The sequence below is a fragment of the Medicago sativa genome, chromosome 8, assembly GCF_051527215.1.
Source record: "Medicago sativa cultivar Bolivia chromosome 8, Bolivia_mono, whole genome shotgun sequence".
Lineage (NCBI taxonomy): Eukaryota > Viridiplantae > Streptophyta > Magnoliopsida > Fabales > Fabaceae > Medicago > Medicago sativa.
Window position 1 is genome coordinate 8,142,305 of NC_140756.1, and position 72,089 is coordinate 8,214,393.

At 35.9% G+C, this 72,089-nt stretch overlaps 1 protein-coding gene, 1 long non-coding RNA gene, 1 other non-coding gene and 6 pseudogenes across 7 annotated transcripts; 7 read left to right on the forward strand and 2 right to left on the reverse strand.

The window, feature by feature from the left end:
• The first annotated feature begins 1,476 nt into the window (after positions 1 to 1,476).
• Positions 1,477 to 1,584, forward strand: LOC146896646 (small nucleolar RNA R71). Its single transcript, XR_015024345.1, has one exon. It is a non-coding gene; the product is annotated as a small nucleolar RNA R71 (small nucleolar RNA).
• A 4,565-nt stretch (positions 1,585 to 6,149) lies between these two features.
• LOC146896647 (disease resistance protein RUN1-like) lies at positions 6,150 to 15,950 on the forward strand (annotated as a pseudogene). Its single transcript, XR_015023302.1, has 5 exons — positions 6,150 to 6,658; positions 10,656 to 11,759; positions 12,083 to 12,358; positions 12,475 to 13,254; positions 14,932 to 15,950. The product of XR_015023302.1 is annotated as a disease resistance protein RUN1-like (transcript).
• LOC146896648 (uncharacterized) lies at positions 7,540 to 8,526 on the forward strand. Its single transcript, XR_015023334.1, has 2 exons — positions 7,540 to 7,722; positions 8,322 to 8,526. It is a non-coding gene; the product is annotated as an uncharacterized LOC146896648 (long non-coding RNA).
• A 2,039-nt stretch (positions 15,951 to 17,989) lies between the features above and the next one.
• Positions 17,990 to 19,094, reverse strand: LOC146896649 (uncharacterized; annotated as a pseudogene).
• Positions 19,095 to 19,747: 653 nt separating this feature from the next.
• LOC146896650 (uncharacterized) lies at positions 19,748 to 20,535 on the reverse strand (annotated as a pseudogene).
• Positions 20,536 to 26,191: 5,656 nt separating this feature from the next.
• Positions 26,192 to 28,727, forward strand: LOC146896651 (disease resistance protein RUN1 pseudogene; annotated as a pseudogene). The gene is made up of 2 exons (XR_015023126.1): positions 26,192 to 26,657; positions 27,624 to 28,727. The product of XR_015023126.1 is annotated as a disease resistance protein RUN1 pseudogene (transcript).
• Positions 28,728 to 29,044: 317 nt separating this feature from the next.
• On the forward strand, positions 29,045 to 32,120 carry LOC146896652 (uncharacterized). The gene is made up of 3 exons (XM_085737396.1): positions 29,045 to 29,322; positions 29,441 to 30,220; positions 31,102 to 32,120. Exons 1-3 carry the CDS (start codon positions 29,137 to 29,139, stop codon positions 31,765 to 31,767), a joined length of 1,632 nt encoding a protein of 543 aa, XP_085593522.1. The 5' UTR covers positions 29,045 to 29,136; the 3' UTR covers positions 31,768 to 32,120.
• An 11,986-nt stretch (positions 32,121 to 44,106) lies between these two features.
• Positions 44,107 to 48,863, forward strand: LOC146896653 (disease resistance protein RUN1-like; annotated as a pseudogene). The gene is made up of 5 exons (XR_015023333.1): positions 44,107 to 44,586; positions 45,115 to 46,212; positions 46,538 to 46,813; positions 46,927 to 47,705; positions 48,130 to 48,863. The product of XR_015023333.1 is annotated as a disease resistance protein RUN1-like (transcript).
• Positions 48,864 to 58,303: 9,440 nt separating this feature from the next.
• On the forward strand, positions 58,304 to 63,283 carry LOC146896654 (disease resistance protein RPV1-like; annotated as a pseudogene). The gene is made up of 7 exons (XR_015023332.1): positions 58,304 to 58,882; positions 58,991 to 59,805; positions 59,921 to 60,181; positions 60,633 to 60,908; positions 61,027 to 61,794; positions 62,145 to 63,029; positions 63,061 to 63,283. The product of XR_015023332.1 is annotated as a disease resistance protein RPV1-like (transcript).
• The last annotated feature ends 8,806 nt before the right edge of the window (positions 63,284 to 72,089 follow it).

Here is a 72,089-nt window from a genome sequence, read left to right on the forward strand (position 1 = left end):
GTATCACTCACTTGAAAGACAATCCTACCAAGTTTAACATCTATAAGAGCTCCCACAAGTGGCGAGGAAAGGTCTACCTAGGATTATAGGGACGTCTTCGTTCTCTTTGATGTCAATGACTATAAAATCAGGTCGGGATGTATATCCCTTCTATCTTAACAGGTATGTCCTCAACAAATCCTATTGGTTTCATGGTAGAACGATCGGCTAACTTCAATTCTATCTCGGTAGGTTTCAACTCTCCTATTCCCATCCGTTTAAAGAGGGACAAAGGTAACAAACTAACGCTAGCTCCTAAATCACGAAGGCATTGTCAACGGTCTCACTCCCAATCATACAAGGTATGGCAAAACTACCTGGATCTCTAAGCTTAGGGGGTATCTTTTGGATGATTGCACTAGTGTCCTTAGCCAAAGTTATTGTCTCACTATGTTCTATATCCCTTTTATTTGAAAAAATTTCCTTTAAAAACTTGGCATATAGAGGCATCCTAGACAAAGCTTCCGCAAGGGGGATTTTAATGCAAATTCTTTTAAGAACGTTGACAAACTTATTGAATTGACCCTCTAATTTAAGCTTAGCAATATTTAACGGGGAAGGAGCTTGGGTCTTATCAAGCGGTTTCTCACTCTCTATCACAGTTCTCTCACCTAAAAGCTTGACATTTTCTTTCTCGAGGTTGTGAACCTTAGCAATAGTATCCCCTAACTTACTACCCTCAAAAGATATGACATTAACATGAGCTTTAGGGTTGGCTTCGGTTTGACCGGGAAAGACTCCGGTGCTTGAGAAAGAGTGGACACTTGTTGAGCTATTTGGGAGATTTGTGTTTCAAGCATTTTAGAATGAGTAGAGATAGAATCAACTTTGGTATGAAAGAGAATCATTCAGAAATCCAGTTTGGTTTTTGAGTCTTGAAGTTGTTTGTTTTGGTTGGCAATAGAATTTTCCAACAAAATTTCCAAATTAGATTTACGAGTGAATCTCTGGTTGTTTGCATAACCGGGTGGTGCTACTTGTCCATAGGGATTTTGGTTTTTATAAAAATTTTGATTTTGTCTCATCCCTTGGTTGTATTGAGCATAGTTCATTTGCTCAACACCGTTAATAGCACTACCTAGTTGGCAATCAACACCGGCATGACCGGTTATACCACAAATTTCACAAGAAGGAGTAGAAGCGAGAATTAATAGCACTAACATTGAGTTTTTCAAGTTTTTCGGTTAGTGTATCAATTTTAGAAGCAAGGTGATCATAGTTAGAGACTTCGTACATACTGCCTCCTTTTTGGAGGATGAAGAACTAGTGATGGCTCTCTCGTCGGTCCATTTGTAATGATTTTGAGCCATGTCTTCAATCAAGGCATATGCCTCCGTATAGTTCTTGTTCATAAGAGCTCCACCTGCTGCATCAACGGACATCTTAGTGGTATAAGAAAAGCCATTATAAAAAGTGTGGACTATAAGCCACTTCTCTAGGCCATGGTGGGGACAAAGTCTTAGCATTTCTTTGAAACGCTCCCACGCCTCATAGAGAGATTCCCCATCTTTTTTTATTGAACCGTGTAATTTGGTCCCTATGTTTAGCGAGTTTTGGATGGGGGGAAAAACCGGGCAAGGAATGCTTGCCTCATCGATCCCATGAAGTAATGGAACCGACTTCGAGGGAATGGAACCAAGCACTAGCTCTATCCCTTAAGGAAAAGGGAAAGAGATGAAGTCTTACGACCTCTTGGTTCTCCTTCATGGTTCCACTAATTCGTAGAAAGACGGATATGTGAAGATTGGGATCCTCGGTGGGGGATCCCGAAAATTGGTTTTGCTGCACCAAGTTAAGTAGGGCAGGCTTTATTTCAAAGTTGTCATCCTTAACCGTTGGGTACACAATAACGGCTTGTGGCTCGGCCGTAGATGGCGTTGCATACTCTTTGAGAGTGCGATTAGCCATGGCGGTGTTATTTCGTGCGTCTCTCTTTCGTTTATGCAAATACCTTTCGATCTTGGGGATTATTACCACTCGATTTACGGTTTTTCGCATAAAAAATTGAGAACCAAGAAGTTAACGATAACGAGAAAAATAAAAAGTTAAAAATAAAAATAAAAAGAAAGGAAAAAGAAGAAGAGAGAAATCTAATCACTAAAGAAAAGTTAATTAAATTAGTTAACTCCCCGGCAACGGCGCCAAAAACTTGATAGGGCCAAACCGCAAGTGCACGGCCTATCGAAGTAATAGTAGTAAGAAAGAGTATCGTTCCGCTAGAGAGTTGTTCAACTTAATTAACCTTTAAAGAATGATTAGAGGAGAAGAAAGTTTGATAAAAGGAGGTTTGATTGCCGAAGGTAAATAACAATAATAATAAAGAGCCTTGGGATTATTGGTTTGTCATAATAACAAATCTTTCACTAGACAAGACTTTAACTTCTAATTCCATGGCTTACACCGTAATTTCTTAAGACCGGTTTCCCTTTAGCCCCTCATCTTTCCGATGAAAGTCCGGTGAGAGTTTACCTCTAGTAACCAAGCCTATTTCGCCGACTTGATTACTAGAGGATGCTTATAAGGATTGAAACTACTTGTGTCTCAATAATTGCAAAGACTATTGTTGTCTTTGCAATTATTGTCTAGATTCACTTGTTCCAACATCAAAGCTCCGCTCTCGCTTTATGAATTGATGTTTGGGATGATGGATTAACAATTATCAAACCCTCCACTTCCGCTTCTACAGTTTGATAATGGTTAATCCACGTTAAAACGGTGAATCTAAGTTAGAAATTACGGTTACATAGAATTAGGGTTAAAGCTTGGTTCGTTAGGATTATATCATTAGACTTTCCCAACAATCCCAAGACAAAGAAGTCTACTCACTCATGTTCATCGTAGACATGGGGGAAGAAGAGAGAAAACAATAAATTGCGAGAAAGAAATAAAAGAAAAGAACTTTATTGAATTAATAATACTGAAATATTCTAAGCAAAGGTGAATGTTTATGGTGGAGAGCTACTCTATTTATAGCTTTACAATCGACTTAGAAATTAAGCAACTAAAAGGGTAAAACAAGAAAGCCGCAACGGGGTAACTTGGGCTTGAAGAAAAAGCAGCAAAAGTGGCTTACGGAGGTGGCACGGCCGTGCCACATGTTGGCACTAGCCGTGCCAAGCTTCGACTTGGTGGGAACATATTTTTGTTCCGTATCTTCGTATTTTCGTCTTGTATTTGCTCCAGTCCTCTTTCTTTTGCTCCAAGACACCTTCCACCATATATTCGTTCCTAAAATATAATAAAAAACAATTTGAAGTAAAATATTCAAAAAGGAAATAAATATGCAATAAAATAAAATCAAATCTTTATAAAACTAAACTAAATAAAGCAATAAAATAGACTAATTAATGACTCATCACATAACATCCGCGAGGCTTGAGTGTTGATCTTCTATCTAGTGGGTCGGTCGGGAAGTTCACAGGCGCCTCCTTCTTCACTAATATTCCCGCCCGTCCGAAAATATCAAAAAGTACATCCCTAACAAAGTCATGTACGTACTTAAAGTCGGGAAGCTCCTTACAATGAACGGCATGCTCCCCAAAAGTATCCGGGCACGCCTTACGACAAACGGGGCACACTTCATCAATAGGAAATAGTGGAATCATAAGGCGATATCTAAGGATAGTGCGATACTCCACCGGTGACATATGCCGACCTAACCCATCAATTGGGATAGCTAGAAGAAAATCTTGAGCATGTGCTTTGCTTGCAAACATCCAAAAATTGCCTTCGTCTCATGGTCATGTCAAACTTAACTTCCATATCCCGAACACTTTTACTAAAAAGAGCACTCGCCAAAACATGTTGTGCTTTAGGAGGGACGGTGTCTTTGCTAGTAAAGCTGCTAACATCAAAATCTGGAATCGCACCACGAAGACCATCCAAAGCATTATCAAAATGCTGAATCCATGCCACATAACCCATTGTCTCTCAAAATATGATATTGTAGCACCCAAGACTGTGCCCTAGAAGCCACAAAAGCGTACAAAGAAGCCTCTAATGCTGAGAACAAACCCAACACTCCAAACCTAATAGGTAACGAAGCCAACCTCCATTGAAGGTCCCCAAAGAAAGGACCTCCACCAACCACAATGTCCTTGGCGCTTCACGCGGCTCTTTATCAAACAACATAGCCGCCTCCTCCATGTGAATCGGTTTGCACATCCATAAGCCAAAGAAAAGTTTGGCAATACCCATGCACGATCGATGTAGAAGAAGCTCACTACGAGGGTCCCGTAACCGAGGAAGAAGATGCATTAACTCGGCAGCCATGGAAGCTCTCTTCATAGTTAACCCCTCAATAAAACCTTTATCTCGACTAACAGCCCCTCCGAGCAATTTCACCCCCAACGTCGGCCTCCCGATATCCGCCGGGAACAACTCCTCACGATGCTTATTACCATCACATGAAGGCCAAAAGATCTCGGTCTTACGAATATTCAATTCAAGGCCCAATCTGGCCCAAAAACCCGAATGATGTCTAGAGCTTTAGCCACCTCCTCTGAATCTCCTACAAGAGTCCCATCATCAAGGTACCAAGCATGAAGAAGAAGCTTGCAACTATCTCTAATCGATGAATAAGAGGGTGCAACACAAGAGCAAAAAGGAGCGGCTCTAATGGGTCTCCTTGTTGCACTCTAGTAGGACATAATATGACCATCACCAAGGTATAATCTAGCCGCCCGTCCATAAAGAAACTCAACCCATAAAGAAATAGATGGGCATCTCAATCTCACCTCATGTAGCAGTGCCGACTGTCTACCAAGTTGAAAGCATTCGAAAAATCTACCGTAAGCATAGTCAAGGAACCATCTTCATGTCGTAGGTTCAACACCCCGTTGACACTTTGCGCAAAATGGCCTCTGCCCCACACGAAACCCCCACACCAATCAAAGTCATTGAGATATTTAGCCATATCTTTGCCAACTCCTTTCATAGCAACTTTGGATACCAGTACGCCTCCAAATAGTACCAAGCGCAATAGGGCGTATCTCACCATCAAACTTTAACAATGGTGTCAAAGGTGCGAAGCTACAAACTACGCCAAGCTCAAGGGACATCTTCCTCCTAACCATAGGTTAACCATTAAAGTGATAGCACATAAGAGATCTCTAGCCACAGTTGAACCTTCTCCACACAATGCATCTAATAGGTGTTGGGCTCGCAAACCGTCTCTACTACAAGATGTCCCTTTAGGAAACGACTTAATGCATTTGAGAACGGTATCAACTTCAACCACAAGGGGAGCTTCGAGAAAACATGGTGGTTGGCATAGAGGGAGGTGACCTGTACGAGTGTTTAACCCCCAAAATTTCCATAGTATCTTCATTATATGGGGCTACTCCGGATGACCCCAACATTTTCACTTCTTCGTGAAGTGTCCATCAACAACCTTACGAAGGCATTGTTTGATGTTAGGACTCATCTTTTTGTCTTTTTTCCTCAAAATCCTCTCCTCCGGTACTGTACCAACTTGTCAAGACTCGCTCAATTGACTTTTAAAATGGGAAAAAATGACCAAATTTATTTAAAAATGTAATTTTAGAAAAGAAAATACTAAAATAACTTTATCTATATATTGGTGATTAAAAGAAATTTATAAAAAACTTAGACCTTATACCAAATCCTAAATCCTTCAAGAAGAGTTGTTGAAGAAGTGGCGGTAGTGGTGTTGGTGGAGGATTTAGGATTAGGTAGCAGTGAGTGTTGTTGAAGAAGAGAAAGACGAGAGTGGAGAGATAGGAGTTTTTTTTTATCTTTTTTATTTTTTTATTTATATTTTTAATTAGGGAAATGTTAACCGGTGTTTCGAACCTTTGGTTAAGGGAGCAAATATAGTAATTTTTGCATTGAAAGTTGTGTAATCAATGCATTAAAAACTTAAAAAGTATCTTTTTTGACTTGTAATTTCTTCTTTTGGATTCCTTAACCGGTGCCCCGGGCACGGTTAACAAGATCCTTTTAATTAAAGCATATTACACGCGTGACATTTTTATTTATTTTTAAATTAAAAATTACATACGTGATGTCTACGTGTGAGTTGAATTGGTGAAAATTTGTTCGGGTCTCACAAATAGCGCGTTCCATTCAACTCACTACAAGTGCTTGTTTATATCGATTGAGTCGGTCGGTGTTGGTCACCCATTTTCTTAGCAATGGATATGCGAAATCCTCGATCGAAACCCCAAACCCAATGGATATACGATGTGTTCATCAATTTCGGGGAGCAGACACTCGTGGCAACTTCGTTTCTCATCTCTATGCTGCTCTCACAAATGCCGGAATCAACACTTTTCTTGATGATGAGAATCTTCAAAAGGGAAAGGAGCTGGGACCGAGTTAATTCGAGCAATACAAGGTTCTCAGATAGCTATCGTTGTTTTCTCCAAAAACTACGTTAATTCTAGTTGGTGTCTTAATGAACTCCTACAAATCATGGAATGCCACGCAAATAAGGGTCAAGTTGTTATGCCCGTATTTAACGGTATTACCCCTTCGGATATACGTAAATATGCTTTGTTGAAAAACCGTTCATATTCGTAGATGAGTTAGATCAACTTACTAATGTGGCACTCTGCGATGCTTCGTATTTGTCCGGTTGGGATATGAGTAATTACGGGTAAATATGTCTATTCTGTTTTGGTTTTATTTTATTTTATTTTTGCTAATTAGTACTCATATTGCAATTTACGATTTTCTTCTGTCTAAGGCTTTATGCTATACATATAGAGTATTTGAACTTGATTAAGGGTGCATTTGATCTGATAAAAAATAAGCGACACGACACGACAACTTAAGTTGTCTTGTGTTTGATTGTAAAACGGTTCATAATACTATTTTTTTCTCTCAAGTACAAGTTGTCTAACTTGTCAAAATAACATTTTTGTCCACCAAACATCGTATAAGACAAAATTGTTCAATATCGTAAAAGTTGTCATGTCTTTGTCTTGCCTTGGGTTGTGTTGTTTTGTCCAATACATACCTTTTAGCGAGATCTAACACACCCTTATGCTTTGTTTGGGAGTTTGGAGGGATAGATATATAGGAGAAAATGGTAAAATTTTGCACATTTTTTGAAAGAGTAATTTTTAGTAGAATGATAAATTAATGTTTATGATTAATATATTCTTAAGGGAGCTTCTATGGTGTAGTCAAGAAAATGACTTTTTTGAAAAAGTCATTTTATTTAGCCAATAGCATAGTTCTTGATGCCATGTCGAGCTGATGTCTTTGTGATGGACCACTATAAGACTAAATTTTACTTTATTACAAATAAGTCCTTGAACAAAATATTAATTACTTTTGATTTATTAACTTATTTTATTTAAAATCCCTCAACAAAAAAATATATTTTATTTAAAATTAAATCATTTTTTTCTTCATCTTTTCATTTTGTTCTACCTTTCTTCGGTTACTGCATATTATTCATTTTTCTTCATCTTCATCCCAAAAACGAAAACATGATCATCAATGACAAAAATCGTTCCTAAACCCAATTCCAAATCGAAATCCATTCAAAATCTTGAGTTCCTCATCTCAAAATCGAAATCCAATTCTTCCATTCAAAATCGAATACATGTTCTTCCATGAGGTTTGAAATCGAAATCCAATTCCGCTTTGAACCAGTTTGTATCATTCACTCCTCCCTTGTTCCCAAATCGTTCTCAAATCACAAAGATTGAGGTGAGGTTCAGTTTGTTCATTCCAGTTTGTTTGTTCCTTCATTTAGTTAGCGTTTTGTGTATATTTTTTGGGGTTTTCTGGTTTTGTTTGGAGTTTTTGGGGTTTCGTTGTGCAATTCAGATTCCATATCTTTTTGGGGTTTGACAGTTTTGTGATGTCAAACCTTTTATTTTTATCTTTATGGTTATGTTTTTGAATATTTGTCCTTGATTGTTTGTGGTGCTGAGCATGCTAGTTGATAGTGCCTGCAATTTTGCTCGGAAAGATTGTCTTTATGCATTTGTTTTGAGATTTGTGAAAGCTGAAGCTAATTAATCCAGATGATTAGTGTAACACGCCAAAAATATTTGTTAATATTTCTAGTTTATATTTGAGTGATTAATTTTCCTTTTAAGTATGTTTCCTTTGATGTGACAATTCTACGGGTGTTTATAATTAGGGTGTTTATTATAATTAATTTAAAATTGTAGATGCTAAACCTATTTTCTAAAAATAATATTATTATTTTGAAGGGAAAAATATATTATTTTGATGCAGTTGTATTTATCCAGAAAATAATATTATTATTTTGAAGGGAAAAATATATTATTTTGATGCAGGTGTATTTATTCAGAATTATGTTGATGCAAATATTAAGGGATGCAAATATTAAGGGATTTGGAAGATATTCCCATACTATTTTTGATGCAATTCTGCAAATATTAAGGAGTTTGGAAGATATCATTATGTTTTTACCGTACACCGTATTAAATTCTTGATACAATTCTGCAAATATTAAGGGATTTGGAAGATATCATTATGTTACTGCCATGTTTTTTGTCAACGTTTTCATATCATATTTTCTCAGTAACCAACGAAAAAAAATTCTTGATGCAATTCTGCAAATATTAAGGGATTTGGAAGATATCATCATGTTATTGCCATATTTTTTTGTCAACGGTTTCATATCATATTTTATCAGTAACCAAATAAAAATCATATTTTTCTCTCTTGTTTTAATTATTCTTAATTAACGGTTTGTAAAGAAAAAACTAGGAGGGGAATAATACAGTGATCATGACATTCATAGCTGAAAAGAAACTGAATTTAATTAAAAAAAATGGCATTGCTTAGATTCGAACTCGCAACGTAAGAATAGCAATAAAAGAAACTGAATTTAATTAAAAAAATGGCATTGCTTAGATTCGAACTCGCAACGTAAGAATAGCAACACAATTCTTTTACTTTTACCATCACCATCAAGATCAATGTAGAAATTCTATTAATATTTTCAGGAAAATGTATATTTCTTTTAGTTATTGGAAAATACATGTATTCAATTGATTGGACCAACTTCTAAATAAATATAATGTTACAATTTTATCATTTAATTGGTATCCTTAAATAATACAATACGGTGAAGGATGAACATTATCGAGACGAAACTTCAATGCTCTCGGGTTAACCACAAACCGTAAAGTAGTGTGTTTCTTTTTTGGACCAACTTCTAAATAAATGCAATGTTACATTTTTATTTTTTATTTGGTATCCTTAAATAATGTCATACGGTGAAGGATGAACATTGTAAGATGAAACTTCAATGCTCTCAGGTTAACAGAACTTATCACAATGATTGGGAAAATACATTTGAATACAGAACTTTTTTTTTTTTGAGAGATTGAATACATAACTTATCACACCATACGATAGAAACCACATTTCAAAGTGCTAGTAATATTATTAGCCACAAGTACATGCTGCAGAAATGAGTTGGAAATGTAATTTAAATTTGAAAACTAATATAACAGAACTTGCTAGTGTTTTGATATCTCAAAATCATTGTAAAAGCAACAAAATAGGCTTTGCCTAATTAATTCATAAACAGAAAGCTACTGTTCGGATTCAAACATGACAAAAAAGTAATGTCTTTTGCCACACATAATCAGTACCAATTTCGGACCAAAAAAATAATCTCCAATTGCATAATCACAAAATCCCAAATTTTGGACACATCAAAACCCTAACAATGGTTTCACAACACTAATATATTACTCATAATCCCAATTTCATAATCAATCAACCAATTAAACACTATTAGATTAATATAAAAGAATCGAAAATCAAAAAACCCTAATTAAAAAAAAGGAGATTCATTCATTCGGATTGTTACGTGGAGTGTTGGAAAACGAACCCGAGGCTTGGAGAGCCAGGTAGTGGACGGAGGATGGTGGTGGTCGCACAAACTAGATAGTGATTAAAAAAACAAACAATCGTGCGCCACAGAGAAAGGGAGGAAGATATTGATCCAAAATTTTGGAGAGAAAGGGAGGAAGAAATCTGGAATTTTGATGAAGCTGAATTTTTGCGATGGCGAAGATGCATGATTTGTCGTATCCAATTTAGATGCACAAGTTTTAAGAATAAAAAATAAAAAATAAACAAAAAATTGTTTAATTTTGATTTAATCAAGGACACAATTGCAATAAGTAGAAATATAGTGGTACACCATATGAACAAATGTACAATGCATAGTAAAATTTGATGTGGCATGCATTAAATACACAAATGCATTATGATTGGTCATTCTAATAACTTCACCAAAAAAGTCATTTTAACAACTTCACCATAGAATTTTCCTATTCTTAATTTAAAAAATATTATAACTAAATAGGTTAAATTTGAAGAATTGATGTAAACCCTGCAAAACTCTCCTCCAATATAATTTGAGTTCTCTAAATGAGGAGGATTTTGTATTATAAAGAAAAATGAACCCCTAAAGTCTTTCTCTCTCAATGTCATCTATATGTTCCCCTCCCTTTCCCTCCAAACTCGCAAGCAAAGCCTTAGGAAATTAAGTTGACTTTTTTGGAAATTGAGTCAAATGTATATGTTTTACGCTTCTAATCCTTCATTTTTACGACCATTTTTGTTTTTTGTAATATTTATTGTTGCAGTAATCAAAGCAAAGTTGTGAAGGAAATTGTTTCCCAAGTTTTGAAAAATCTAGACAAAAAATACTTACCTCTGCCAGATTTTCCAGTTGGATTAAAACCCCGTGCGGAAAAGTCTATTCGATTTTTAAGACAAAATACAAGAGGAGTTTGTTTGGTAGGGATTTGGGGGATGGGGGGAATTGGCAAAAGCACTATTGCCAAAGTCATCTACAATGATCTTTGTTATGAATTTGAAGATCAAAGCTTCAATTCGTTGCTAATATTAGAGAAGTTTGGGAGAAAGATAGGGGCAGAATCGATTTACAAGAACAACTTCTTTCAGATATCCTCAAAACAAGAAAGATAAAGGTGCTTAGTGTTGAGCAAGGAAAAGCTATGATCAAGCAACGACTTCGCACAAAACGCATACTTGCTGTACTTGATGATGTTAGTGAGCTTGAGCAATTTAATGCACTATGCGAACGAAATAGTGTTGGTCTGGGAAGTATAATAATCATCACAACTAGAGATCTGCGTGTACTTAATATCCTTGAAGTTGACTTTATCTATGAAGCAGAGGGATTGAATGCTAGTGAGTCCCTTGAGCTTTTATGTGGACATGCTTTTAGGAAGGCGAGTCCAACAAAAGACTTCCTTATTCTCTCAAGAGATGTAGTTGCCTATTGTGGTGGAATACCACTAGCTCTTGAAGTCCTTGGATCTTACTTGTTCAAGAGGAAAAAACAAGAGTGGCGGAGTGTATTATCAAAGCTAGAAAAGATACCCAATGATCAAATACACGAGATACTAAAAATAAGCTTTGATGGTTTAAAGGATCGTATGGAAAAGAATATATTTCTTGATGTCTGTTGTTTCTTTATCGGTAAGGATAGAGCTTATGTTACAAAGATACTAAATGGTTGTGGACTTCATGCTGATATTGGAATAACAGTGTTGATAGAGAGAAGCCTCATAAAAGTTGAAAAGAATAAAAAGCTTGGAATGCATGCTTTACTACGAGAAATGGGAAGGGAAATTGTTCGTGAAAGTTCACCGGAGGAGCCTGAGAAGCGTACCCGATTGTGGTGTCATGAGGACATAGTTAATGTACTGGCAGATCATACCGTAAGAATTTCTCTACATTGCATTTTGAACTTTTGTCATTTTTCACTATCTGTAAAGATAACAAAAATTATGTTTCAGAAATGTTTTTAGTTTTCCAATCTATTGGCTAATAAATGAGGGATTCATTATCTCACAAGTGTCTGTCCATACACAGGTCTTCATGTAACAACTCAAGTTTTTGGAGAGTTAGTTCATGAGAATCATGTCATTTTATATATAATTGGGCTTAGGCTGCAGTTTTTTGTGTTGCTTTTTAGTCACCAAACAACAAATTATGATTTCCTTTTTATTTTATTTTTCTACGGTCTTTCTTTGTGTCACAGGGAACAAAAGTCATCGAGGGATTGGTTATGAAGTTGCCAAAGACCAATAGAGTTTGCTTTGATACAATTGCTTTTGAGAAAATGAATAGATTGAGATTGTTGCAACTTGATAATGTACAAGTCATCGGAGATTACAAGTGTTTTTCAAAGCACCTAAGATGGCTTTCTTGGCAAGGATTTCCATTAAAATACACACCAGAAAACTTTTATCAGAAAAATCTAGTAGCTATGGAGTTAAAACACAGTAATCTTGCACAAGTTTGGAAGAAGCCTCAGGTACATATGGGAATAGATTTCCCTTTTAAAATCAATGGTTAATGGAAACAGATTTTGCCACGGTTTCATTTTTCATTTTATTCTAACTTTTATTTAAAACATTTATTTTCTTGTAGTTGATAGAGGGACTGAAGATCCTAAATCTCAGTCATTCTAAGTACTTGAAAAGAACCCCTGACTTTTCAAAATTACCAAACCTAGAAAAGCTAATTATGAAGGATTGTCAAAGTCTGTTGGAGGTACATCCGTCCATCGGAGATCTCAAGAATCTTCTTCTGTTAAATTTGAAGGACTGTACGAGTCTTAGCAATCTCCCAAGAGAGATCTATCAATTGAGAACAGTGGAAACTCTCATCCTTTCTGGTTGTTCAAAGATTGACAAATTGGAAGAAGATATAGTGCAAATGGAATCCTTGACAACTCTAATGGCAGCAAATACTGGAGTCAAACAAGTGCCCTTTTCGATAGTGAGATCAAAAAGCATTGGTTATATATCTCTATGTGGATATGAAGGATTATCACATGATGTTTTTCCTTCTCTCATTAGGTCTTGGATGTCACCAACAATGAATTCCTTACCACGCATTCCCCCTTTTGGTGGCATGTCAAAGTCTCTTGCTTCCTTGGATATAGAGAGCAATAATCTGGCTTTGGTCTCTCAATCACAAATACTTAACAGTTGTTCAAGACTTAGAAGTGTTTTGGTACAATGTGATTCAGAGATTCAACTGAAACAAGAATTCAAAAGATTTCTTGATGATTTATATGTTGCAGGTCTTACTGAACTGGGAACATCAAATGCATCCCAAATTTTGGATCTTTCCTTGAGATCTCTTTTGATTGGAATGGGAAGTTGCCACATAGTCATTAATACTCTTGGAAAGAGCTTATCACAGGTTCCTTCTCTATCCTCTCACATAATATTTTATCATTACTTAAGAGAATATGGAATTATTTTCCATTTGCATGTTTTTCTTTAAATGGTAAAGATTCATAAATGTACATTTTTATTCAAGTATCAGAAACTAATATGGATACTACGTCAGACGTTTAAATTAGAAATGAAGTAAATAATTATTATATCCTTTTTTTCCTTGTCATTGTTTTTAACTTTATCTTCATTACATTTATTTGTTAATGTCTATATTTGTTCCATTTTTTTTAGCTTGTTCATATTCATAACAAATGTGTAACTTTAAAAGGATAGTTGAATAACTATTGAAGTTATACACAAGTTTAGTCCTTTTTTTTTTGTGGTGGCCGGGGTTTGAACCCCGAACCTTGCATATATTATGCATTGTCCATACCAACTGAGTTAATCTCACGAGGACATAGGTTTAGTACTTTAGATATAGAAGGAGAAAGAGTAACAGAATAATAAAATTATATTTTTGTTGATGTGAAGGATATATTGGATCTTCTTGCTACACAATACTAATAACTAGTTCAACAATTGTTTTTTATGTAGTTTTACTGTTTTAGTATATAACTACAATCTAACAAGTATTAGGTAACTAGATAATTTATTTTTTAAAACCGAATTTTAGCATATGTTGTTTTTAGCCCTTTACATTAGTAGCAATCCATAACAATAAGCTAAATGTTGCTAGAATGATACCCTTAAGTAGAAAACAAAGCTTCTAGATGTTTCATACGTTGGCTCACAAGCCTTTTGTATCCACAAAGTGATTTACTGTTTGGAACCTTTCTCCTGGCATAAAAAGAATTCCCCAAACTGGGCAGATTTGAATCAACAGAGGAATAATTCTAACTAAAATAATGATTGCAAATCAATGAAGGAATTTTTATTTTATTTTTATTTATAAGCTTGAAGGATCTTTTATTGATGTAGTGAGATTGAAAGAGAAGATTCAAAAGGTATACAATAAAGATGACAACCTTCCTTTCACACTATAGCATTCTCGAGTCACTAAACTTAATTATTCATAGCTGTCTTTCCCTTTTACCCTTTCGGGCTATTTAAAGACTTTCTAAGAATAACCGAAGTAACAACTCTTAACAACCTCCTAAAAAACTTATTAACTTTCTAAACTAACTTCTACAAACTAACTCTTTACTACTCTTCCAATATTCTATACCTAGCATTTAGTTTCTAGAACCGACTGTGCGTGAAAAGGAACATATTATTCTACATAATTGAAAACAATGCCATTCCTAATGTTTCGAAAAGAAAGTAGCTGGAATTAAATGATTTAATTTTCTAAGATGTTGATACTAGGCCTTGTATATTATCAGATACTCTTCAAAGGGAATACAAGTAATTGTAATGTGAAAGTAGAGCTATTAAATGAAATTTTTTTGTATAGATTGATAAGATTGTAGAACCCAGCGAGAATTTGTAGATAAACATATTTATGTTATTACAATTGTTACCGTGAAAGATGAGTTGTAGGAAAGTGGAAAGGAACTATCTTGCCTGTTTTGATTCAACCAGTTTCCTTATATATATTGTTGTGTAGTACACTATTTTGACACAGTAAATGGCAGAAAATGTCCATTTGCATAGCATAATTTGAATAACATAAATAACTAAGCATATATTCATGATCCAGGGATTGACAACCAATTCTAGTGATAATTTCCTTCCGGGTGATAATTATCCTTCTTGGTTAGCCTATAGAGGTGAAGGACCTTCTGTACTACTTCAAGTTCCTGAGGATACCAATTACTGCATGAAGGGAATGGCTTTATGTGTTCTTTATTCATCAACATCTGAAATCCTAGCAACTGAATGTCTGACTAGTGTCTTGATTATTAATTACACAAAATTCACTATCCAGATTTACAAGCGAGACACAGTAATGTCTTTTAATGATGAAGATTGGCAAGACGTGGTATCAAAATTAGGAGTTGGTGACAATGTGGAGATTTTTGTATCTATTGGGCATGGATGGACTGTTGAGAAGACGACTGTCTATCTAATTTACGATCAGTCAAATGCTATGGAAATTGAGTCATCAAATGCTATGGAAGTTGCCCCATCCAGTGACGCAAAAATGGAGCCATTACATGAAGTGGAATTGCAACCGTCACCCAATGTAAAAACGGAGCCATCAGCTGAAGAGGAAGTACAACCATCACCTGATGTGAAAATGGAACCATCAGCGGAAGAGGAAGTACAATTATCACCTAATGTAAACATGGAGCCATCACTTGTTATCAAGAATGAACGACTTGATGTCAAAAATGAACCATTACCGAAGACAAGTAGAAAAATCTTTACAAGACTGGCAAAGAGAGTGGGAAAATGTTTATGCTTGAACCAAAATTGAGATCTCAGCAATTTTTGTTTTAACACGCCTGTTGTCATAACATGGAACTCCCTTCTGTGTTTTGTAATAATTTTCAGGGAGGGAGGATTGACAATGCTTGGGAATTAATGTGATTGATTGCAGGATCCTGATTTTCTTCTCTCCCATGGCCTTGGGTGTCATCCAAAATGAATCCCATGTCATGGATTAGCTCATTTTGGAGCATGTCATCATATCTACCAAAGTTTTTGGGTGCAATATGTTGTAAACCGAGTATACTTTAAAAGTTTTAAATATATTGTGTCGTATAATTTTAATAATTTTACGTTTTGTTGTTCTGTTACCTCAATTTTGGGATGAAACTGTTGTATTATGGAGAATTTGCGCATATGAGGCAAATAAATCCTTAAGGGCAGTCTAAACGATGTCTCAAAATTTGTGTAACTATTTATTGTTTTGCAAGTTTAATCTGAGTTGTTGTCAGAAGATGTTGACAGAGTTGTCATTGGTCATAACAGTACAATGTGACACAATTCTGGATAGCGCAGATTATGTTACAAAATTTTCTAATTTGGAAGCAACAACATCACTTTTTTTAGGGAACATCATACGCTTTTAGTGTCACAAATGTTAGTGCAGTCATTAAAGTGTCGTTTGATTAGAATGGGAAATTACTACGAAGTCCTTTACGCTCTCCGCATTAGCATATTAGAGGTTCCATTCCAGAATTCCATGAACACATTCATTTGTTGTGTTTCCTTCTTTCTATTGGTTCTTATTTTTCATTTCTTTTACTCCTGGTAGCGTGTGTTGGATTAAATTTAGATTCTCAGTCTATAGTTAATATTTCAATTGAGAGTAATTTTCAGTTTTCTCTGTTAGGCACTGATTTCTATAAAGATCCTACTGACATGATCAATAATACTTAGTCCTAAACTGAGATTCCAATATTGAGCTTATAGTAAAGCCTCGAGAAGAAACGAGCGAGTTCAAACAAAAATAGTAACATTGCACTAAAATCCAAATAAAATGCACCTAAAAAGCACACAGTATTTTTTTCAGTGATGTATATAAACTAAAATTATTGAAGGAAAAGAATTTTTTTTTTTTTTTTTGAACAGCAAGGAAAAGAAATTTTTTGAGAGAAACACTTCGTTAAGAGTCCCACATCGGAGGTTTTGGGTTGTGTTAGGCCCAACCACGATTTCTAAGAACGCCAGTGCTTTATCATATCTTGGTTTTCTTCCAAACTTGTTTAATACTACTATGTTTTAGGTCTTCCAAACTTGTTTAATACTACTATGTTTTAGGTCAATAACAACTAGATTTCCCTGTTAAAAATCATCAGATATATTGTTGAAGGTAAATCCTTTCCAATGGGCTCGTCTCAGGTCATTAGAAAGACACTTATAATCTCTAGTGAGGTCCACATGATCAAGTTGTAAAAGTCTCATTTTCTTCATCGCCTTTAAAAAATCAGTACTGAAGAAAAGTTTACTTCTCTGCAACTTCAAAACCAAGTCATTTACAGTTTCTGTTCCCTATAAAAACAAAGAAAAGTAAAGCGAAACCATTTCTGCTTCCGCAAGAGAAAAGTATAACAAGTTGCAGAGATGCAACTCAGACACACTAGTAATGAGATGGCAATTCAAACCAAGCAGAAGCTACTCATGTTGGGGGTCCTGTGCTAAAGGAACAACCCTAGTACAGCTATATTGAGGGTGAGAGAATGTATTTATTTTTGCTTATAACGTGGACAGCATAACAATCGTTGATTTAATTTAATAATGTAATAATATAATAATACACAACTTAAAAAGAATCTCGTAGAAAAGTTAAACACAGTTTTTTATAGAAAAAGAAGTCTAAGAACGAAGCGAGTATTGAAAGAGAAAGAATTGAAGCAAACGCGTCCTATTTCGTTTGTGTATTTTAAAATAGTTGAGGGATGAATAAACAAAGAAGGTAGATGAGTTGTATAATTATTGTACCCCATCTACTCAATGTTTTGTATTTTGTACTTTGTGTTTTGTCTTGTAATAATACTTGACTTGAGTAAAGATATCTTCCTCCGATCATCCATGGATCTACGACCTGTTCATCAACTTCAGGGGGAGGAATTCTTTTTTAACTTAGATAGACTTTTAAAATTTTGTTGACTTGGCAGCTACGGAATAGTTGGTTTTATTACAAAAGAATAGCTACAAATATCAATCATATTGTACAAACTTTCATAGAGATGGTAGTCTTGTAGCAGTTGTTATAGCCAAAAATGGTCATAAACTTGTCTAGCTTTTCTGTACTTTTATTTTCATAGGTTCTCCATCATGTGACCCTTTATGTATATAAAATCCCTCCTCCCTCCATAAAAACATTGCAAAATATTAAAGAAGGGAATCCCATTGTATGACAAAGGCATGTCCAGTCAAAAATTGTTCAAACCTTTATCTCTATGCTGGTTCAAGCATAAACATGTACCCATTCTTTTTGCAAATCCTGTAAAGATACTTCTATTGGACTTTGGTTGTGGCTCCATTACCATGATAGGTGATGACCACACCTTCACTTCCTGTGACGGCCGATTGGTTTTAACATCAGTTGATGACTCCACTTTCACATTAGATGATGGTTGCATGTCTACTTCAGGTGACAGCTGCACATTCACTTCGGCCAATGGCTCCATTTCCATGTTAGTTGATGAATCAACTTCCACAGTAATTGATGCCTCCACTTCCACATTAGGCGACATCTGCAAGTTCACTTCAGGTGACGGCTGCACGTTCACTTCCGCCCATGGCTCCAATTCCATGTTAGTTGATGGCTCAACTTCCATAATAAATGATTGTTCAAATTCCTTAGTAATTGACTGGCCTTAAATTAGATACACAGCTGTCTCCCTAACAATCAATCCATGCCCAAAAACTACAAAAATCTCCACATTGTCTCCAGGTTCTAGATTTGATGTTAAACCCTTCCAATCTTCATCATTAAAAGACATTATTGTGTCTCCCTTGTATATTTGGATTGTGACTTTTTTTGTAATTAATGATCAAGACATTAGTTAGACTTTCAACTGCCACGTTTTCAGATGTTGATGAATAAACAACACATAAGACTATTCCCTTCATGTGACAATCAATATCTTTAGGAACTTGGAATAGTAATGAAGGTCCTTCACCAGTATAGGCTAACCAAGAAGGATAATTGCCACCCGGAAGACAAAAACCACTATAATTATTGGTTGTCAATCCCTATATGAGCATATGCTTAGTTAATTTTATAACTATTATTAGTGCATTAAATTAAACAAAAATTAAATTGATGTTATAAAAATTTATGAAAAGTAAAATCAACAAAATTATAAATTGCATATGTATAGTATAGACAGAGAGAGAGAGGCGAGGTCAAATCCCGCGTACAGACAGGAGGACAACAACAGGAACACCCAGAGGGTTTATGCTCATTGCTCATTATGATTCCTACATGTAAAGGTTTATGCAATTCGTATTCCATACCATACAAATTCACATAAGGGTTTTGTCATCTAAGACTTAAAAATGGTTCATCCTCCATTATAGGTGTAGAGCATTCATGCCCTTCATTTTCCTACTGATTCTACCACGGAGCCATATGCTTCATTTGCTAAATATGCATCTCTAGACATTTGGCCTGTTTGCCATAGTCATCCATTGGATGAGATATGGAATGAAAATGTACTTATATAAGTGGAATATTTCACCTTATAAGTTGGTCACGTATGGTTGAGTAAGCTCAAATTTGAAGATAGTATCAGGCTATCAGCCCTGTCCAACATCAATGACCCCTGATATAGGCCAATCAAGTCACACTCTAGATGTTTAATGAGTCCTATAAGGGGTGTGCTGCAAATCTCACATTGGATGAGATATGAACTAAAACAGTGCTTATAAGTCGGAGACAGCTATCACCTTATTTATTGTAGGGTTGAGTTAGACCAACCAAAATTTTAAGAACTGCAAGCTATCTTTGAATATTTATTGTATATATTATTCTCTGAAAGCCCTGCAGCTTCGTTTCTTCTAGTTGTTGTTCCCAAGCTAAACTTTGGAATTATCAAAAATTGTTCAAACCTTTACCTCTATGCTGATTCAAGCATAAACAAGCACCCATAGGTTTTGCGAGTCTTGTCAAGATGCTTTTATTTGGCTTCGGTGATGGCTCCATTTTCATGATAGGCGATGACTGCACCTTCACTTCCGGTGACGGATCAGTTTTGACATCAGTTGATGACTCTGACTCCACTTTCACATTAGGTGTTGGTTGCATGTCCACTTCAGGTGACGGCTGCACGTTCACTTCGGCTGATGGCTCAACTTCCATAATAATTGATTGTTCAATTTTGGTAGTAATTGACTGGCCATAAATTAGATAGACATATGTCTTCTGAACAATCAATCCATGCCCAAAAACTACAAAAATCTCCACATCATCACCAGGTCCTAGATTTGAATTTACATTCTTCCAATCTTCATCATTAAAGGACATTACAGTGCCTTGCTTGTATATTTCGATGGTGCACTTTGTGTAATTAATGACCAAGACACTAGTAAGACATTCAGCTCCCATGTTTTCAGACATTAATGAATAAACAACACATAAGATTATTCCCTTCATGTGACAATCAATTTCATCTGGAACTTGAAATAGTGTTGAAGGTCCTTCACTTGTATAGACTAACCAAGAAGGATAATTACTACCCAGAAGGAAAAGATTGCTAGAATCATTGGTTGTTAATCCCTGTATCATAAGCATGTGCTTGGTAAAATATGTAATTGTGCTATTCAACTGGACTTTTAGTGAGCGTCAATTGAAATCCAAAGGGTGAATATGTTAAAGAAAATAATAGTGCACTGCATAAAGAAAATATAAAGTAGAAAGCTAGTTGAGAGAAAACAGTATCTAGTTTTGTAATGCAAGAAGTTAGAAAATAATTTTGCTTCAATAATAGCTGTGAAATACTAGACAAGTTGCAGAATGATAGGTAACAAGTTTGAGCCTTAGACCGAAAAATTTATGTGGTAAATCTATTAGAGATGAAACAAAATTATATTAAGGAGAGGGGGCAGTTCAGAATCATTTTCAGTTAGAACCTAAGGGGTTTGGGCAGACAGAGAATTATCGCTGTTCTAACAGAGGATGTTGTATGAAAACTTGAAGAGACAGATGGCTGTACAGAAAGAAGAATTCAGAGCTAGAGAAGAAGTCCAAGCCAAAAGATATGATGCTTTAGAAGCTATGATGAAGGATATGATGGAAATAATGAAGAAACAAAGCATCACATGTTAATTAAGGTGAGGTTTGTAAAAGGGGGAGATTGTTGGAACAAAATGTGTTTAACAATACCGCTTTGAGTTTTGATGATAACAAAGCATTAAAAACGTCAATTTGATATGCTAATATATGTTCAAGTGTGCAGGACCATAAACAAAAATGTAAATGTTTTTAAATCAAGTATAGGTTACGGAAGAACAAATGGAGCAATGGAATTTACAAAAACGAAGCTTGTGTTGCAAGATAGCGTACGAAGAAAAAAGCGTACGAAGAAGAGAGAATGCGAAGTTCATCGAAATTGTCACTAGAAGTTGTTCATCGAAGCTGTCACCGAAGCCGACGTCATTAGAAACTAAAGTTCATCGAGTACGAAGGCTTGGAAGCTTCGGTTTGTTAGAAGTTGTTATTATGAATGCTTATGATTGCGAAGAAATGAAAGTACGGAGCAACGACTAATTCAGAGGAATTTGAAGGCATTGAATGCTTATCCACGAAGAGCGAAGGAAAAGGACAATAGTACAATTGTACAACCACTACTCCACTACCCACTCTTCATGTACGCAATAGTACAAGAATACAACTGCACCTACGCTTGTTACTCTCTATAATTGGAATGGATTTGAAATTGTTCCCTCATAGGACAATAACCAAATCAAGCAACAGATCATTGGTGATTTTATCAAGCTTCAACAACGACTCTTTTGATGTCTTGGCAATCTACAACGTCTCTTTCACACCTCTATATAAAGGAGTGAAGACACGAAGATTAACAAGACTCTTACACAATTTTACAAGTGCCAAAACTCTGCTGAAATTGTTTCACATCAAAGTTCACTAGAATTTCTTATTAACTTTCATATCTTAGAAATTCTAGAGTCTTAAGAGTCTTATACGATTTGTATTGTAAACACCACGATTGTATATCAAGTATTTAACCTCAAACATTTTCTTTGTAATTGTTTGATTAGAAGTCTCTTGCTTTTGTGCTTGAGCATAGGAAGTCTCTTGCGTTTGTGCTTGAGCATAGGAAACCTCTTGCGGTTGTGCTTGAGTAGTTTGAAGTCTCTTGCTTTTATGCTTGAGGAATTGTAATCGAGATATTGATTTTAGTGAACTCTCCTTGGAAGTGCAAGGGGGACGGGACTACTTCAGATTATGGAAGGAACTGTATAATTGCTTTGTTCTTTCTCTCTCTCTCTCTCTCTCTCTCTTTACTTATACGCTGCATTTCGACTGCGAACATTGGATCGGCTTCGAACTCTATCGGATTATGTTCGGTGATTTCGGCTTTAGGAGAAGAAAAAGCTAACACAATTCAACCCCCCTTCTTGTGTTTTTCTCACCTTCAAAAACACATTATATTGTAATCAAAATGTTAAAATGTACGAGAATTAATGAAGTTTAATATGCTGAAAACATAAACAAAGAGGGTGTCCTAGGCTTTCTTGGTCGGAAGTTGTATCACAATCTGGATATACGAGCTGATCTTATCTGCCTAGTTTCCAATCGGACTTGATTCTCCAAGAACACATCTTGAGTTGACTTAAACGAGCCCGAGTCCGAGCTACCTCTTCAATCTTAGCTTCCAAGGCCTCTTGCTTTTCCTTTTGAGCAGCTAATTATTCCTTAATTGATGTCGGGGTTGACTCCTTTGATCTAATTTTTCTTTTAAGGAACAAGTACGAGACAATAGAAGAAGATCCGGATGAACCGAGAGAACAAGCTTCGCAACCTCTTGATTTTTCAAGGTCTTCTTCTTTGATGAGAGTCCGCTAGAGTTGATCGCTTTCTTGAAGTCAAAATATGGCCTTTGAACCTTGTTGTTTATGACAGGTGCTAATGTATGGGGGTGTGCGAAGGTGATTGAGGTTGATCGGGCTCTTGGGTGGTTATAAGTGGTTCAAAGTTGGGGTTGATAATCTGAATTGAATGGGTTGGATCAGATTCGGTAGGGGTGTGTTTGGATTGAGGGTTTAGGAGGGGAAGGGAGGGGAGGGTTTACTTTTCTTTTTTATAAATTACGGACAATAAAACATGTTTTTCTAAACTAAATTAAGTGTGATTGAAGTATTACATGATTGTTTATCATGTTAACATTTTAACTTTTTAAAAAACATTTCATAGTGTGTGTAATTTAAAAATTAAAAGTAAACCATCCCCTCCCTTCCCCTCCTAAACCATCCATCCAAACACACCCTAGATGTTTGATTTTCATCGGAATCTCTTGCATCCGATAGGGAGGTCGAAGTGTGTCAAATACGGTCTTGACGGGGATGGTGGAGGCAATAGATGCATGTAAGGCTAAGACAGGTTTTGGCGCATAGATGTTGAGTGGTTTAGCATCCAGAACAATGCCGAGGTTGGATAAGTTATTTTGTTTCGGTTCGGGAATGATTACAAGTGCAATTTCGGGTATGACTTCGATTGACTTGCAAATGTAGTTTTCGGACACATGTTTTGGTTGAAGTGCAGGTTTGGTTTGGGGGGCAAATGTTATTTGAGTTGTAGGTTTGGTTGAAGGTGCTGTTGGGTTGACTTAATACCAAGACTTGCTTTCGGGGTCTCAAACATAGCTAGCTTATCGTTCTTAAGATTTCTAAGATTGTTAACGACGGCTTTAACAACTTTGAGATTGGCCAAGGCTTGTGCACGTGTCTCTTCATCGAAGGACATTACGGGTGCATGACACCAACAGGTAGGTAAGGGTCAAAGGCAAGGTTTGGATTAATGTTAGGTTTTGGGAAGGTTGGATTATGGATATGAGTTACATCTTTTACAGATGATGATGTATTGCTTGAGTCTAAAGTAGTGGTGGATGGAGGGAAAGGTAATTTGACACGTGAATAATCTCTGTAGGTTGGTTTGAGTGGAGAAGGGGGCATAACACTATCATCTACAAAGGATTCGAGTTACCTTCTTGAGCTTCGATCTCCCGGCTCACGATGACTCAATCCTCTCTCGTAGTGATCTTTTGAACCTTTTCGGCTTGATTTGTCTAGGTTGCGGCTTCCATGTTCTTCGGACTAGCAACTAGAAGCTAAGTTTGCCTCCTTGACCAACACGAGTACGCACCATCAAATTTTGTAGGAGTCTCTTCTTCGGCATGAGTCTCTTCAACATGAGTACGGAAGGTTGTATGTATATTACTCTTGTCACGTACTCACATTTTAAGGGTGTGTTTGGAACCACTGAAAGTGAAAGGAAGGAAGCTATATAGAATGGAAAGTTTATTGGAAGTTGGGATTCCACCATTTGGAACTCCAAAAAGAGTGTGGAATGATTAATTTTGGTGGGCTCTACAATAAGAAAACTTTCTAGCCAAATTTGAGAAGAAAGCATGAAGAAATTATTCAATCTTTGAAATGGACATTTATGCCCTTGCTTTGGTAGATGTGCATGAGTTATGGACACTTTTGCAATAGTGTTTATACAATCAACCTAAAACAAATATTTAATAACAATGTTAAATCAATAATTTAATTAATAAATAACCAATACACTAATATTTTATTTTAAAATATTCTATAAATATATGCTTAAATTTATATTAGTATAAATATTTTAAATATTTTACATTCATATTTTATTCAAATGTAGGGATATCTATGTCATTTACTAAAATATATCATTTTCTTTCCTCACACTTTCTTTTCACTTTCACTTTCATTTATATCAAACAACTAAACAATCATATCACTTTCCTTTCCCTTTCTATTCACTTTCAATCCTTATACTTTCTTTCCTTCTACTTTATTTCCTTTTGTCATCCAAACGGACCCTAAATGATGATCCATAATGCTTCTTTATACTTAAACTAGGATTCCGACGCTAACCTTATAGTAATTTTTTTTATTTTTTAGGGAAAAATACACATAAATGTACACGATAATTTTTTTCAGTGATATATATACTAAATATTTTTGAAGGAAAAGAAAACAAAATTGTAAGAGAGATATTCTTTTGTTTGAAATGATTTCAAATGACATGAAGGGTGTGTTTGGTTGTGAGAAGAAAGTTAGAAGAGAGAAATATGTGAGAGAGAGTGTGGGAAGAGAGAAATATATGAGAAATAGAGTAGATTTGATGGGTTGTTTGGTATAAGAGAAAGAAGAGAGAACTAGAAGAGAAAGAGATCTTGCTATATTTTGAAAAGACAAAAAAATCCTTGAATAAAAACAACATATAATTTATGATTGATTAATTTACTTTTTGTACAAATTAAATTAATTTATTAGTTTGATATAATTAAATTTTTTAATTTAATTTTTTATAAACTTAGTTTTTTTTAAAAGAACATAGTTAATTTACTTTAAATTAAGTTAACGTGTATTATATATTTTCCAAAACCAATTTTCGAGTTTACAATCGTTGTTGGTTAGCAGTAGCGACTACTCGGTTCCATTATAACACGCGTGTATGATATGTGTTGCAAACTTTTATTTAAAAAAAAAAGTGTTGTAAATTGTACTATGCCTCTTGTCAACGTGAAATTGCAATGGCATAAACGTAAATTAACTCACTCCAATCACTTCTCTCATCTTTCTTCGCAAGATTGAGGAGAAATAAAAAGGTGGTAGGGCCCACCTGTTTTTATTCTCTCTTCACAATTTCTTTGCTATCCAAACAAGAGAAATGTGATACTTCTCCTCTATTTCTCTCTTCACTAACTCTCTCTTCTCTAATTCTCTTCTACCAAACATAGTGGAAACGTCAGGCTTTTATAAGAAAAGAGGATTCAAATTCTTTATAGTAGAGCCTTTTTATCTGTAAAGTATAAACATGGGATAATGTTCATTATTGAATAATCCTTTATTAATTATTAAAATAAAAAACGGCTGTGTTAAACTAATTATTACTCCCTCCGTTTTAAAATGAGTGTCGCTTTAGCCAAAAAAAATTGTTTCAAAATAAATGTCACTTTCGGTTTCCAATGCAATAATAACTTTTTCTTTTCAATTGTACCCTCCAATTAATACTCGCACACTACTTCCAAAGTATTACTTTTAAAACTAACCAATAGTTAATAAGGATAATTTGGTAAAATAACCATTCTCTTTCTTTTGATCATTGCAATTCTTAATATGTGTGTAAACATCTAAAACGACACTCATTTGAAAACGGAGAGTAAATCGGAACGTGAGTGGAGGTGAGCCGTGTTCAACCGTGTTAGCTTTGAGTTGACTGTAAATGCTTGAAATCCGGTGAGTCCGTTGTTCACATCCATCATCAGGTAGTATACCCATAACCCAACATGTCTTCTTCTTCTTCTTCTTCTTCTTCTTCAAGGTCCAGACCTCGATGGATATACGATGTGTTCATCAATTTCGGGGAGCAGACACTCGCGGCAATTTCGTTTCTCATCTCTATGCTGCTCTCACAAACGCTGGAATCAACACTTTCCTTGATGATGAAAATCTTGAAAAGGGAAAGGTGCTGGGACCAGAATTAATTCGAGCAATACAAGGTTCTCGAGATAGCCATCGTTGTTTTCTCCCACGACTACGCTAATTCTAGTTGGTGTCTTAATGAACTCGAACAAATCATGAAATGCCACACAAATAAGGGTCAAGTTGTTATGCCCGTATTTAACGGTATTACCCCTTCGATATACGTCAATATGCTAAAAAAAAACCGTTCCTAGATGAGTTAGATCTATCTATTTCTATGCCACTCCGCGATGCTTCGTATTTGTCTGGTTGGGATATGCGTAATTACAGGTAAATAATGTCTATTCTGTTTTGGTTTTATTTTATTTTTGCTAATTAGTACTCATATTGCAATTTATGATTTTCTTGTTGTGCTACTAAAAGATTTAGTGAAGTACACGGGAGTTTATACCAGTGCTAAGGCTTTATGCTACACATATAGAGTATTTTAACTTGATTGATTAAGGGTGTGTTTGATCTTATAAAAAAACAATGAGTTAAATTACACCAGGGGTTCCTTAGGTTTGAAGTTTGTAACATATTGATTTTTAAGTTATTTTGGTCACACATAAGTTCTTTTAAGTTTGAGGTTTGTAACAGTCTAACCGATTGGTCCTTTAAGTTATTTTGGTCACACATAAGTCCTTTAAGTTTGAGGTTTGTAACATTGATTTTGGTCACATATAAGTCTTTAAGTTTGTAAACGTTTTCGATTTAATACTTCGGCACGTCATCGTTTTTGTAATGTTTGGTTAATAAGACTAAATTGAAAACGTTTACAAACTTAAAGGACTTATATGTGACCAAAATAACTTAAAAGGACTAATATGTTACAAACCTCAAACTTAAAGGACTTATGTGTGACCAAAATAACTTAAAGGATTAATCTGTTATAAACCTCAAACTTAAAGGACCTCGTGTAATTTAGCCTAAAATAAGGGACATGACACGACAATTTAAGTTGTCTTGTGTTTGATTGTAAAGCTTGTTCACGGTACAACTTTTTCTCTCAAGTACAAGTTGTTTAAAATATCAAAATAACATTTTGTCCACCAAACATCGCATAAGACAAATTTGTTCAATATCGTAAAAATTGTCTGTGCTGTTCGCTTTGGGTTGTGATGTTTAGTGTTGTTTTGTCCAATACATACCTTTTAGCGAGATCTAACACACCCTTATGAAATTGAGTTGATTTTTTTGGAAAATAAGTTGACATTTTCTGATCGTTTTTGCTTTTTGTAATATTTATTGTTGCAGTGATGAAAGCAAAGTTGTGAAGGAAATTGTTTCCCAAGTTTTGAAAAATCTAGACAACAAATACTTACCTCTGCCAGATTTTCAAGTTGGATTAAAACCCCGTGCGGATAAGTCGATTCGATTTTTAAGACAAAATGCAAGAGGAGTTTGTTTAGTAGGGATTTGGGGGATGGGGGGATTGGCAAAAGCACTATTGCCAAAGTCATCTACAATGATCTTTGTTATGAATTTGAAGATCAAAGCTTCGTTGCTAATATTAGAGAAGTTTGGGAAAAAGATAGGGGCCGAATTGATTTGCAAGAACAACTTCTTTCAGATATCCTCAAAACAAGAAAGATAAAGGTGCTTAGTGTTGAGCAAGGAAAAGCTATGATCAAGCAACGATTTCGCACAAAACGCATACTTACTTAACTTGATGATGTTAGTGAGCTTGAGCAATTTAATGCACTATGCGAACGAAATAGTGTTGGTCCGGGAAGTATAATAATCATCACAACCAGAGATCTGTGTGTACTTAATATCCTAGAAGTTGATTTTATCTATGAAGCAGAGGGATTGAATGCTAGTGAGTCCCTTGAGCTTTTCTGTGGACATGCTTTTAGGAAGGCGATTCCAACAAAAGACTTCCTTATTCTCTCAAGATATGTAGTTGCCTATTGTGGTGGAATACCACTAGCTCTTGAAGTCCTTGGATCTTACTTATTGAAGAGGAGAAAAGAAGAGTGGCAGAGTGTATTATCAAAGCTTGAAAAAATACCCAATGATCAAATAAATGAGAAACTAAAAATTAGCTTTGATGGTTTAAGCGATCGTATGGAAAAGAATATATTTCTTGATGTCTGTTGTTTCTTTATCGGTAAGGATAGAGCTTATGTTACAAAGATACTAAATAGTTGTGGACTTCATGCTGATATTGGAATAACAGTGTTGATTGAGAGAAGCCTCATAAAAGTTGAAAAGAATAAAAAGCTTGGAATGCATGCTTTGCTACGAGACATGGGAAGGGAAATTGTTCGTGAAAATTGACCGGAGGAGCCTGAGAAGCGTACTCGATTATGGTGTCATGAGGACGTAGTTAATGTACTGGCAGACCATATACCGTAAGAATTTCTCTACATTGCATTTTGAATGTTTGTCATCTTTCACTATCTTTAAATATAACAAAAATTATGTTTCAGAAATGTTTTTATTTTTTCAATCTATTGGCTGAAAAATGTGGGATTCATTATCGCACAAGTGTCTGTCCATGCACAGGTCTTCATGTAACAACTCAAGTTTTTGGAGAAGTTAGTTCATGAGAATCATGTCATTTTATATATAATTGGGCTTAGGCTGCAGTTTTTTGTATTGCATTTTAGTCACCTAACAACAAATTAAGATTTCCTTTTTATTTTATTTTTCTATGGTCTTTCTTTGTGTCACAGGGAACAAAAGCCATCGAGGGATTGGTTATGAAGTTGCCAAAGACCAATAGAGTTTGCTTTGATACAATTGCTTTTGAGAAAATGAAGAGATGAGATTGTTGCAACTTGATAATGTACAAGTCATCGGAGATTACAAGTGTTTTTCAAGGCACCTGAGATGGCTTTCTTGGCAAGGATTTTCATTAAAATACACACCAGAAAACTTTTATCAGAAAAATCTAGTTGCTATGGACTTAAAACACAGTAATCTCACACAAGTTTGGAAGAAGCCTCAGGTACATATGAGAATAGATTTTCTTTTTAAAATCAATGGTTAATGGAAACAGATTTTGCCACGGTTTCATTTTTCATTTTATTCTCTAACTTTTATTTAAAACATTTATTTTCTTGTAGTTGATAGAGGAACTGAAGATCCTAAATCTCAGTCATTCTAAGTACTTGAAAAGAACCCCTGACTTTTCAAAATTACCAAACCTCGAAAAGCTAATTATGAAGGATTGTCAAAGTCTGTTGGAGGTACACCCGTCCATTGGAGATCTCAAGAATCTTCTTCTGTCAAATTTGAAGGACTGTACGAGTCTGAGCAATCTCCCAAAAGAGATCTATCAATTGAGAACAGTGGAAACTCTCATCCTTTCTGGTTGTTCAAAGATTGACAAATTGGAAGAAGATATAGTGCAAATGGAATCCTTGACAACTCTAATGGCAACAAATACTGGAGTCAAACAAGCGCCCTTTTCGATAGGGAGATCAAAAAGCATTGGATATATATTTCTATGTGGATATGAAGGATTATCACATGATGTTTTTCCTTCTCTCATTAGGTCTTGGATGTCACCAACATTGAATTCTGTAGCACATATTTCCCCTTTTGGTGGCATGTCAAAGTCTCTTGCTTCCTTGGATATAGAGAGCAATAATCTGGCTTTGGTCTCTCAATCACAAATACTTAGCAGCTGTTCAAAACTTAGAAGTGTTTTGGTACAATGTGACTCAGAGATTCAACTGAAACAAGAATTCAGAAGATTTCTTGATGAACTATATGGTGCAGGTCTTACTGAACTGGGAACATCACATGCATCCCAAATTTTGGATCTTTCCTTGAGATCTCTTTTGATTGGAATGGGAAGTTGCCACATAGTCATCAATACTCTTGGGAAGAGCTTATCACAGGTTCCTTCTCTATCCTCTCACATAATATTTTATCATTACTTAAGAGAATATGGAATTATTTTCCATTTGCATGTTTTTGTTTAAATGGTTAAAGATTCATAAATATACATATTTATTCAAGTATCTATCAGAAACTAATATGGATGCTAAGGTCAGACGTTTAACATATAAATGAAGTAAATATTTAGATAATTATAATATCCTTTTTTCCCTTTTCTACATATCATTTTTTTTAACTTATTCTTCATTACGTTTATTTGTTAATGTCTATTTTTGTTACATTGTTTTAGCTTATTCATATTCAAGGATCGTTGAATAACTATTGAAGTTATTAACAGGTTTAGTCCTTTAGACATAGAAGGAGAGAGAGTAACAGAAAAATAAAATTATATTTTTGTTGCTGTGAATGATATATAGGATCTTCTTACTACACAATACTAATAACTAGTTCGACAATTTTTTTTTGTAAGTAATTTTAGTATTCAGCTACAATCTAACAAGAATTAGTTAAGTAGATAATTTTTTTCAAATACAGAGTTTTAAAAGGTATATAAAAGGTATATAGTGAAGATGTTAACCTCTTTCACATTATAGAATTCTCTAGTCACTAAACTTAATTATTCAAACCTATCTTTCCCTTCTACCATTTAGGGCTATTTGAAGACTTTTTAAAATAACTTCTACTTACTAACTCTTTACTATTCTTATCCAATATTCTATATCCTAGCATTTACTTTCTAGAACCGACTGTGCGTGAAAAGGAACAAATTATTCTACATAATTGAAAAGAATACTATTCCTTATGTTTTGAAGAGAAAGTACCTGGAAGGCATAAAATGGTTGGATTTTCTAAGATAACTATGCATATGTTCATGATACAGGGATTGGCAACCAATTCTGGTGATTCTTTCCTTCCGGGTGACAATTATCCTTCTTGGTTAGCCTATAAAGGTGAAGGACCTTCTGTACTATTTCAAGTTCCCGAGGATACCAATTACTGCATGAAGGGAATGACTTTATGTGTTCTTTATTCTTCAACACCTGAAAATCTGGCAACTGAATGTCTCACTAGTGTTTTGATCATTAATTACACTAAATTCACTATCCATATTTACAAACGAGACACAATAATGTCGTTTAATGATGAAGATTGGCAAGGCGTGGTATCAAATTTAGGAGCTGGTGACAACGTGGAGATTTTCGTAGCTATTGGGCATGGATTGACCATTAAGGAAACTGCTGTCTATCTAATATATGATCAGTCTAATGCTACGGAAGTTGAGCCATTAACTAGCACAAAGATTGAGCCATTACGTGAAGTGGAAGTGCAACCATCACGTAGTGTGAAAACAGAGGCATCAGCTGAAGAGTATGTACAACCATCACCTAATGTGAAAACAGAGTCATCATCTGAAGAACCATCACCTGATGTGAAAATGGAACCATCACTTGTTGTCAGCAATGAACCATCACCAAAGAAAAATATAAAAGTCTTTACAAGACTTGCAAAGAGAGTGGGAGAATGTTTATGCTTGAATCAGAATTGAGTAACAATTTTTTACTGGGCATGCCTATTGTCCTAATATGGAATTCCCTTGTATGTGATTGATTGCAGGATCATGATTTTCTTTTCTCCCATGGTGTTGGATGTCATCCACAGTGAATCCCATGTCATTTATTCACTCATTTTGGCGAATGTCATCAACGTCTCTATAAATACTTGGTAGCTTTGAAAAGCTTCAAAGTTTTTGGGTGCAATCTGACACGAGAATCTCAACTATCTCAAGAATTGAAAAGAATTCTGGATGGAATACCAATTACATGTATGTCATTCTTTGGTGAATTGGTTCATTTGATTCATTTGTTGTGTTTCCTTCTTTCTATTGGTTCTTATTTTTCATTTCTTTTTCTACCGGTAGCGTGTGTAATCAAATTTAGATTCTCAGCATAGTTGAAAATCCCATGGAGGGTAACCTTAAAAATAGACTCCTATAATCACCTTTCTTACCCAATCCGATAGGATGCTCAACGCGAGGCAAAGGACCCATAATAAAGAGTTTGGTCCACGACTTCTATAATAACAGTTTTAACAAATTTTAGTTTGGTTTAATTTAAACACCACTCCTAGAAAAAAGACTTTTTAACATCATGGTTTGTTGAAGCAATGTAGTGGCTATAGCTTGATGTTTAGTAAATTTTGATGAAGCAATGTAGCGGCTATAGCTTGATGTTTAAGTAATTTTGTCTTCTCTTTGATCATTATACACATGAAGTGTGTGTACACATTTTTGCTTTAACATGAGCTTTATAAGATTGTTGATGTTAAAACATTATGCTCAAATTGGATTGACTAATATAACCATTTAAATATGAATATTTTTAATATAAATGAAATGAATTAATGATGTAGATTTGGTAGTGCAGTTAGCTTTCACACAGAAAATAAAATAAAAATCAGTATTTTTCACATCGCCGTAGGAACGTCAGCCGATGTAAAATATGAATTTGAATAAAAATTGGAACTAAAATTCACATCGGTAAAACTTATATCCGATGTGAAATATAATTACTTGACATCTGTTACAATCGTACAACCGATAAATAAACCTCTTATATAGTTTTTAATAATCACATATCAAATCTGTATTTTACGAACAATGTGGAAAAAGACTTGTCACAACGGTTTTGTACTAGATGTGAAATGTTACGGATATTCAACGTCTCCTTTAGTGACATTGGTTGGGACCTGATGTGAAAAGTTCATTTCTACCGATGTTAAATGCTATTTCTGTGGTAGAGAATTGGGGCTTTCCTTATACATAATAATTTTCTAGTTTTGGTCCATTACTCCTTTATAAAAAAATCATATTCTTTTTTTTTTTACAAATCATATTCTAATTAATGGCATCAAATTATAACGTCAAGCTAATATTCAACATTAACGAGTTTCAACAATTTTAGCATTTTCAACATTTTGTGGTTAATCGGTTTCTCTATAATAAATATCTTGGGTCGATATCCAATTCAATAGCAATTTCATTAGTATTATCCAACACGTTATAAATGATTAGTTTCTCTATACCCTTCAAAATTTGAAACTAACCACTTTATTTTTTTATTTATTAAATAAAAAATATGTATTTTGATGCTAATAATATTTTACAATTATATGAATAATAATACTAATAAAATAAATTGCATCATATACGACGATTATCATTTAAAAAGAAATTAAAAAAACTTTAACACCATTTATAGTGACGAGATAACTAAGTCATAGTTAAATAAAAAAAACATGGTTCAAACATGACTTTTATCTACATACATATACACACTTACTTATAAACAATGGATAATTGACAACAAAAATATTGTTTTCCGGCCTTTTACCCATGTACAAACTACATTACATTCAATTTAATGAAGGATTTTGTCTATAGATGAAAAAAACAAAATTTTCACAGAGGCACCACATGAGGGATTCTTGTTGGCCCAACGGTGGTGGGATAACAAACCATTGCACTTCTAGCTAATATGCCAAGTGAGCCTAGCTACTTGAACTACTACCACTGTTTTTGCTATTGAGTTGCTGTTCTCCTTGTTGAAAACCCTAGTGAGCAGTGGCAGAATCAGCAACAAAGGTGAGTTAATAATCAAGTAAACCACTAAATTAGTCCCCGACTTAGTACATCACTCTTAAATAGATCCCTAACTTTATGAATATTTTGAAAAGGTGTCCAACTTGTCAAATTTTATTCATATATTAGTCCTTCAAAGAATATGCTAGGGACTAAATTGATAGTAAGTAGATAAAGTTAGTGACCAAACTAATAGTAAATTGTTAAAATATATGGGATTAATTGATAGTAAGTTGTTAAATATAAGGACCAACTCGACAGTTGAATCTTGTCAAAGACCTTTTTAAAATACTCATAATCTCAAGGACGTATTTGAGAGTGCACTACATAGTTAGGGACTAATTTGATAGTTATCTCGTTAATTATAATCCTTCGTAAAGGCGCGTTGGATAGGTCAACTGGTTTTAGCTAATACGATAAAAATCAATTATCTTCATTGTCTCTTTTTTTTGCGCATTCTCGGGCGATTTAACAGAGAATTCATTCTTCCACGTTTGCGTTTTATTTGTTTCATATTTTCTTTCTATGTTATTCAAAAATCACTTTAGTCTATTTATTCTCTAGCACGCCTCAAGATACTTATCATTCTTATATCCTTAAAATTTCTTATAATTTTGAGTATACTTTTATTTTGAGCCTATCTTATAATTTCTAATTAAATTGCTCGTATGTGCGTTCAAAAATTTATTTTTTTTCATTAGTAAATTATACTTTGAACATGGTCCCCTAAGCGTAATTCTTGGCTCGGTCCGGGCAAGCACAGCTATATTGACGGCGACAGAATGTATTTGTTTTTGCTTATAACGTGGACAGCATAACAATCGTTGATTTAATTTAATAATGTAATAATTATTAATAATACACAACTTAAAACTTGTCAAAAAAAAAATACACAACTTAAAAGAATCTCGTAGAAAAGTTAAACACAGTTTTATAGAAAAAAAGTCTAAGAACTAAGCGAGTATTAAAAGAGAGAGAATGATTGAAGCTAACAAAGAAGGTAGATTATTAAAAAAAAAAAAAAAAAAAAAACAAAGAAGGTAGATGAGTTGTATAGATTATTGTACTCATTGTTTTGTATTTTGTCTTGTAATAATAGTTGACTTGAGTAACCATGTCTTCCTCCGATCATCCATGGATCTACGACCTGTTCATCAACTTCAGGGGGGAGGATTTTTTTTGAACGTGGATTGATTTTTAAAATTTTGTTGGAAACAGAGTAAATAAAAGAAAATTATTGAATGTATATTGGCTTTTAAAATGGGAAAAAATATGACCAAATTTATTTTGAAATGTAATTTTAGAAAAGAAAATACTAAAATAGATTTTAAAAATAGTTATTTTTTAAATTTAAAAATTAATTCCTTTATGTATATATTGGTGATTAAAAGAAATAATTAAAGAGAAATTGAAGAGTTAAATACATAAAATTAAATTTCTATTATTCAAAATTGTATTTTTTTACTTAACTGTGGTGTCAAGGCTAACATGTCCGTCTTTACGCTTTTATTGGTAAAGAAGGATAAATTGGTAAAAAAATAATAACTAAGTGATTGGTAATTTGAAAAGAAAAAAATGTAAGACCAAAAATAATTATTATTATTTTTTTTTATAATGTCAAATATTATCCTTATTATTATGGGTTGTTCTCTCTATTTTAATGAGATTTAACTAATTTTTTAATTGATAATTTAAATAATATTTTAAAAATGATAAAAAAAGTTTCAAAGAAGGGTAAAAGCGGAAGAAAACATCCAGCACAAATGAGTGTATTCTCTTAGGTTTTGTTTGAGATTTTGAAGGGGAGTGGAGGTGAGGGTTTTGAAAGAAATGAATGAGTAAGTGAAAGAAATAGAAGACATTAGGAGGAGAGGGCTTTGAGGGGTTAATTTTTTATTCATAATACAAAATCTTTCTCATTTGGGGAACTGAAAAATTGTTGAGTTTTTGAGTTTATATGAATTGATGAGTTTTTGAGTTTATATGAGTTGTTGAGGGGATTTGGGAGTTTATATGAATTTTTTAAATTTAACCTATGTTGTTAAAATATTCTTAAAATTAAAAATATAATAAACACAAACATTAATTTATCATTATCTAAAAAATTGCTCTTTCTCATTCAATATAAAATCACTTTTTCATAAAATGTGAAATTTCTTCATTTCTCAATATACTCCCTCCGGTCACATTTATAAACAACTTTTGTTTTTTAGGTTCATTAAATAAATAATGTATCTTGAATATAATATAGTTTAGATACATCGCTTATTTAATAAATATAAAAAAGTAAAAGTTGCTTATAAATGTGACCGGAAAAATATTTCTCAACGCCCAAACACCCAACACCCCACTCCCATCCCCCACCCACCCACCAAACAAAACCTTAATATATTGTTATAGAATACAAAATATTATGTGTTAAACACGTGATGAGTCACACTGACTCCGACAAAATATACTAGTATAGTAATCCTTAAAATGCAAAAGGTTTGGGCACACTCATATAAATGATTTTTTTTTAAATGATAACTTGGTTTAATGATGTTGAATAATGTGACTAATTTATTTATTAATCTGTCCCATGAAGATGGATGAGAGGCAACGGTGGCGAAAAGTGCTTCGGTATGGCGATGAGTCTTCGCGGTGGAACGAAAGGTGCCTACGGACACGTTAGCACTCCAACGCTCAAGTCGGTAACGGACCTTAGAAAGAGTGTGTAGAAAATGTGAAAAGTGAATCATACCTCGAGGGTGAAGATAAGTCACCTTTATATAAGTGCGCATTAAAATAACCATCTCCGGATTTTTCGACGTGTGATTAGGGAGCGGTTAGAGGACACGTGTAGGGTGATCCTTGCGCAGGCGTGCTGATATGCGGTGCGATGCACTAAAGTTGGCGTGTTCCTTCAGATCCGGGACCTTTATAAGGCGGTAAAACCTTAGGCCATGTGTCAACGTGGGATTGGTCCTTCGACCGGTCCAAAACATTTATCATTTAATTTTCTTTATTGTTCTATGTGTATCCAAATAATTTTATTTGTGTTTGTTTTTATGCAGTTCTTTGTCACATTAAGAGGTTTATGAGGTACATTTAGCGGGATAAAATGGATTTAGCCGGCAATAGTTGGTTAACATATTACCTTTTTTTTGGTAAGAAACAAATTACCTTTTTGATTACTAAAAAAATAACCATCCTTTTTTGTTAATTAATAAAAAGTAGATTTAATTGTAGTTTTGGTCCCTCTATTTTCATCTTTTTGCAAAATTGGTCCCTATATTTTAAAATTCAACAGTTATGGTCCATTTATCATATATTTTTTAATTAAAAAAAGGTGATGTAATAGATTTTAAATGTCATGGTATATGATGCGAAGACGAGTAAATATCAACATCGTGTTAATACGAAAAATAAAATATTATTTGTGGTTATTGATTTGAAGTGCTTAATGGATATTTAAAAGGAGAAAGCAAGATTTCGACAAGTCATATGGGTTATTTCGACATGTTGTGCAAAGGGATTTCGACAAAAAGCATACATAATTTGACATACCGCAATTTCTACCAAGTGATTTAATGTGTTGCATGCATATGCTTTTCGACCAAAGATAATGTGAAATAATCCAAAAATTTACAATTGGGGTGCATGGAAGTTGTTTTCCGGTGTCTTGTATTTATGCCAAGTGTAGGAGTCTAAGTACGGAAGTTATTTTTACTTTTGATTTAGACCGTATGATTTAATGGTAGCTTTTCCTACAAGGTATATATATGGTTTTGCTAGAACACACCCACTAGTTTTTATGTTGGAGTGTTTTAGCAAGCTACACCGTATGGTGTAATTAACCACTTTTTAGTTATCACTTGCTAAAATACTCTTTCTAAAAAATAAGTGGGTGTATTCTAGCAAATGCCTATAAGGGTTGCTAACATACACCCACTTATTTTTTTCGAAGGTGTGTTGTTACGGACCGGCCAAAAGGATCTTTGGCCCATTTACTTAGGCCCAATACAATCCAAATCCCGGACCCCACGTCCGGCAACATTACTTGCGACACACCCTTTCTGCGAGGGGGTACACGGAGCGAGTGAGACCGGTTCAAACGAACCACAACGTCTCTCTCGCACGTTCCCGCAACAAACTCTCTAGCGGTTACACTTCCCACGATTTCGTAACCGCCGAGCCGGGTGTGCCATTACAACGGCTCGCAGCCCTCCACCTCTATAAATAGGGGACTCATCGTAGTCCCCAAGGTAGAATCTATCTCTTCCTTCTAAACCCTCACTCTCTCGATCTCTACCGACTTGAGCGTTATAGTGTACGCGGTACACACCCCCCATCCGCTCCAAGAAGCATTCGACGCATTCCACCACCGTCTAAACCACCTCATTCAAAGCATCGGCGGTCACCTTCGACCGCATTCAAAGGAGGATTGAAGAGGACCCATTTCTCGTTACATAGAGAATGGGGAACTTCCTTCCGTTCCACACGAGAAGACAAGGCTGAAATGAAGGGCCTGCTCATTCACTTTAGTGGAGAGAACCTTATACAAAAGGGGTTTCATCACACCGCTTATCAAGTGTTTGGGACCTAACGAGACCCAAGAAGTCCTCGCCGATGTCCATGACGGCATCTGTGGACAACACCTTGGGGCTAAAGCTCTCGCAAAGGTCCTACGAGCAGGATACTACCGACCTACCATGTTAAAAGATGCCCAAGATTATGTAAACCTTTGTGACAAATGCCGGCGGCACGAGACATGCACCTCGCACCCCCGTTGAGATAACGTCACCTTGGTTTCCCCTTGGCCCTTCGCATGGTGGGGCATTGACCTTCCGGAACCATTCCCTAAAGCCACCGGACAGCTCAAATATCTCGTAGTGGCCATCGACTACTCAACAAAATGGATCGAGGCCGAGTCATTAGCGAAGATCACCGCCAGAACGTACTTCATTTCTTCAAAAGGAACATCCTAGCAAGGTTCGGAGTACCGGCCCTAATGATATCCGATAATGGAACTCGGTTCACAAACTAAAGATTCCAGGACTACCTAAGGAAGATTGGAATCAAACAAAGCTTTACCTTCGTCAAGCACCCTTAAGCTAACGGCCTCGCCGAAGCAACAAACATGGTCATTCTACGAGGAATACGAAGGAGGCTGGACACGGCCATAACTAAGTGGGCTGAAGAGTTGCATACGGTCCTCTAGGCCTACGAACTACTCCCCACTCCACTACCGGCGAGTCACCCTTTCGACTCACGTATGGGACAGAGGCAATCATACCCATTGAGCTAACCGAACTCACATGGTAGGCGACGCCAACACCGACTTCCCGGTCAACACGGCGAATATACGTAAAGAACTCGAATTTGTCGACGAAGTCGAGAGGCCAAGCTGCCTTGCGAGACACGGCGCTAAAACAAAAAATAGTCGCTCGCCACGGCAAAAAGGTCGTAAAGAGAGAATTCGAGGTAGGCGACCTCGTCCTCCGGCGAAACCGAAGGACTGCGAAAAGGGAAACTCGCCGCCAACCGGAAGGGACCTTACGAGTTCGAATGAAGACCGGAACATGGGCTTACGGGCTCGAAGATCTCTACAAAGGCACAATTCCAAGAACTTGGAACGCCGAAAAGCTCAAAAAGTATTACACTTAGAGTGCAAACGACGCCAAACTACTCTAATGTACATACTCTGTTCAACACAACGAACTCCTCGCTCTCCAAGCGAAAAATTAAACGAAGAGGAAAGTCGTGCCACTCCGAATCCAAAAAATAAAAGGATAAGAGAAATCTACACAACAGATTTTCTTACTCCTCGGTATGTACGCTTCCGGCTGCGACATCACCGCTCGGCATGTTAGGTAGAACCCCGGATCGCGATGGGTGATTCACGCCTCGGTGCGTTGAACCTAGTTTGATTTCTTCGTTCATCCGTTGTTCTACGTCCAAAACACAACTTTGGACACACATTCGGATAAACGATCTCTTGGATGTGAAGTACCGCCGACAAATACTCCGCGTAATAGTCATAACTCTCGCGCCCGGACTCTTCCTTGCAAAACAACACAAAAGGTAAAATGTTCCAAACAGAGTATCTAAATACAGGAAGAGAAAGGCGAACTTTGATTTAAAATAACAAGTCAAAGTAACAAGGTCGCATGCGGGCATGCAAAACTCTCCAGTCATTAATTCACTCCGTCGAAATAATGACCGCCGGGGGTAGGACATCCCACCTCGGCGAGACTTACATCACTTCAAGCCTCGTTTCCCAAAAGCGAGCAACACAAAGAGCACACGAATTGTCACATTTTGTAAAACATACAAGATAAACGGTTCGCTCTCTACAAACACTTCAAATAGTGTAAAAAAAGCATCACATAACGAGCATTCACATTCAAAACATTATACTTGAAAATAAAGCATACATTTTCGAAAAAAGTATAATTGAGAACAAACTAATTATATTGCAAAGGTGCTAAAACCACGAAGAGCGCACAATGTCATTACAAGCATGGTTGTTAAAGAAAGATTAATTACAAGGCCCTAGTGGCCTAGGCAACGTCAACGTGCCCATTGTCTTCCACAAGATCGGGAGGGGGAATGATCACCCCATCTTTTACATCACTAAGGGGATGAGTTCCTTCGACGATCGGGTCGACATCCGGGTTCACCACCTTCGGGTGAGCCACCCCACGATCAAAGCCTAGCTTGACGGCGTCCACCAAGCTTACTTTCGGCTCACCAATCCGGTCCACAAGGTCGGCACACCTTAGGACGGCGGTATCTTCCGCCTCATCCTCCCCGAGGAGCTCCGCCTTCTTCGAGCTTCCTCCAAAGACACCTTCTCCTCGGCCGGCTTCCGGAAGAATTGGCCGCTTGGTTAAAATGCGGTTCTAGCTTCGCCAATTGCTTCTCCATGACGGCAAATTGGCGGTCACGCTCCTCCGGCAATCGACCTCTTGCTCCTTGCCTCTTCATCAAGAGCAGCGACCTTAGCAGCCGAACATCCCTCTCTGCGCCAATGCAAAAACCCGAATTTCACCCTCTAGCGAAGCATTGTTCGGGGCTGCGGCGACCTCCAAAGCCTCCATAGTAGCAATAACCCCGTCGGTTATCGCTTTACTCCGGCCAGTGGACCCAAGTCCTAGATAATCTTTTGCTCGGGATCGTCCAAGAAGAGGGTCGATTGAGGGCCGCACGGCTACGGCTCGGACCACACTTTGGGAAGTTGAAGGAAGTCTCCCCTTTCGTAACGAACAGAACTGCCCACGATCGGAGTGGTCGGCTCCTTAGAAGGTGTTCCCATCTTCTCGCTTCTTCGCGAGCTCCCGCTCCGGCTCTTCGAAGGGTCCTCACCTTCCAAGTCCACCACATGACTAGAGGTAGATTCGGACCGAACCGGCTATGAGGTGCTCCAAGGACCGAACGTTCTTGCGCCGTTTTTGCGTAGATTTTCTTGCTCGCCGCGTTTACCGAGTTCCCAAATCATTCATTTTTTCTACAAAATACAAAAAAGAAGAAAACTCGTCGTATCCGAGAAATAATGCACAAGAAAGCAAGTTAATTCAAGTCGAAAGGAAAGTATAAACTACCAAGACAATCTTCAAAGTCTTCGGATGTCGGCAACTCATGGGTATTGATGAGACGAGGCTGCATTACCGGGGGTCCCGTCTGCACTCATCAATGGTTTCCCCGTTTGTCGATCTTGGTCCTCCGTGGAAGAGACCGACCAAACGCTCAAAGTTGTTGACGTAAGCCTTTTTCCTCATCCGAGAGATTGGCATGGGTTCGGCCAAAATTCCTCGGCTCATAGACAAAATGGTCCCGAGACCGGTAAAGATGAAAAAAGGACCGCGTTCCCGAACACCATCCTCCGTAACTTCCAAAAGAATATCTAAAGCGGCTCCACTCTTCGGTCGGACCAAAAAGAAGCGCTCTTTGAAACTCCAAACTTTCCCGGCAAATATCTCAAACATCTTCTCGGGTCCGACGAAAGAAAACCCAATCCGCGCCTCGTTGCACGGTGAAAAAGGAGAAAAAGACATTCTTGGAAGCAAGAATGCGAGAGGTAATCACACAACAACTCGAAAGCTCTCATAAATCTATAAGAGTTTGGATGAATTTGCGAAGGGGACAGCTTGGTCCAACGGAGCATCTCTCGCCGGAAGTTGGAAAAAGGGAGCCGGAAACCCATGTCTTTGAAAACCACTTCATACATGGGAAAGGCATGGTTTTCGTACTTCTAGCACACTTGATCGGACGTGTTCGGAAGAATCAACTCCCAATCTTCCACTTCGCCGATGGTCCCAAAGGGAATCTCACCCACTCCATCGCAGCAAAGCCGACTCCGTTTCCGGGGGCTCTTCTCCCAACCAAGAAGAGACAGGCGCGGCAGCTCCCTCGTTTGCCATAAAAGACCCGAAAAGCAAAGGAAAAAGTGAATCCAACATTCGGATCCACCCTTCCTTCACCCATCGGGTCAACCACGGCGAGGAAGGGATCAAACACCACCGCTAAAGGTTAAGAGATAAAAGAAAACGACGAATCTAATCCACACGTCTAGGAAACCAATTCTCGGCAGACAGGCCCAAAGCTTATGAATGAAACCAAAGCTCGTCGCCAATGTTTCTCTAATGCATACAAGAAACAGAGACGGCAAAATCCTAAAAACTCTTGACGCACGGTGGAAACCACCGTGACAAACGGCGGAAACCGCCGAGTCGGAGTAACTTCTACCCTAAAAGCATGCATTACTACGGTTTCTAAAAACGAAACTAAGGAAATCAAAAGCATTGAAACGAAAGAAAAGGATTCATCCGAGCATTACTCGCTACGATGGATTAAGCTGGACTTGAAAGTGAGAAGTTGAAGGTCGCGAGGCCCCAATCCAATGCAGCCCTCCACATACGACTCCTCATTCAAGTAGCGTACATGCGGTCCCGATCAAATCAAATCATCCATCCAAGGGCTCGATCACTCGTAGTAGTTCTTTAAACATGAGGATTAAATCAACGGTATCGATGACATCTTGGGAACACAAACCAAGAACACTATGCGTACTATAGTTACTCAAGTACTACAATAGCCTTTACACGTGTCATTCGAAACCAAAGGTCATGTCTCCTAAGTTTCTCCCTCGAGACGGGGGCATTAATTACGAAATGACATTCGACCAAACTTCCCGACGAGGGAATCTTTCCGCCCGATCCCGCTTCGACCGAGCACTCAAAAGCCGAACATAATGTCTCTCCGCATGTTCCCGCAATAAACTCTACGGCGATTACACTTCCCACGATTTCGTAACCGCCGAGCCGGTGTGCCATTACAACGGCTCGCAGCCCTCCACCTCTATAAATAGGGGACTCATCGCAGTCCCCAATGTAGAATATATCTCTTCCTTCTAAACCCTCACTCTCTCGATCTCTATCGACTTGAGCGTCGGAGTGCCCGCAGTACACACCCCCCATCCGCTCCAAGAAGCATTCGACACATTCCACCACCGTCTAAACCACCGCATTCAAAGCACCGGCGGTCACCTTCGATCGGGTACGATCATGTGTTATAGCAACATACACATGTAACACCCACGCCATGGAAGCAAACGGGTTCAGGAGATAACGGATAGACAGTTCCGGCCACCACCATTTTATTTCCCGCAATTTAATTGCTTTATTACCGCTTTATTTATCCTTTTCTTTACTTCATTATGCACTTTTCCTTTCATTTTCTTTATTCTTCTTTTGAATGCTCATTTGAGTGTTAAAGTTATTGGAAGCAATTCTAACACTAATAAGAACAATTTGATTTGCTCTCAACAAACACATAAGGAAAGAGACCGTAAATCGCTAAACCCAAAAAACCTCAAAAAGGACCTTTAATTCAGTCCTTAAGTGTTGTGGATAATATTGTGTATTACCAAAAATCGGTGTAAACAAATCGATAAAATCGTAAGAAAATTCCCATGAAAACACCATTTAAAACATGTTATATCATCATATTTTAGACAAATTTTAGATAGAGAGATCAAAACCGTCGAATTTTAAAATAGGGGAACAAAACTATAATTAAGCCTAAAAAGTAAAAGTACAATAGGATTATTATTATTATTATTTTTTTTTTATGTTTTAGGGAAGGATTAGATAATGTTATCGACTGTAATGCGTTGGTGGGTAGTCTTTTGTGGAAATAGCGCGCTCCATTCAACTCCTTACAAGTGCTTGTTATATCCATAGACTCGGTCAGTCAGTGCTGGTCACCCATTTTCTTTGCAATGAATATACGACGTCCTCGATCGAAACCCCAAAGCCAATGGATATACGATGTGTTCATCAATTTCAGGGGAGCAGACACTCGTGGCAATTTCGTTTCTCATCTCTATGCTGCTCTCACGAACACTGGAATCAACACTTTTCTTGATGATGAAAATCTTCAAAAGGGAAAGGTGCTGGGACCAGAATTAATTCGAGCAATACAAGGTTCTCAGATAGCCATCGTTGTTTTCTCTGAAAACTACGTTAATTCTAGTTGGTGTCTTGACGAACTCCTACAAATCATGGAATGCCACGCATATAAGGGTCAAGTTGTTATGCCCGTATTTAACGGTACAACCCCTTCGAAAATACGTCAAAATACGGTTGAAAAACCGTTCCTATACGTAGATGAGTTAGATCAACTTATTAATACGGCACTCCACGATGCTTCCTATTTGGCTGGTTGGGATATGAGTAATTACAGGTGAATATGTCTATTCAGTTTTGGTTTTATTTTATTTTTGCTAATTAGTAATCATATTGCAATTTACGATTTTGTTGTTGTTACGCCACTAAAAGATTTAGTGAAGTACAAGGAGTTTATACCACTGTCTAAGCTTTATGCTATACATATAGAGTATTTGGACATGACACCACAACTTAAGTTGTAATCTGTTTGATTGTAAAACTGTTCACAATACAACTTTTTCTCTCAAGTACAAGTTGTCTAAACTACCAAAATAACATTTTGTCCACCCAACATCGTATAAGACAAAATTGTTCGATATCGTAAAAGTTGTCCTATGTTGTTCTGCTTTGGGTTGTGATGTTTAGTGTTGTTTTGTCCAATACCTACCTTTTAGCAGATATAGCACACCCTTATGAAATTGAGTTGACTTTTTACGAAATTAAGTTGATTTTTTTGGAAATTGAGTCAAATGTATATATTTTACGCTTCTAATCCTTCATTTTTATGACCGTTTTTGTTTTTGGTAATATTTACTTGTTGCAGTGATGAAAGCAAAGTTGTGAAGGAAATTGTTTCCCAAGTTTTGAAAAATCTAGACAATAAATACTTACCTCTCGCCAGATTTCCAAGTTGGATTAAAACCCCGTGCAGAAAAGTCGATTCGATTTTTAAGACAAAATACAAGAGGAGTTTGTTTAGTAGGGATTTGGGGGATGGGGGGATTGGCAAAAGCACTATTGCCAAAGTCATCTACAATGATCTTTGTTATGAATTTGAAGATCAAAGCTTCGTTGCTAATATTAGAGAAGTTTGGGAGAAAGATAGGGGCCGAATCGATTTACAAAAACAACTTCTTTCAGTATATCCTCAAAACAAGAAAGATAAAGGTGCTTAGTGTTGAACAAGGAAAAGCTATGATCAAACAACGACTTCACACAAAACGCATACTTGCTGTACTTGATGATGTTAGTGAGCTTGAGCAATTTAATGCACTATGCGACCGAAATAGTGTTGGTCCGGGAAGTATAATAATCATCACAACCAGAGATCTGCGTGTACTTAATATCCTTGAAGTTGATTTTATCTATGAAGCAGAGGAATTGAATGCTAGTGAGTCCCTTGAGCTTTTCGTGAACATGCTTTTCGGAAGGCGATTCCAACAAAAGACTTCCTTATTCTCTCAAGAGATGTAGTTGCCTATTGTGGTGGAATACCACTAGCTCTTGAAGTCCTTGGATCTTACTTATTGAAGAGGAGAAAATATGAGTGGCAGAGTGTATTATCAAAGCTAAAAAAATACCCAATGATCAAATACATGAGATACTAAAAATAAGCTATGATGGTTTAAAGGATCGTATGGAAAAGAATATATTTCTTGATGTCTGCTGTTTCTTTATCGGTAAGGATAGAGCTTATGTTACAAAGATACTAAATGGTTGTGGACTTCATGCCGATATTGGAATAACGGTGTTGATAGAGAGAAGCCTCATAAAAGTTGAAAAGAATAAAAAGCTTGGAATGCATGATTTGCTACGAGACATGGGAAGGGAAATTGTTCGTGAAAGTTCACCGGAGGAGCCCGAGCAGCGTACCCGATTGTGGTGTCATGAGGACGTAGTTAATGTACCGGCAGACCATACCGTAAGAATTTCTCTACATTGCATTTTGAACTTTTGTCATTTTTCACCATCTTTAAAGATAACAAAAACTATGTTTCGTAAATGTTTTTAATTTTCCAATCTATTGGCCGAAAAATGTGGGATTCATTATCTCACAAGTGTCCGTCCATACACAGGTCTTCATGTAACAACTCAAGTTTTTGGAGAGTTAGTTCATGAGAATCATGTCATTTTATATATAATTGGGCTTAGGCTGCAGATTTTTGTGTTGCTTTTTAGTCACCAAACAACAAATTAAGATTTCCTTTTTATTTTATTTTTCTACCTCGTCTTTCTTTGTGTCCCAGGGAACAAAAGCCATTGAGGGATTGGTTATGAAGTTGCCAAAGACCAATAGAGTTTGCTTTGATACAATTGCTTTTGAGAAAATGAATAGATTGAGATTGTTGCAACTTGATAATGTACAAGTCATCGGAGATTACAAGTGTTTTCCAAAGCACCCGAAATGGCTTTCTTGGCAAGGATTTCCATTAAAATACACACCGAGAAAACTTTTATCGAAAAATGTAGTTGCTATGGACTTAAAAAACAGTAATCTCACACAAGTTTGGAAGAAGCCTCAGGTACATATGAGAATAGATTTTCCTTTTAAAATAAATGGTTAATGGAAACAGATGTTTTGCCACGGTTTCATTTTATTCTCTAACTTTTATTTAAAACATTTATTTTCTTGTAGTTGATAGATGGACCGAAGATCCTAAATCTCAGTCATTCTAAGAACTTGAAAAGAACCCACGACTTTTCAAAATTACCAAACCTAGAAAAGCTAATTATGAAGGATTGTCAAAGTTTGTTGGAGGTACACCCGTCCATTGGAGATCTCGAGAATCTTCTTATGTTAAATTTGAAGGACCGTACGAGTCTTGGCAATCTCCCAAGAGAGATCTATCAATTGAGAACAGTGGAAACTCTCATCCTTTCGGTTGTTCAAAGATTGACAAATTGGAAGAAGATATAGGGCAAATGGAATCCTTGACAACTCTAATGGCAGCAAATACCGGAGTCAAACAAGTGCCCTTTTCGATAGTGAGATCAAAAAGCATTGGATATATATCTTTATGTGGATATGAAGGATTATCACATGATGTTTTTCCTTCTCTCATTAGGTCTTGGATATCACCAACAATGAATTCCTTACCACGCATTCCCCCTTTTGGTGGCATGTCAAAGTCTCTTGCTTCCTTGGATATAGAGAGCAATAATCGGCTTTGGTCTCTCAATCACAAATACTTAACAGCTTGTTCAAGACTTAGAAGTGTTTCTGTACAATGTGAATCGAGAGATTCAACCGAAGCAAGAATTCGAAGATTTCTTGATGATCTATATGATGCAGGTCTTACCGAAGTGGGAACATCACATGCATTACAAGTTTCGGATCTTTCCATGAGATCCCTTTTGTTTGGTATCGGAAGTTGCCACATTGTCATCAATACTCTTAGCAAGAGCTTATCACCGGTTTCTTCTCTATCCTCCCACCTTTACCGATAATTATTAGTTTATTACTTGAGAAAACATAGAACTGCTTTCCATTTGCATTTTTTTTGTTCATATGGTAAAAGATTCTTAAATATACAAATTTATTCAAGTATCATAAGAGAAAACTTATTTTTTTCTACATATCATTTTTCTTTAAATTTATCTTCATTGCATTTATTTGCTACTGTTAATATTTATTACATTTTTTAGCTTATTCATATTCGTAGACAAACATATATATGCTATTACAATGGTTACTGTGAAAGATGAGTTGTAGGAAAGTGGAAAGAAACTATATTGCATTTTCCATTCAATAAATTTCCTTGTTTATATTTTTTTGTCCATTTGCATAGCATAATTAGAATTGCATAAGTAAGTAACTAAGCATATTTTCGTGATACAGGGATTGGAAACCAATTTTGGTGATTCTTTCCTTCCGGGTGACAATTATCCTTCTTGGTTGGCCTATAAAGGTGAAGGACCTTCAGGTACTTTTCCAAGTGCCGGAGGATAGTGATTCTTGCATGAAGGGAATAGCTTTATGTGTTCTTTATTCATCAACACCTGAAAATTTGGCAACCGAGTGTCTCGCTAGTGTCCCGATCATTAATTACACAAAATTCACTATCCAGATTTACAAACGAGACACAATAATGTCGTTTAATGACGAAGATTGGCAAGGCATAGTGTCAAATTTAGGAGTTGGTAACAATGTGGAGATTTTTGTAGCTATTGGGCATGGATTTACCGTTAAGGAAACCGTTTTATCTAATATATGATCAATCTATTGCTACGGAAGTTGAGCCATCAACTAGCACAAATGTTGAGCCATTACATGAAGTGGAAGTGCAATCATCACCCGATCTGAAAATGGAACCATCACTTGTTGTCAAGAACAAACCATTACCGAACACAAATAGAAAAATCTTTACAAGACTTGCAAAGAGAGTGGGAGAATGTTTATGCTTGAACCAGAATTGAGTAACAACTTTTGATTGGGCATGCCTATTGTCCTAATATGGAATTCCCATGTATGTGTTTTTTGCTTAATGAAAATATGGAGAACATAAATAATCTTCACTTGCCTTTGTTTAGAACCTATTGTGCCAAATTATTTGCCTTTGTTTCATCTTCAAATACACCATTTTTGCACGTCTTCTATTTTGATGCAATACCAATTACATGAATGTCATTCTTTCGTCAATTGGTTCATTTGGTTCTTGATTCTGAAAATTTGACTCATTTGTTGTGTTTCATTCTACGTATTGGTTCTTATTTTTCATTTCTTTTACTACTGGTAGCATATGTTGGATCAAATTTAGATTCTCACTATAGTTTTTTGAAGAAAGATTCTCACTATAGTTGAAATTTTCATGGAGAGTACTATGCACCGTTAGTCCGTTACTCATGTTAGTCCTAAACTGATGAGATTCCAATATTGAGCGTATAGTAAAATTTGAAGTAAAAACGACCATCGTAATTAATGAAGTAAACTGGAGAATGCAAAAATAGTACATTTCCCCTTAAACAAAATAGTACATTTCACTAAAATCCAAATAAAAAATACACCTAAAATACACAGGTATTTTTTTTTTGAGTGATGTATATATACTAAAATTATTTCTATAAAAAAATTACTAGAAATATTGAAGGAAAAAAAAAATTGAGTGAGATACTTGTTCTATTTGAAATGATTTCGAATAAGCGCCGAGTGCTTTGTTATATCAAGTTTTAAGTCAATAACATTTAGATTTCCCTCATAAAAGTCATCGGGTATCTATTGTTGAAGGTAAATCCTTTCCAATGAGCACGTCTCAGGTCATTAGAAAGACACTTATAAATCTCAAGTTGAGGGTTCAATCACCGCATCGAAGACCTTTAATTGCTTTTAGAATTAATTATAGGTTGACACACTAGTGTGTTGTTTTAATTTTTGTGTCACCGGTTGAGGTCGACTTACACTCTTGTGTAGTTTTACCGAGTTAGATTTTTGTCCCTTCAGTTTTTATGTTTTTTTTTCCCTTTTTTTAATAATATTTTTGAGCATTTGACAAAAGATTAGAGTCGGATACCAACTTAGTTGGGAGCCACTCTTTTTATGTAATTTTGCTCTTTCCTTATCAAAAAAGTGAGTGTGGAATCTACGTTGATTTTAGATGAGATTTATAATTTTTAAAGTGTGGAATCTACAATACGGATGGCGGTGCGATGAGCGGTGGCTTCCCTCCGCACTACCCCTCTCTAGATCCGTCGGCGTTTTCGACGTCGCTAGTTTTGGTTGAGGTTGGCTGGCTCATGGTGTGCAACAACCCCTTTTTGGGTCAGATTTCAATAACCTTTGTCTTTTTCATGGTGGTGGTCGGTGCAAGGATCATTCACACGAATCGGTGGCGGAAGCCGGATTCGACGGTGGATTTTCGCCGGTCGAAAGGATCTTTTGGTTCAAAAATCCGGGTGTTCCTAGAAATCTGGATTGGTTCTTGATGGTTAAGTCTCCGGGATCTACAGTATGGTGGTGCCGGAGTTGTTGCGGTTGGGTTTCGGTTCGTGGTTGGTATGTTCGACTTTTGAATCTCCGATTCCTTTTCGCAGGTTTTGAGCCCCGCATGATTCATGGTTTGTTACACCGACACCACACCGGTCTCTCGTAATTTTTGATTTTCTTGAATCATAGTCATTCTCTATGTTTGGTTGGGACTGCTCGACTTGAAAGAGTCGTTATATTTGTTGTCGTTTTTGCGGGGAGTTGTTGGCTCTTTGATTTATACCATGTTGACGGTTTGTTTGTTGTGTATTGTGGGGCTCGAAAGGGTCGTTAAGCTTGTTGTCATTGTTGCAGGGGAGTCGAGGTACATGAACCGCCTCGGTGTTGGTTGAGGGTTTAATCACCGCATCGAACACCTTTAATTGGTTTTAGAACTAATTATAGTTGATACACTTGTGTGTTGTTTTAATTTTTGTATCACCCGTTTGGGGTCGACTTACACTCTTGTTATGACCCTCTAGTTTTTATGTATTTTTTTGCTTTTTTTAATAATATTGTTGAACATTTGACAAAAGATTAGAGTCGGATACCAACTTAGTTGGGAGCCACTCTTTACGAGTCATTTTGCTCTTGCCTTATCAAAAAAAGTGAGTGTGGAATCTACGTTGATTTTACCAATAAAAAAGTGAACGTTAAAACTAGTGTTCTTAACAAAGTAACACTTATTGTTTTCTTAGTGGCATGGATCTATATGCCCATGAGAAAACAAAAGAGGTGTGATAACCAACACACAAAAATAGACACAATACCGACACCGTATAGAAATACAGTTTTTTTCCATTTTTCTCTCTCTCTCTCTCTCTCTCTCTCTCTCTCTCTCTCTCTCTCTTTATCTTTTCCCCCTTCTCAACGAGTAGCACTTGGGTGACTTTGTTTTAAGTAACTTTGGTGGCTTTGTCTCTATCTCTCTCATAACCAATAATTCTCTTTCATCAAAATAATTTATTTTAATCATTCATTTATCACTCTTTTTCATCTAAAATACACTAAAGTCACCAAAGTCACCAAATATCAAAGTCATCAAAGTATTTTCCCTTCTCAACAACCCTCTCTCTCTAGCCATGTCTCTCCATCTCACCACGTCTCTTCCCTCCCACCACCGCCGCAACATCTCGCTTTCTCTTTCTGCGAGATCCGACCTCCGCTCTCCACCGTCTCACCACTCGTCTCTTCCTTCTCAAATCCGACCTCCACCACCACCGTAACGCCCTCCTTTTATTTAATTATTTTTATTAAGTTAGAATCTATTTATGTGATTTATTTATATATATGAGGTGTTAGTATTTTATTATGTGGCATTATTCTATTATTTATTAGAATTTGAAAATTATTAGTGTAAGTAGAATTGGAGGTTATAATAGAAAGAAGAATAAGTTATTGGGCCTAAATAGATTTAGGAAGAGTGATTAGTATTATAAATAAGGAAGCTTAGGTTAGAAAGAGTTGGGGACGTTAAACCGCTTTTTGGAGAAAGAGGAGAACTCGTAGAGAGAGAGAGAACCCTAGGAACGAAGAACGCCGCTTTTGATTTCGGAAAAACAATCTACGGTAAGGGTGAGACTATCTTTCACTAATATTAGGTCCGTGAATCATTAGATTGCATCTAACATGCTTTAGGATGAGTTTGTAAGGGGAGTCTCTATTCACATAAGGTTTTACGAACATATGGGTAGTGAAGGGTTTGCATTCTTTTCTTTGTTTTCACGATGTTTCAATGAATTCATGTTAAACTCATGCTCTAGTTTGCTGTTGTGATTTAAATTAATGAAAACCTAACATTGGGGATTTTATGAAAATCAAATAATTAGTCTTATGGAAGCCGGTTATTTTCTTGATTGCTTGTGAATTGATTACGTGTGTGTGTGTGTGTGTGTCTATATATATATATATATATATATGGGTTATGATAGAAGACACCTTTTATGAAGGTGTCTTTTATCAAGTTACTCTATGAGCATTTGCGAAAATACACCAACTTACTTTTAGGAAGGTGTCTTTTATCAAAGTTATAACTAAAAAGTGAAAAACACACCTTAAGGTGTGACTTGATAAAAGACACCACCAAAGGGTGGCTTGTAACATAACCCTATATATATATATATATATATATATATATATATATATATATATATATATATATATATATATATATATATATATATATATTCCTTTGCGATGCCTCGCTATGATTTTAAAATTCTCTCGTATCGTTCCAATATATATACATGTGTTATTCTTTTATTTTCGGTTACGTATACATGTTCGTTTACCTCTTAACTAAGTTATTGATGTTAAATACATATATTGATTTTAAATACATATTAGAAGGATAAATTTAAATGTGATTTATTGAAGATACCGAATTATGGATGAATCGTTTAATGGGATGCATATCTTAACCACCCATATATTTATTCGATGTTTTAATTCTATTTGTGAGTTCTTTGGCTAATTTTCATTCTGTGAATACACTTTTAAGAGATTATGCATATATACATATGTATCGAAGGATTACTAGTATTTTATCTCAAAGAATATATTTTATATTTAAAGTGATTTTATAGAGATGATTGTGTTAATGAATTATTTTATTACTATCTTTAAATGTGTTTGAGATGAGCTTTATGTTCCATATGGAGTGACTTAGACACCATAGTTATTTGCCATGATGAATTATTTATATGCCGCATATACCGCCGAGTCTTATTTAAGATGTAAGTGTCACTAAGTTGCAAGAGTTTAAGAAGTTGTCCATGATTATGGAATTTATAAGATGTTCACGTTGCCGTCTAAGTTGTAGGAAGGTTGAGTCCATTGCATACTCATTAAAGTTGGGGGCTTTAGGCCCGGCAGCCTTGTGCTCAAACTACGTTGGGGGCTTTAAGCCCTGCAGCTTTATGCTCAAACTACGTTGGGGGCTTTAAGCCCGTCGGCTTTATGCTCACTTGATGAAGAGCCTAATTACGCTCATATATGTTGTTGAATGGTACCACATGCATTTGCATATCAAGAAGTTTCACGATGGTTTAAGTTGTTAAGTTGTTAAGAGTTGCATTGTCAAGTTGAGTCGTGTTGTTGAGTCATGTGTTAAGTCGAACTCGATGTCTTATGATGATTTAAGATGATTTTAAGAAGTTGAAGTTGCATAGTCGAGTCGAATTGTTAAGAGGTTAAGATGTCGAGTTGTTAAGAGGTTAAGATGTCGAGTTGTTAAGAGGTTAAGATGTCAAGTTGTTAAGATTGATTTATAAGTTGAATACGAAGTTGATGTTGATGTTTGATTATGAAGCCGACCATGAATTTGATTATGAAGTTGTTATGATAATGCTATGTTTGATAATGCTATGATGTTTATGATTAATATTTGACGATATGTGATGATGTTTGTGATTATTATTTGATGATGTATGATGATGTTTATGATTAGTAACTGGTGTTATATGATGATGTTTATGTCTATGATTAAGATGATATATGATGCTATGATTAAGATGATATAAGATGAAGTATATGACTAATGTTGGAGATTAATGATGCTAGTTAATGAAGTTTAAGATATGTTAATGATATTTAAGTTGTTAAATGTAATTTATGATTTATAAGCTTGATATTATTGTTTGAGAAATCTCACCCCTTCGCTTGAAAATGTTGCTCTTCGTATGGGTAACTTGCAGGTAATCAAGATTAGTTTGCGGTCGTGGGTGACTATCTCTCACCGTGTCCTTAGGTGCTCGATACGTAACGGGATGAGGATTTTGATACTATTTTCTCGTTCCTTTATGTATTGCATTTTTGAAGTTTAAGAATTATTATTGAACTAAGAATTTATGAGATCATTTAAGATGAGGCCTGCGTGCCAAGACTATTTTAGATGTTGAATTAATTCCGCTGCGAGATATTAAATAATTTGTTGATTGAATTTGAAGGATAAATATTTATTTATTCCATTTATGATTTTTAAGGAATGTGACATTCCGTTTTGTGAAGAAAAACTCGATTTTATTAAGAAATTTTTACGTTGGGAAAACGGGGTGTTACAATTGGTATCGAGCAGTCGGTCCGTCCGGCCAAGTAGATGAGTCGTTGTGTCGCATCATCATGTTTTCAAGTTAGTAGTTATGTTTATTATATGATCATGTCCAACTGACTAACTTTGATGTGAATTTTGTGTATTGTTTGAAGTTCTATTTTGACATATATGGTTTAAGATGCTAAAGCCAAATTAAATTCATTTTCTCTTATGCTCGAATTTCGAGGACGAAATTCTTTTAAGTTGGGGAGAGTTGTAACGCCATCCTTTTATTTAATTATTTTTATTAAGTTAGAATCTATTTATGTGATTTATTTATATATATGAGGTGTTATTATTTTATTAAGTGGCATTATTCTATTATTTATTAGAATTTGAAAATTATTAGTGTAAGTAGAATTGGAGGTTATAATAGAAAGAAGAATAAGTTATTGGGCCTAAATAGATTTAGGAAGAGTGATTAGTATTATAAATAAGGAAGCTTAGGTTAGAAAGAGTTGGGGACGTTAAACCGCTTTTTGGAGAAAGAGGAGAACTCGAGAGAGAGAGAACCCTAGGAACGAAGAACGCCGCTTTTGATTTCGTAAAAACAATCTACGGTAAGGGTGAGACTATCTTTCACTAATATTAGGTCTGTGAATCATTAGATTGCATCTAACATGCTTTAGGATGAGTTTGTAAGGGGAGTCTCTATTCACATAAGGTTTTACGAACATATGGGTAGTGAAGGGTTTGCATTCTTTTCTTTGTTTTCACGATGTTTCAATGAATTCATGTTAAACTCATGCTCTAGTTTGCTGTTGTGATTTAAATTAATGAAAACCTAACATTGGGGATTTTATGAAAATCAAATAATTAGTCTTATGGAAGCCGGTTATTTTCTTGATTGCTTGTGAATTGATTACGTATATATATATATATATATATATATATATATATATATATATATATATTCCTTTGCGATGCCTCGCTATGATTTTGAAATTCTAAGTTACTGTTCCAATATATATACATGTGTTATTCTTTTATTTTCGGTTACGTATACATGTTCGTTTACCTTTTTTTGAGGAATGTTCGTTTACCTCTTAACTAAGTTATTGATGTTAAATACATATATTGATTTTAAATACATATTAGAAGGATAAATTTAAATGTGATTTAGTGAAGATACCGAATTATAGATGAATCGTTTAAAGGGATGCATATCTTAACCACCCATATATTTATTCGATGTTTTAATTCTATTTGTGAGTTCTTTGGCTAATTTTCATTCTGTGAATACACTTTTAAGAGATTATGCATATATACATATGTATCGAAGGATTACTAGTATTTTATCTCAAAGAATATATTTTATATTTAAAGTGATTTTATAGAGATGATTGTGTTAATGAATTATTTTATTACTATCTTTAAATGTGTTTGAGATGAGCTTTATGTTCCATATGGAGTGACTTAGACACCATAGTTATTTGCCATGATGAATTATTTATATGCCGCATATACCGCCGAGTCTTATTTAAGATGTAAGTGTCGGTCTAAGTTGCAAGAGTTTAAGAAGTTGTCCATGATTATGGAATTTATAAGATGTTCACGTTGCTGTCTAAGTTGTAGGAAGGTTGAGTCCATTGCATACTCATTAAAGTTGGGGGCTTTAGGCCCGGCAGCCTTGTGCTCAAACTACGTTGGGGGCTTTAAGCCCGGCAGCTTTATGCTCAAACTACGTTGGGGGCTTTAAGCCCGGCAGCTTTATGCTCACTTGATGAAGAGCCTAATTACGCTCATATATGTTGTTGAATGGTACCACATGCATTTGCATATCAAGAAGTTTCACGATGGTTTAAGTTGTTAAGTTGTTAAGAGTTGCATTGTCAAGTTGAGTCGTGTTGTTGAGTCATGTGTTAAGTCGAACTCGATGTCTTATGATGATTTAAGATGATTTTAAGAAGTTGAAGTTGCATAGTCGAGTCGAATTGTTAAGAGGTTAAGATGTCGAGTTGTTAAGAGGTTAAGATGTCGAGTTGTTAAGAGGTTAAGATGTCAAGTTGTTAAGATTGATTTATAAGTTGCATACGAAGTTGATGTTGATGTTTGATTATGAAGCCGACCATGAATTTGATTATGAAGTTGTTATGATAATGCTATGTTTGATAATGCTATGATGTTTATGATTAATATTTGACGATATGTGATGATGTTTGTGATTATTATTTGATGATGTATGATGATGTTTATGATTAGTAACTGGTGTTATATGATGATGTTTATGTCTATGATTAAGATGATATATGATGCTATGATTAAGATGATATAAGATGAAGTATATGACTAATGTAGGAGATTAATGATGCTAGTTAATGAAGTTTAAGATATGTTAATGATATTTAAGTTGTTAAATGTAATTTATGATTTATAAGCTTGATATTATTGTTTGAGAAATCTCACTCCTTCGCTTGAAAATGTTGCTCTTCGTATGGGTAACTTGCGGGTAATCAAGATTAGCCGCGGTCGTGGGTGACTATCTCTCACCGTGTCCTTAGGTGCTTTGATACGTAACGGGATGGGGATTTTGATACTATTTTCTCGTTCCTTTACGTATTGCCTTTTTGAAGTTTAAGAATTATTATTGAACTAAGAATTTATGAGATCATTTAAGATGAGGTCGCGTGCCAAGACTATTTTAGATGTTGAATTAATTCCGCTGCGAGATATTAAATAATTTGTTGATTGAATTTGAATGATAAATATTTATTTATTCCATTTATGATTTTTAAGGAATGAAACATTCCGTTTTGTGAAGAAAAACTCTGATTTTATTAAGAAATTTTTACGTTGGGAAAACGGGGTGTTACAACCACAACAAACAGCAAACTCGTCCCTCCCTCATTCCTTGTCGCCTCCCGTAGCTATCACCGTCTTCTCGCAACTACTACTCCATCCCCCCCATAACGCCCTCCTCTTTAGACCACCATCCTTTCTACCTCGGTCACAATCGTCTCTCCTTCTTCTCGAGACCTAACCACCAGTCACCACCAATGTTAGGGAAGAGAGATAGAAGAGAGAAGAGGGATATTGACGTAGAAAAAGGGAATTATTCAGTTGAAAATCTGATTTTGCCCTTGCACTTTAATGAAAATTACAAAAATGTCATTGTTGTCGTATTTGTGTGTTTGTTTATCATTCCTACATGGTAATGTTTTTAACTTTTTCGTTTAAGGAAAATACTAACGAGTATTTTAAAGACACTCTTTAAGGATTTAAAATATTAAGTTAATGATTTTGAAACTTTAAAACTTGTTTATTCAATGCATATTTGCTCCCTTTGAAGTTTTGTTCCTCTATTTTAAAATCCACTTTTTTGTCCCGATTTCCACACCAACCATATTTTAAGGTATTATTGCTCAACTAGGCTTTAAGTTTAAATCAGCTATGAAGCACGGATACGGACACAAACACCGGACACGATACGGACAGCCGACACGCCGATACCGCTAATAATTTGAGAAAATCACATATTTTAGTGTAATTATAGGTGTCGGTGTCGTGTCGGTGTCGGACACACCTAATCGTGTCTGTGCTTCATATGCATCTTATTTGACTTTTTTGGGTTATACGGATATTCAACGTGATTTCATGTTATTAATGGATAAGTCACATAATCAAAAATAACTTTAAATGGATGGAAAATCCTACCATTGTATCTTTTTTCCAATTGTTTCTCAAATTTAAACCAGGGAGAATCGAATTGAGAGAAGAGTGGAACACTCCAAGGTTCCAAGCTAACCAGCCCTTTTGAACAGCTTTGATTAACGGTGACAGAATGTATTTAATTTTGGTTATAATTGATTCATAATCGCCTTCAACGTGGACAGCATAACAACAGTTGACTTAATAATACACAATAGAAAAGTTAAACAATGAAGCGAGTGATTGTAAGAGAAAGAATGGTTGAAGCTAATCCACTTGTGTAGTATTTTAAAACTAGTAGATGGATATATGAATGATTAAAGAAGGTAGATGAGTTGTATAAGTATTGTACTCCATCCACTCTTTGTTGTGCATTTTTGATCTTGTAATAATCGTTGACTTGATTGAAACAAAACATGTCTTCCTCCTCTGATCATCCATGGCTCTATGACGTGTTCATAAGTTTTAGAGGGGAGGATACTCGTATCAGTTTTGTTTCTCATCTCTATGCTGCACTCACAAACTCGGGAATCCACACTTTTCTTGACGATAAAGAGCTTAGAAAGGGAAAACAGCTAGGACCAGAACTAAAGAGAGAAACAGAAGGGTCTCAGATATCTATTGTTGTTCTCTCACCGAAGTATGCTGACTCTAGGTGGTGTCTCATAACGAACTTGTACATATCATGGAATGCCGCAAAACTTATGGCCACGTGGTTATGCCCGTATTTTACAATGTCGACCCATCTGTTGTACGTAAGCAAAAGGGTGCTTTTGGAAGAAACTTCGAAGTTAAAGGCTCGGATAGAAGAAAAACAAGTATTCTCCGCTCCAAGTGGAGGAGAGCACTCACCCAAGTTGCAAATCTAACCGGCTGGGATGCCAACTGTATCAGGTAATCAATACTTATATTCGAGAATAAAGCCATATTTTTTTAGATTATTTCATAATTTATGCTCATTCTTTGACTTTATAACTATTATTGTTAATATTATTACCGAAGGAATGATGGTGAACTAGTGAAGCAACTTGTTGAGGTTATTTTGACAAAATTAGATGTCTCATTGTTGTCTATTACTGAATTTCCAATTGGACTGGATTCCCGTGTGCAAAAAATTATTGAGTTTATTGATGATCAATCAAGCAAAGTCTGTAAGATAGGGATATGGGGAATGGGTGGATCCGGGAAAACAACCATGGCCAAAGCTATCTACAATCAAATCCACCGTAGATTCCAGGGTAGAACAAGTTTCATTGAAAGTATTCGAGAAGTTTGTGATCTTATTCATTTACAAGAACAACTTCTTTCAGATCTCCTGAAAATAAAGCAGAAGATTCATAGCATAGCATTGGGGATAACTAAGATCGGGACAAGACTTTGGGGGCAAAAGGCTTTCATCATACTCGATGACGTAACCACGTTTGAGCAATTAAAAGCTCTGTGTGGAAATACTAAGTTGTTTGGTCCAGGGAGTGTACTGATTATTACAACTAGAGATGTACGCCTACTCAATTCACTTAAAGTTGACCACGTAATTGGACGACAACCAGTCCCTTGAACTTTTTAGTTGTCATGCTTTTCAACAATCAAGTCCAAGAGAAGAACTTAGTGAACTCTCTAGAAATGTAGTTGCTTATTGCGGAGGATTACCACTGGCTCTTGAAGTACTTGGATCTTACTTATTTGAGAGGCCGAAACAAGAATGGAGAAGTGTACTATCAAAATTAAAGAAGATTCCCAATGATCAAGTGCAACAGAAACTGAGAATCAGCTACGATGGTTTAAAAGATTATATGGAAAAGGATATATTTCTTGACATATGTTGTTTCTTCATTGGGATTAAAGAAGATTCCCAATGATCAAGTGCAACAGAAACTGAGAATCAGCTACGATGGTTTAAAAGATTATATGGAAAAGGATATATTTCTTGACATATGTTGTTTCTTCATTGGGAAAAACAGAGCTGATGTTACAGAGATACTTAATGGCTGTGATCTTCATGCTGATATTGGAATATCTGTCCTCATAGAGCGCAGCCTCCTAAAAATTGATAAAAATAACAAGCTTCGAATGCATGATTTGCTCAGAGACATGGGAAGAGCGATTGTTGGTGAAATTGCAGCCAAAGAGCCTGCAAAGCATAGGCGATTGTGGTTTCATGAGGACGTGCTGGATGTCTTGTCAAAAAATACTGTAAGAACTTTTGAGCATCCTCTATAATCTTATCAAGATCATAAGACTCTTTGTTTGTTTCTTGACTAGTTTTGCTCTTCATAATTGTTGGCTGACATTATTTGATGCATGATTTGCATTCTCATGTTCATTATAAGTGTGCTTAGGCTGCTTCACCTCTGCAGTTATATACTTATACGTATTACTCTACCTATGAAGCACTTATACAAACACAAACACGGACCTAAACAAGACATTTTACAATAATATGTCGACATTGGTAATAGTTTGAGAAAAAAAATACATAATTAAATATGATCACATGTGTCGGTATTGTTCGACACCGATGTGTGTCGGATACCAAACACACCCTCAATCTAAAGTGTCAATGTTACCTACCTTTCTAGCAAGCAAGGCAAATAAAAAAAGGTTTCTTTTGCTTTTCTAAGATTTTTTAACTTCACACATGCAGGGAACAGAAAGTGTTGAGGGATTGATTTTGAAGTTGCAAAAAACAGGAAGAATTAGCTTCAGTACTAATGCTTTCCTGGAAATGAAAAAACTGAGGCTTTTAAATCTTGATGGTGTTGACCTTACAGGAGATTATGGATACATTTCCAAACAACTGATATGGATGGATTGGCAACAATCTACCTTCAACTTTTTACCCAACGCATTTGATCAGGGAAATCTCATTGTTTTTGAATTAAAATATAGCCTTGTCAAACAAGTTTGGAAGGAAAATAAGGTATCATGACATTTTATTTTTAACCTCAAAGATCGACCTAACAATAAGATCTGTTTCCACCTTTTCATTTCCCATTTTCAACTCGTATTGTTTTTTCTAAAATAATATTTTCTTGCAGTTGATGGAGAAGCTAAAAATTCTCAATCTCAGTCATTCTATACACTTGAAAAACACCCCTGACTTTTCAAAATTACCGAATCTAGAAAAGCTAATTTTGAAGGACTGTCAAAGTTTGTCCGAGTTACACCCATCCATTGGAGATCTCAAGTATCTTCTTCTGATAAATTTGAGGGATTGTACCAGGCTTGTCAATCTCCCAAGAGCGGTCTATCAATTGAGATCAGTGAAAACTCTCATCCTTTCTGGATGTACAAAGATTGACAAATTGGAAGAAGATATATTGCAAATGGAATCCTTGACAACTCTAGTTGCAGCAAATACTGGTGTTAAACAAGTTCCCTATTCAGTAGTAAGATCAAAAAGCATTGGATATATATCTCTATGTGGATATGAAGGATTATCACGTGATGTTTTTCCTTCTCTCATTCGGTCTTGGATGTCACCAACCAGATATTCCCTATCCCCTATTTCACCATTTGGAGGCAATTCATTGTCTCTAGTTTCTTTGGACGTACCTAGTAATAATACTGGATATCAGTCACCAATGCTTACCATCCTTTCAAAACTTAGATGTGTTTGGGTTCAATGTCACTCAATGAATCAACTAACTCAAGAATTAAGAAAATTTGTTCATGATCTATATGATGTGAATTTTACTGATATGGAAACAACATCACATGGACCACAAATCTCAAATCTTTCGTTGAGATCAATTGTTATTGGAATGGGAAGTTCCCAAGACACTCTTGGGAAGATCTTATCACAGGTTTCTTCTTTATCCTTTTGATATTTATTATTAATTAAAAGAACATGGAATGATCTTTTTTCTTTATTTCATTAAATGGTAGTATAAAAGTTTCCGGTATTGACAAGAAATTTGTTCGGGTGTCTATCAAATAGACTAATATAAATGCTAGGGGTTAAATGTGTAATACAGAAGTGAAGTATATTTTGAGATAATTACATCCTTTTTTCATTTTCCACATATCGTGTTTCTTTTACTTTACATATCATGTTTCTTTTATCCATTTGCATAGCATAACTAGATTTATGTATATTATAATAATAATAATAATAATAATAATAATAATAACTAAGCATATGTTCATGATACAGGGATTGGCAACCAATTCTAGTGATTATTTTCTTCCAAGTGAGAATTTTCCTTCTTGGTTAGCCTACACATGTGAAGGACCTTCCGTAGTTTTCCAGGTGCCTGAGGATAGTGATTTCTGCTTGAAGGGAATAACTTTATGTGTTCTTTACTCATCAACACCTGGAAACGTAGCAAATGAATGTGCATTAGTGTCTTGATCATTAACTACACAAAACTCACTATCCAAATTTACAAGCAAGACACAATAATGTCATTTAATGATGAAGATTGGGAAGATTTAGTATCAAATTTAAGAGTCGGTGACAATGTGGAGATATTTGTAACTATTGAGCATGGATTAACTGTTAAGGAGACAACTGTCTATCTAATATATGACCAATCAAATGCTATGGAAATTGAACCATCAAATACCATGGAATCTGACCCATCGAGTGACACAAAATTTGAGCCATTACAAGAATTGGAAATGCAACCATCACCTAATGTGAAAACGGAGCCATCAACTGGAGAGGAGGTACAACCATCACCTAATGTTGAAACGGAGCCATCGTCCGAAGAGGCGGTACAAGTACAACCATCACCTAATGTAAAAACGAAGCCATCAACCGGAGAGGAGGTACAACCATCACCTAATGTAGAAACGGAGCCATCGTCTGAAGAGGCGGTACAAGTACAACCATCACCTAATGTAAAAACGAAGCCATCAACTGAAGAGGAGGTACAACCATCACCTAATGTAGAAACGGAGCCATCGTACGAAGAGGCGGTACAAGTACAACCATCACCTAATGTAAAAACGGAGCCATCAGCTGAAGAGGAGGTACAACCATCAGTTGATGTGAAAATGTAGCCATCTGCTGAAGAGGAAGTACAACCATCACTTGGTGTGAAAATGGAACCGTCACTTGTTGTCAGGCAATGAACCATTACCGAAGAAAAATAGAAAAATCTTTACAAGACTTGCAAAGAGAGTGGGAGAATGTTTATGCTTGAACCAGAATTGAGTAACAATTTTTGATTGGGCATGCCTATTGTCCTAATATGGAATTCCCTGGCATGTGTTTTTCAATATTTTTCAGGGAGGGAGGATTGGCAATGCTTAGTCCTTAAGTTGATTAATTGCAGGATCATGATTTTCTTCTCTCCTATGGCGTTGGATGTCATCCACAGTGAATCACATGTCATCTATTCACTCATTTTGGCACATGTCATCAGCGTCTCTACAAATACTTGGTAGCTTTGAAGAGCTTCAAAGTTTTTGGGTGCAATCTAACACATAATCTCAACTATCTCAAGAATTGAAAAGAATTCTGGATAGCACATATTATGATTCTGAATTTTCTGATTTGGAGTCAAACACATTAGTGTCACAAATGTTAGAGCAGTCATTGAGGTGTCGTTTGATTGGAATGAGAAGTTACTACCAAGCCCCCGATGCTATTAGCAATAGCATATTAGAGGTTCCATTCCAGAATTCCACGAACCTTTACCGCATTCAACTTTACTCTCAAGAGGCATGGAATAATCTTTGCTTAATGAAATATGAAGAACATAAATAATCTTTACTTGCCTTTGTTTAGAACCTGTTGTGGTTTCATCTTCAAATACACCATTTTCGCACGTCTACTATTTCGATGGAATACCAATTACATGTATGTCATTCTTTGGTGAATTGGTTCATTTGATTCATTTGTTGTGTTTCCTTCTTTCTATTGGTTCTTATTTTTCATTTCTTTTTCTTGAATCAAATTTAGATTCTCAACATAGTTGAAAAATCCATGGAGAGTAATTGCACCGTTAGTCCGTTACTCATGTTAGTCCTAAACCGATGAGATTCCAATATTGAGCGTATAGTAAAATTTGAAGTAAAAACGACCATCGTAATTAATGAATTAAACTGGAGAATGCAAAAATAGTACATTTCACTAAAATCAAATAAAAAATGCACCTTAAATGCACACAATATTATTTTCAGTGATATAAATATATTAAAGTTATTTCTATAAAAAAAAACTAAAATTATCGAAGGAAAGGCAAACAAAATTTTGAGTGAGACTTCTTCGTTTGAAATGATTTCGAATGGTATGAGATGCCGGTGCTTTGTTATTTCTTGGTTTTCTTCCAAAATTGTTTGATACTACTATGTTTTAAGTCAATAACAACTAGATTTCCCCGATAAAAGTCATCAAGTATATTGTTGAAGGTAAATCCTTTCCAATGGGCTTGTCTCGGTCATTGGAAAGAGACTTATAGTCTCTTGTACTTAAGAAAAGTCTCAGTTTCTTCATCCCCTTTAAAGAATCACTACCGAAGAAAAGTTTACTTCTCTCGCAACTTTAAAACCAAGTCATCTACAATTTATGTTCCCTATAAAAACAGAGAAATGTAAGGCAAAAACAGAGAAATGTAAGGCGAAACCATTTCCGTTTCCTTGCTAGAGAAAAGTATAACAAGCTTTAGATGCAACTCGTACACACTAATAATGAGACAGAAATGCATAACAAGCGAAGCTACTCAAGTTGAGAGGGAATCAATCAATACAATGTTTGATGACTTAAGACATCTAAGAGGGAATCTGTATTTTCTTCATTCATCTTTGTAAGACACTAAGAAGTTGTTTCAATTTGTTTATTTAGGTTCTTGTAACACCCCGTTTTCCCAACATAAAAATTTCATAATAAAAATCAGAGTAATTCAACTTAAACGGAATGTCACATTCTTTCTCTAAAAACATAAACTGAATAAATAAATATTTATCCCTCAAAATCCAATATCATATTATTTTAAACTTCGCGGCGGAATAATTTCAACAACTTAGATAATCTTTGGCACAAGGGCCTCAATATAAAATCTCATAAAACTTAGTTCAACATCAATTCTTGAAAGATTCATAAAGTAATACGTAAGGAACGGAAAGTAAAGACATAATCCCCATCCCGTTACGTATCGAGCACCTAAGACCAGGGCGACGACACCGAGCCTCCAATTTTTTGGGGCCCAAAATATTTTTTTTAATATGTAAGACACAAAAATAATGGTTATATATATATTAAAAGCAAATTATTTTAGTTTGTACAGCTTGCTTTAGTGGTGTGGCCACTTTTTGTTGAGTGTGAGGTCATGTGTTCAAGACCCACCAAAGTGTGATTTATAGTTTTTTTTTAAAATGGCTTATTTATTTTTTTTGGGGACCGGAATTTAATTTTTTTTTGCATCCCTTATAAAATTAAAACCGGGCCTATGAATTTGTTAAGACGGCCCCGCCTAAGACACACTTGTGAGGAGTCCACTCACGACCGCAACTAATCTTGGTTACCCGCAAGTTACCCATACGAAGAGCAACATTTTCAAGCAAAGGGGTGAGATTTCACCAAACAACAATATTAAGCATATAATTCATCAATCACATTTAACCACTTAAACTTCATCAACTAGTATCATTAATCTTCCTACATTAGTCATAAACTTCATCTTATATTATCATAATAAATGATCATAAACATCATATATCATCTTAATCATAACATCATATATCACCTTAATCATAACATCATATATATCATCATAAATATCACAAACATCATCACATATCATCATTAGTAAACATGTAGCATCTTATCATAAATCACATAGCATCATATCATAAATCACATATCATCTTATCATAAACAACTTCATAATCAATCTTCATAAGCAACTTCATAATCAATCATCATAAACATCTTAATCATTCATCATCTTAAGCATCATAATCATTCATAAAGCACTTCATTAATAGCTCATCAACTTGACATCTTAACATCTTAACAACTCGATAACTTGACATCTTAACATCTTAACAACTCGACAACTTGACATCTTAACATCTTAACAACTTCGACTCGACTATGCAACTTCAACTTCTCAAATCATCTTGACAAATGAAAATGCATGTGGTACCATTCTAGGGCATAAGCCCTCATCGTCGTGGTTGAGCATAAATATACTCCTAGGGCATAAGCCCTCATCGTCGTGGTTGAGCAAAAGCTCCATCGTCGTGGTTGAGCAAAAGCTCCATCGTCGTGGTTAAGCAAAAGCTCCAGGGCATGAGCCCTCATCTTTAAATGAGTATGCATGGACTCAATATCTTATGTCTTAGAAACTTCATGAACATCTATGACATCTTAACAACTGGTATTGATCGGTACGTAATTGGTCTTAGCCGTAAACATGAAAGTTTTAGATAATTTTGTTAGCTTTCTAGTGGCTTTGGTTTGACGTGAAAATGATGTTCGGGCGTAATGCATTTTCTCCAAGTTTCACCTAATCTCATGGTTCTAACCTCAAAACTACTTCCAATAATCATCCTACGGATTATCTAAGGTCCGTACACAATTTCTACATCAATTCAGTAAGTTTTCATCATCTAATCATCAAATCTCTCTCAAAACCCTAATTCTCAAATTCTCATAAACTCAACCTACAACATGTTAAATCTAATTATCGAATTATAGACTTAATATTACCGAAAGTTAGTCTCGCACTTACCTTAGAATTATTGATGCAGCCTCTTCCCTCTTCTCTTTGTCTTCTCTTCTCTTCTCTTTTCTTCTCCTCTCTTCTCTTCTCTCTAAACCTTGTTTTCTCCAAAGCTGATCGTACGTTCTATGTCTTTCTAAACCTAACTTCTCTTGTTTATAACCCCTCATCTAATTTCTCTTACACCTCAAAATTACTCTTTTCCTCATAATCTTATTTATTTCTAAATTAAATATATATCACTCCCACTTAATAATATTAATACACCAAATAACAAATATACTTCTTCACCGAATAACAAATAATTTCTACACCGAGATAACATATATATTTCCACACAAAATAACAAATATATTTCTACACTAAATAAAATATATATTTCTACACAAAATAACAAATATATTTCTACACCAAATAACATATATATTTCTACACAAAATAACAAATATATCTCTACATCAAATAACAAAAATATTTCTACACAAAATAACAAATATATCTCTACATCAAATAACAAATATATTTCTACACAAAATAACCCCACAACTTAATATTTATTTTATTTTCGAATCTTATTTTATTAAACAATAAAATAAGTCACAATGTCTCATAAATTTCTCTAAAATCATATAAATCACATAAATCTTATAAATCACACTAATCAACAGGGTCGGTAACAACAGTAGTCACTTGAGGCATAGAAGTACTTGTACCAACAAAAGTTGTCATAGGAATCGTTCTCGACCAAAGAAACCAGAGATACCCGCAAAGATATTAGGAGAATAGAAAGCCGAGAGTCCATAAGGACGCCCATTGGGCATAACAAAACGAGCATCGAAGCCACGGTAGACGGTGGGATAGACGGGATCCCTTCGGTGGAAATCGGAACAGATGTGGCTGGTTGTTCTTGTGCAGCCATCATAGTGGACATAGCGTCATGAGCCTTAGCCAAGTCTTCTTTAATAGCAGCCAATTCGGCACGGAGCTGAGCATTTTCTTCTTCAAAGTTAGCCATGATTATTCTCTTGTAAAATCTTGTTTGATGAACTCTATCTCGGTTGGTAAATCTTACGAGCACGAGCCACTTTTCGACCGCGGCGGAAAAAACCAGGAGGCAATGAGCACGAGAGAAGTCTTTTGTGACCAATGAATGCATATGATGCATGAGATGTGTTTAATGCATATGCAGAAAGACTCTTTTTTGTGTTATCGAAGGGTTTTAGACAAATTAGAAATTTGTAAACATCACTAAACAAACCGAAACATCAAAACCAGGCAAAACAATTAGACATCACAGAGTCTTACAAGATGATTCCCTTTGAAATACTAAGCCAAGGGATAGACTTTGAAATGTAAAACAACATAAACAACCGGAAATAACAACGGGAAACAAAAATCCTCAAGCATAGGAAGTGGAAGCATCATCCTCGGACTCGGACTCATAGCCGCAAAGTATCGGGCATAGAAGTTACGGGCACCCCTAGCCCTCTTGGAGTCCCTCATAAGCAACCTATCCTTTTCTTCAATTTCCTTCCGAGCTTTAGCCAACTCTTTCTTCAATGTCAACACTTCATGAGTCTTCTGATCATCCTTTCCATCCAAAGTCATGATCAAATTCTCGGCCTCATAGTATCTAGTCCTCCACCGATGCTTCTCCCGACTCTCCATAGCTAAATGCTCCCGATACATCTCCCGAGTAGGTGGTAATAGAGGCAAAGGCATGGTTGGAATAGATGCAGACACATATCTCATGGAGGGGTAAGGCATGCCAATCTCCTCAACTCGTTTATCACCCACCGTGTATAGGCCTCATGAGCAACACCGGACCTTACACCTATATGCTTCACCTCTTTCTTCCGAAGTTTAGACCAAGCTTCTATGAAATCTTCTCTTATTCCTGTGGGTGCATTAGAGTAGTGGAAGAAGTAAAGAGATGTAGCAAGATTGATGGGCTTCTCTTTCATCGGGAAACCAAATTGTCGCAAAGCGAGCTCCGGGTTATGGTTGATTCTACCCCGGATACCAAGAAGAGGTACATTAAGAAACCTCCCACCACCGAAGATGATTTCCTTGACTCTAGAAGCTGGAGTGAGCCAAACCACTTCATTAGGAGTGAGAGCCATGATCCTCTGTGAAATAGACCAATTTTCCGGATTATCATGGAAAGACTTCGGAAGGTGCGAAATAAACCACCTATAGAGGAGAGGCACACAACAAAGAATGTATCCACGACCCTTGCCGGATCGATCGTGAATAGCATGGTATGTGTCGGCTAGCAAAGTAGGAACCAGATTCTTGGAGTGGAAGATCATAATAGCATTCATGTCCACGAAGTCGTCAAGATTTGGAAAGAGAATAAGCCCATAGATGAGGAGTGCAAGAATAGCCTCAAGAGTGTCCCGACAAGTGGTCTTGAGGTTGGCTTTCTCAAGTAGATACTTCGAAGTGAACCCTCGGATGTGAGCCTTAGTGACAAGATTCTTGGAGACATCGGTGGTCTTGAGATAGAGATCTTTAGCAATAACCAATGGAGTAGGAGGATTCTCGAGTCCCGCGAAGGGTACCCCCTTAGCAATAGATAGACCCATCAAGCAAGAATAAGCCTCTAAAGTAGGCACCAACCGAAAGCTCGGGAAAGGTAAAGCACCGATACTCCCGATCATAGAATTGCACTAGAGTGTGCACAAGCTTCTCATCCACATTAGTCCGGAGAATAGTAAGTAATGCCCCGTAACAATGTCGGAAACCGGTCGGATCCTCGATCTTGAGTGACAAATCTCTCAAACCGGCCAAATCCACTTCCTTGAACTTGTAGGACTTAGTCTTCCCCATTCCTACAATGTTTACAAATTCAATTTGTCTAAGCCCTTTGATAACAATGCATGAAAAAAGTTTATGCATGTATGCATGAACGCATGATTATGTTCAAGTATGGAGAAAACATGGTGGGTTAAAATTCAAAGTCGAGGAGTCACAGTGGACACGGTGTCCGGTGAAACTAGGGCTTTAGGAGATAGTAACCGGGTTCTAAAAAGTTCCCAAGTTGCAACCTCTCGACGTATATCACGGTGTCACGAGACAACACTCGCTCCATGATTATCCGTAAGAAGGTCTAACTTGAGTGTAGTATCGCGTGACGACTAAAATTCGAGACAACACTCGGTTTAGCCTCCGCACTACATCCTAGAAAATGGCCATGGATGGGTTTGGTTATCTACGGTTCATAGCGTCATAGAACAATTAGAAGTAAAGTGCCTAAACGCGACAACACGCGTCGACAACATCACCCCCAAAATGCCTCGGCTATGTGGGATTGATCGCATAATCCAAAACACGAGGCAACCCCCGAATGAATTGTCGATTATATCCCTCCTAAATCCTAAGTTCACTCAGCCCGGGTGTAGGACTTTTGATATTCTCACCCCACATGTTTGCAAGAAATTAAACATTTATTCACATAAGAAAGCAAGTAAAAGAAGCAAGTAAAAACGAAGCGCAAGCGTGGAACTAAAGACTAGGCGTAACTCTCGAATCTCCCCGGTGAAGTCGCCACTGTTTTATCTTGGTTTCCGGGTGTCAAACATTGATTACGTTTGAACCTTTTTAACCGGTGATATCTTATTTTTTCTTGGGAAGGGAAAAAGTAAGCAAAACCCTTGAGAATCGAGGTCCGGGAGTTGTTTTCGCTACGGGAAGGTGTTAGGCACCCATAACGACTATAGTATCCTATAGGAACCGTCTTTACTTTCTACGCGCGCGCTTTATTTTTAAATGCTATTTGAAAAGTGATATTTACACCTAAGGTTTACTAAGTGAAGAATTGGAGGGAGAAGAAAGCGTTTGAATTTTTATTTTATTTGAATTGAAGGAATTTTGATTCCTTGCCTACGTACCCTTTCAAGGGATCAAATCCACCGTAGTTCTCTTCCAAAAGTATTTTTGTTTTTGTTGGTTGATTTTAAGTTTGAAAAATGGAATTTTTGAAGAATAGAAAGAGGCCTCAAGGGCATGAGATTTAGAAAAGGTGGGGTGGAATTAGTTATTTTGCAAAATGTTGTCTAAGTATTATTAAGATCCATTAAAATTTTATTTAAGAAAAGAAAAGGAAAATACAATGGGATTTTGATCCCAAGGTTTATTTAGAAAATGATTTGAGTGATATTATTCATGTTTGTTTTTTTTTTGGAAAATGATTTTTCGAAGTGTAAAGCCTAAGCATTCATCTAAACATTCAATCCTAAACATACATCTAAACATGCATATCCTAACCATACATCTAAAATATCTATGTGATGTGTGTGCGTGTGTCGATGCTTGTGTCGGTGTACATCATTAAAGTATATTGTCTTTTACATCATTGGCCTAAATACATTCTATGGTCTTGCAAGAATTTTAAAGGCATAAAAGTAAAGTACAAAAAAAATCCTAAGTGTTACATTCTAATTTTTTTGCATGAATTTTAAAGTGCAAGAAATAAAAGGATGAGAATGTGAGATGGAGGATGAAATGCTCATGATGTATGAAACATGAAGTAGAGTGGTTAGTGAAAATAAGGCATAAAATGATAGAAAGATAGGCAAGGAGATACTAAACAAAGAATAGTAAAAATGACAAGAATAAAGTGTCAAAATGTAGTAAAAATTCACCATAACCTCTCAATAAGTACATGACCTATATTTCTCCTATCATAAGCAATTTTTCAAAGACTTCATTGTATTATGAGTGTGAGAATTATAGGGCATATTCAAGTTAAGGATCATGACATATTTTTAGGTACACTTAGCACTTTATTTTCACATACACACATTTACATGACTTGTAAAACAAGAAACTAATCGTACATATTCACATGCAGCAAGAAACACATACAAACAGTAGCTAAAACTTCACAAAATCATATGGTATAGGTCACAACATTTATCAAGAAATTGGAACTAGAATCAAGCAAATTTTCACAAATTTTTAATTCAAAACACCACAAAATAGCAAGAAAATCAACACATTATTTTTTACCAATATTTAAAGTGCAAGAATCATCACAAAAACACTACAAAATTATCAAGAAACATATATGAAGTTTTTTAGGATTTTTTAGACTCAAGAACATATGAAACTCCACAATTTTTTTTAACAAAAAAAAATAGTAAACAATTAACAAAAATACCACATATATTTCGACCAAGATTTAACACACAACATCATCACAAAAATGCCAAAAAGATGATCAAGAACATATAGAGATTTTTTTAGGATTTTTTTATGAAAAAATTAGACAGACGAGGGTGCAATTAGCAAGAAATCGGTAGAAACATGCAGGAAAGGGGGTGCGCATAGCAACCAGGAGATACAAACATGCAGACCGGGCTTTAGGTGGCCACCGGAGCGGGTCATGGAGGATCCGGTTCGGTTGCAAGGCTATAAAAGAG

Excerpts from the sequence above, each read along its gene's own strand:
- LOC146896652 (XM_085737396.1), top strand. The coding sequence starts at position 29,137 with ATGAGATTGTTGCAACTTGATAATGTACAAGTCATCGGAGATTACAAG. Across the intron at positions 29,323-29,440 it reads AAGTTTGGAAGAAGCCTCAG|TTGATAGAGGAACTGAAGAT; the intron begins GTACATATGAGA and ends ATTTTCTTGTAG. Across the intron at positions 30,221-31,101 it reads TTGGGAAGAGCTTATCACAG|GGATTGGCAACCAATTCTGG; the intron begins GTTCCTTCTCTA and ends TTCATGATACAG.